The sequence below is a fragment of the Pan troglodytes genome, chromosome 1 (assembly GCF_028858775.2).
Source record: "Pan troglodytes isolate AG18354 chromosome 1, NHGRI_mPanTro3-v2.0_pri, whole genome shotgun sequence".
In the NCBI taxonomy this organism is placed as follows: domain Eukaryota; kingdom Metazoa; phylum Chordata; class Mammalia; order Primates; family Hominidae; genus Pan; species Pan troglodytes.
This window is the reverse complement of record NC_072398.2, coordinates 96361986-96433813: the sequence shown is the minus strand read 5'-3', so window position 1 is coordinate 96433813 and position 71828 is coordinate 96361986. Positions and strand designations below refer to the sequence as shown.

At 41.0% G+C, this 71828-nt stretch overlaps 6 protein-coding genes across 6 annotated transcripts; 5 read left to right on the top strand and 1 right to left on the bottom strand.

The window, feature by feature from the left end:
- The first annotated feature begins 3101 nt into the window (after positions 1-3101).
- Positions 3102-7112, top strand: KPRP (keratinocyte proline rich protein). The gene is made up of 2 exons (XM_003308478.4): positions 3102-3136; positions 4617-7112. Exon 2 carries the CDS (start codon positions 4645-4647, stop codon positions 6382-6384), a length of 1740 nt encoding a protein of 579 aa, XP_003308526.3. The 5' UTR covers positions 3102-3136; positions 4617-4644; the 3' UTR covers positions 6385-7112.
- Positions 7113-20254: 13142 nt separating this feature from the next.
- Positions 20255-22139, top strand: LOC736162 (late cornified envelope protein 1F). The gene is made up of 2 exons (XM_003308477.5): positions 20255-20305; positions 21465-22139. Exon 2 carries the CDS (start codon positions 21487-21489, stop codon positions 21841-21843), a length of 357 nt encoding a protein of 118 aa, XP_003308525.1. The 5' UTR covers positions 20255-20305; positions 21465-21486; the 3' UTR covers positions 21844-22139.
- Positions 22140-31337: 9198 nt separating this feature from the next.
- Positions 31338-33551, top strand: LCE1E (late cornified envelope 1E). Its single transcript, XM_001136108.3, has 2 exons — positions 31338-31432; positions 32403-33551. Exon 2 carries the CDS (start codon positions 32425-32427, stop codon positions 32779-32781), a length of 357 nt encoding a protein of 118 aa, XP_001136108.1. The 5' UTR covers positions 31338-31432; positions 32403-32424; the 3' UTR covers positions 32782-33551.
- Positions 33552-41831: 8280 nt separating this feature from the next.
- LCE1D (late cornified envelope 1D) lies at positions 41832-43431 on the top strand. The gene is made up of 2 exons (XM_024355406.2): positions 41832-41882; positions 42886-43431. The coding sequence occupies exon 2, from the start codon at positions 42908-42910 to the stop codon at positions 43238-43240; it is 333 nt and encodes a 110-aa protein (XP_024211174.1). The 5' UTR covers positions 41832-41882; positions 42886-42907; the 3' UTR covers positions 43241-43431.
- A 6523-nt stretch (positions 43432-49954) lies between these two features.
- On the bottom strand, positions 49955-50621 carry LOC134807732 (late cornified envelope protein 1C). Its single transcript, XM_063788509.1, has one exon. It carries the CDS (start codon positions 50599-50601, stop codon positions 50245-50247), a length of 357 nt encoding a protein of 118 aa, XP_063644579.1. The 5' UTR covers positions 50602-50621; the 3' UTR covers positions 49955-50244.
- A 6461-nt stretch (positions 50622-57082) lies between these two features.
- On the top strand, positions 57083-58220 carry LCE1B (late cornified envelope 1B). The gene has a single exon (XM_001136268.5). It carries the CDS (start codon positions 57559-57561, stop codon positions 57913-57915), a length of 357 nt encoding a protein of 118 aa, XP_001136268.4. The 5' UTR covers positions 57083-57558; the 3' UTR covers positions 57916-58220.
- Positions 58221-71828: the final 13608 nt, after the last annotated feature.

The window sequence follows — 71828 nt, the reverse complement described above, 5'->3', positions numbered from 1 at the left end:
AGTTCTACTTTTAATTCTTTAAGGAATCTCCACACTGTTTCCCATAGTGGCTGTACTAGTTTACATTCCGACCAGGAATGTAGAAGTGTTCCCTTTTAACCGCATCCATGTCAACATCTATTATTTTTTGCTTTTTTTATTATCGCCACTCTTGCAGGAGTAAGGTGGTATCACATTGTGGTTTTGTGGTCATTTCCCTGGTCATTAGTGATGTTGAGCATTTTTTCATGTATGCTGGTCATTTGCATGTCTTCTTTTGAGAATTGTCTATTTATGTCCTCAACCAAGTCTTTGATGGGATTGTTTGTTTTTTTTCTTGCTAATTTGTTTGAGTTCCTTATAGATTCTGGATATTATTCCTTTGTCGGATATATAAGTTGTGAAGATTTTCTCCCACTCTGTGGGTTGTCTGTTTACTCTGCTGAAGTGGCTAATTAAGTTTTAAGTACTTTAGATTAGTTTTCTCATTTAATTAACACAACAACCCTATGGCCATAAGCCACATGCACAGCTGGGTCATGGGTGCCTGTTCCCTCTCCATCCTGAGCTGAGCGAGTGGATGGCTGCACAGCAGGTGCTCAGCCAGTGCTGCAGAGCAGTGCTTGAAGACAGCACCAGGCAGGTAGTGCTGTGGAGTAGCCCTTAAAGGCAGCAGAGGGCAGGGCAGAAGTAATAAATGAGCATTATGTGAGCCACATAGAGTCAAGATGGACAGCTCTTTGTGTTTTGCCTTCATAATATTGTCATTAATCATTAGCATTTAAAAATAGGGAGATTTTATTTAAGATTCCAGAAATTCAGCTTTCCTTCTAAAATCAAAAAATCTAGCATAGTTGAACGTACCTTCCATCATCCTTGCCAGCAGCTGCCCACCTTTAATAGGGCATTGCTATAGTTTGGGTGTTTATGCCTTCCAGACCTCATGTTGATATTTGATCCCCAGTGTGAAGATTTTGTCCCACTGTGTAGGAGAAAATATTTTCTAATTCCTTCTCTTCTCCTGCTGTTATCTCCCCTCTTCTTCCTCCTCCTCCTCCTTTCCATTTTAGAAGTAGATAATGAATCTGAGGCTCATGGAGACTAAGTAGCTTTCATACCATTAGTAAGTTACTAGAGCTCAGATTCAACCCAAAATATGTCTAAATCCAAATAAAGTCTCCGCTCATAAGCTTGGTCAGAATCTTTTAAGATTCTGTTGAAAGGGGTTGAAGGGTGATATAAACAAGTGAAATAATCCAGGTAGAAGGATTATTTCACTTTTAATTTTACCAAAGGAAAATAAAAGCACAAGTAAAATAACATAAGGAAACTTACACTGAATTACATTGTAGATATAGAAAAGAATAATGGAAAATTATAGAACGGCAAAATATTTACCTGTCATAGTCCAAATGTGTCACTATAAAGGAGTATGTGAGGCCGGATAATTTAGAAAAGAAAAAAAAAAAGAGGCTTATTGGGCTCACATTTCTGTAGGCTGAACAAGAAGCATGGCATCAGCATCGGCTTCTAGTGAGGGACTCAGGCCACCTCCATTCATGGTAGAAAGTGAAGGGGAGCAGGCTGTGCAGACATCACATGAAGAGAAAAGAAGCACGAGAGGGGTGAGGGAGGTGCCAGGCTCTTTTTAACAACCAGCTCTTGCAGGAACAAATAGAGAGAGACCTTAACCCCCACCCCTACCAGAGAGGGCATTAATCTATTCATGAGGTATCCTCCCCCATAACCCAAATTTCTGCTATTAGGCTCCATCTCCAACACTGGGGGTCAAATTTCAGCATGAGGTTTGGAAGGGATAAACACGCAAACTATAGCAATGCCCTATCTAAGGTGGGCAGCTGCTAATCAGGATAATGGAAGGTATGTTCAACTATGCTAGATCTTTTTATTTCAGAAGAAAATCTGAATTTCTGGAATCTTTAATAAAATCTGCCTATTTTTAAATACTAACAATTAATGACAGTATTATGAGGGAAAACATAAAGAGCTGCCATTTTGACTCTATGTGGCTCACAGAGTGCCAGATTATTATTTCTGCCCTGCACTGTGCTGCCTTTAAGGGCTACTCCACAGCACTACCTGCCTGGTGCTGCCTTCAAATAGTGCTCTGCAGCATTGACTGAGCACCTGTTGTGCAGGCATCCACTTGCTCAGCTCAGGATGGGGAGGCAGCAGGCACCCATGACTCAGCAGTGCCTGTGGCTTATGGCCAGCATTTACCCTGAGTGGATTTGGGATAGTTTAAACATCATTCTTGGATGAATTTTTTTTATTATACTTTAAGTTTTAGGGTACATATGCACAACGTGCAGGTTTGTTACATATGTATACACGTGCCATGTTGGTGTGCTGCACCCATTAACTCGTCATTTAGCATTAGGTATATCTCCTAATGCTATCCCTCCCCCCTCCCCCAACCCCACAACCGTCCCCGGTGTGTGATGTTCCCCGTCCTGTGTCCATGTGTTCTCATTGTTCAATTCCCACCTATGAGTGAGAACACGCGGTGTTTGGTATTTTGCCTTAATCCTCACAACAATCAGGAAGGAAGATTTAATTATCTCTATTTTGCAGAAGAGTAATTTGATACTCAGATTGTTTATAAAGGTTGCATAGCTATAAGTACACAGCCTGGGATGTTAGACTCACCTTTGGCCCCATGGGCTCATCCTTCTATAGAGTTGCCTCTATCTTTGAAGTAACTTAAATTACTTCAGGTTAGAAAACACTTCCTCTTTTATGTCACTCTGGTAAGAATCTGAAGCAAAGTGGAAGTTGGCAGATACAATCATCTTTTAGGAGAGAAGATACATTTGCCACTCCTCATCTCCCGACCATCAGGTCTTCTAGGGATGGAGAAGAAACTGTTAGGGCAATGAAGGAGGAAGAAAATAAGAATCTGCTATTCATAGTCCTGAGGCTTCAACACTAAGACAAGACACTCCCACACTCTGTAGGTGACGGCAAGGGCAGGCACACAGGGAGGGAACCAGCTGCTGGAATGCCAGCCCGGTTGATGCACCAGGCAGATGCCAACCAGCTGTCTCACGGCCCAAGCCAGACCCAGAACCCTTTATATAAAGACAGCCCTCTTCCCAGATGCCTCAGCCTGAAGGACTGCTTACCTGTGAGGCGGGTGAGTCTAGGAACTGGATCCTGGGATTGGGGTGGGTGTGATGTTCAGGGGAGAGCCCAGGTTCACAGTGGTGAGGCACAAAGAAGGGAGAAGCTAGGCACCAGGGAGGGCGAGGGGTGCATTAACCTGAGGAGAAAAATCTGGTGAGCTTTTAGGAGACAGAAGCATAGCTACAGAGTTTATGAGATGAGCTAGGGCTGTGAAGCTAGTGTATTTGCCTTTGATAACCCTGACCTTATCCTCAGGTACTATTTTCCCTCATGATCTTTCTGGAAAAGCCACATTAGCAATTTACACCTTATGAGCAAAGTTGTGTGTGGAAGGGTTACCTTCCCCAAGGAAATAGATATGTAGGTATTCTCTATAAATTGAAAATAGAAGGTTTGAACCCTCATCAGGAGCATTTGGGGAGCTTATTGAAAGACGGTTTGTTGGATGAGCCTGTTGTCAAATGATCTTGTTTTGCTGGTCAGTGGGCTGCCTGCACATAAACACGTGGATCTGACACAAACAGACGAGTGAGGCTGCCCTGTGCTCTCCCCAGCTAAGCATGGTGTCAGGGTGTATGCCTGCAGCCCTCACGTTATGTTTGCAATGCCCCAGCTGCATAGATCTTTAAGTATGGCAGAATGTCCGTCTTCTGATTAAGAACCTTGGACTTTCTGGCTTACTCCATCTTAGGTAACTCCACCTCGCCTCTAAGAAGAGCTGGGGAAAAACATTTCTGAAGCCTGCAGACTGTCACACTTCAGGTGATTAGCAACAGCAACCTGACTGGGCAAGTTGCCATGGTGGTCAGAGTCTTCCAAGGCTGGTGTGTTTTGCATGGGCACACTTTGCACGTGTCATGTTTAAATGAATTTATTTCAAAACATTGTGTCATGTTTAAATGAATTTATTTCAAAACATTGTGTCATGTTTAAATGAATTTATCTAAAAACATTGAATATAGAGAAACAAACTTTAATGTTGGGTTTGAGCTGCCCGCTTTCCAGTGAATGCAGATGGTGCTGAGTGCTTATTCTCATATGTACGTTCTTATATGTTTGCACATTTATGTGTACTGCCAGTGCACATGTGTGAGTAAATCCAAGCTCCTGTGGGAATGGAGTTTCCACTTTGGGCTATAGCCTTAGGAGCAAGTTGTTATCTCTACTTCCTGTAGGGCTGCTCAGACCACATTGGATGTGAGAAAGTGTGGAGACGAAAGGAGAATCCTTTTGTCATCAGTGCCCTCTTTTCTGGGCATTGGTAGGTCCACCCCCAGGGAGATCCTGGACATCTGCAACCCTGGATGTGCCCTTTGACAGACCCAGGGCAGGTCTAACAGATTAATCCTGGGTCGAACTAAGTCAGGACACTTGGATGAAAGTTGAGGGTGGAGGAAGAAAAGCTAGGGAAGATTCAGGGTGTCTTCCTCTAGGTCCTGGCACCCCCTCTCCAACTCTCACCCTCCTGACCCTGGTCTCTCTGCCCTCAGGTCACTCTTGACTGGCTGCATCAGGACCATGTGTGACCAGCAGCAGATCCAGTGCCGCCTGCCGCTCCAACAGTGCTGCGTCAAGGGTCCCTCCTTCTGCTCCTCTCAATCCCCCTTTGCCCAGAGCCAAGTGGTGGTTCAAGCCCCTTGTGAGATGCAAATTGTGGACTGCCCTGCATCATGCCCAGTTCAAGTTTGCCAGGTGTCAGACCAGGCTCCATGCCAGTCTCAGACCACACAGGTGAAGTGCCAGTCTAAGACCAAGCAGGTGAAGGGCCAGGCTCAATGTCAGTCTAAGACCACCCAGGTGAAGGGCCAGGCTGCATCCCAATCTCAAACTTCCTCTGTTCAAAGCCAGGCTCCATGCCAATCTGAGGTGTCCTACGTGCAGTGCGAAGCCTCACAACCTGTTCAGACTTGCTTCGTAGAATGTGCTCCAGTTTGTTATACAGAAACTTGTTATGTAGAATGCCCAGTCCAGAACTATGTACCCTGTCCAGCTCCTCAGCCTGTCCAGATGTATAGAGGGCGTCCTGCAGTGTGCCAGACTCAGGGAAGATTCTCCACCCAGTGCCAGTATCAAGGCTCCTATAGCAGTTGTGGCCCCCAGTTTCAGTCAAGGGCTACCTGCAACAACTACACCCCCCAGTTCCAGTTGAGGCCTTCCTACAGCAACTGTTTCCCTCAGTATCGGTCCCGGGCTTCATTTAGCCCCTGTGTGCCCCAGTGCCAGACCCAGGGCTCCTATGGGAGCTTCACTGAACAGCACCGCTCTCGGAGCACCAGCAGATGCCTTCCTCCTCCTCGGCGGCTGCAGCTTTTCCCCCGCAGCTGTTCCCCACCAAGACGTTTTGAGCCCTGCTCCAGCAGCTACCTGCCACTAACACCCTCTGAAGGTTTCCCTAACTACTGCACCCCACCCCGCCGCTCTGAACCCATATATAACAGTCGCTGTCCTCGCCGCCCCATTTCAAGCTGCTCTCAGAGACGTGGCCCCAAGTGCCGAATCGAGATTTCCTCCCCGTGCTGCCCCAGGCAGGTTCCCCCACAGAGGTGTCCTGTTGAGATTCCTCCCATCAGACGCCGCTCCCAGAGCTGTGGCCCGCAGCCCTCCTGGGGCGCCTCCTGCCCCGAGCTGAGGCCACACGTAGAGCCACGTCCGCTCCCAAGCTTCTGTCCACCACGGCGTCTTGACCAGTGTCCAGAGTCACCACTGCAGCGATGTCCACCTCCTGCTCCACGTCCACGTCTGCGCCCAGAACCATGCATAAGTCTAGAACCACGCCCGCGTCCTCTACCACGACAACTTTCAGAACCTTGTTTGTATCCAGAACCACTTCCAGCACCACGTCCAACACCGCGGCCAGTTCCCCTTCCTCGCCCAGGGCAGTGTGAGATTCCAGAGCCACGTCCACGCCTGCAGCCCTGTGAGCACCCAGAGCCTTGTCCACGACCAGAGCCAATTCCCCTGCCGGCGCCCTGCCCAAGCCCGGAGCCCTGCAGGGAGCCTTGGCGCAGCCCCAGCCCATGCTGGGGCCCAAATCCAGTTCCATACCCAGGAGACCTAGGCTGTCATGAGTCTAGTCCACACCGCCTAGACACCGAAGCTCCCTACTGTGGCCCATCCAGTTATAACCAGGGGCAAGAGAGTGGTGCTGGCTGTGGGCCTGGTGATGTGTTTCCAGAGCGGAGGGGTCAGGATGGCCATGGAGACCAAGGCAATGCCTTTGCTGGAGTGAAAGGGGAAGCAAAGAGTGCTTATTTTTAAAGGAAAGGTGACTGAGATAACCCTCTCTCCTGCTCTGAAAATGTTGTTCCTCCTATTCCACAATTTCCATTGCGCTCTTGTTTGAATCTCTCCAAAGATATTCAGAGACTCCCTATTACGAAGGTGATGTCCAAACTCCTTTGCCTATCATCCAAAGAGCCACACCTGGGTCTCAGATGCCTCTCCAGCCTCACGTGTCACTCCTCGCCCGTACACATCCTCGGCTCTAGCCAGACCAGTCTGGCCACTGGGCACAGCTTGGGTGTTCCCCAGGCCATACTTTAGATGTCCCTGCCTCCAAGCCTCTGCTCACTCTTCCCCACTCTGCCTGGACCACTTCTCTCCTCCTCCCCAGCTTCTGAAATCCACCCCATCTTTCAGTGCCTCTCCCTTGGAGCCTTCTTTGCTTGTTCCCACTCACAAGAACCTGTGCCGACTTCCTAGAACTCACTGCATCCTCCGCACTACTTGGTAACTGCCTGGTGACATCTCTTGAATTGTTATTTCACTTTGCAGGCATGTCTTCCTTATCTGCCCAACTAGGTTGTAAACTCCCAACTGAGTGGAGTCGGAGGATCTCTAAATCTCAGTGTCTATCCTGGGGCTGGCTGTTGCTTAGCAAGGCTTGTGGGTTGGCAGCTTGAACCATGTTCTGTCCTGATGCTCAACTGCAGGAACTGAGGTGAGAGGAGGCCACGTGACAATAAAGATCATTATGTACTCACTGCCTGAGTCCTGAGTCATTCCTGCTTTTATTCCTTGATTTGCTGAGATGAGGTTTTTATTGTTGCTATTTTAATTGTGATAGTAAAACACATGTAACATAAAATTTACCATCTTCACCATATTTAAGTATTCAGTTCAATGGCATTAAGTACATTCACATTGTTGTGCTACCAGCACCACCATCTGTCCACAGAACTCATCTCGCTGAATTAAATCTTCATCCATTAAATAATAACTCCTCATTCCTTGCTCTTTCTAGCCCCTAGCAACCACCATTTCTGTCTCTATCAATTTGACAATTCTAGGCAGCTCATATAAGTAGAAAAAGACATTATTTGTCCTTTTATGACTGGCTTACTCCACTTAGCATAATGTTCTCAAGGTTTATCCAAGTTGTAGCATGTGCCATAATCTCCTTCCTCTTCAAGGCTGACTGATATTCCATGGAATGTACATACTACATTTTGTTTATTTATTCATCAGTGGATGGATGGGCACTTAGGTTGCTTTCACCTTTTTTCTTGTAGTAAATAGTGTTGCAATGAACATGGGTATACAAATACTTCTGTGAATCCCTGATTTCAATTCTTATGGATAGATACCTGGAAGTGGGATCACTGGATCGTAGGTAATTTTATTTTTAGTTTTTTGAGGAACTGCTATACTATCTTTCATAGTGACTACATCATTTTACATTCCCACCAACAGAGTACAAGTCCTAATTTCTCCACATCCTTGTCAACATGTGTTATTTTCTGTTCATTGTCTTGTTTTTGTAATAGCCATCTTGATGGATATGACATAGTATGAATTTTCATTTTAATTTATTACCTTTCTTCTTTAGTTTATTGTACCCATGGTGTGAGCTTTTTAAGCCTAGACCAAGTGGGTTGTCTTGTGAGTTTTCAATCTTCCCTCAGTGTCCTTGGCCCCAGATGGAAAGGATGAAGAAAAAGACAAGGGGATGAGGGAACAGGCAGAATAACTCTGCCCCCTGGTCTAGGAGTAAAGGACTTCAGGCCTGGCTTTGGTTAACTGGGTTTTGCCCAGCTCTAGGGCCACAGTCACAGCCCTGTTGCCTCTGGAACCAGAGGAAGGGAAGAATGAAGCACCTGGAGGGCTCTCTGGGGATACTCCTCTTCTTCCAGAACTAGGCCGGGCATGGTGGCTCATGCCTGTAATCCCAGCACTTTGGGAGGCTGAGGAGGGCTGATCACCTGAGGTCAATAATTCGAATCCAGCCTGACCAACATGGTGAAATCCCGTCTCTCTATTAAAAATACAAAAATTATCTGGGCATGGTGACGTGCACCTGTAATCCCAGCTACTCAGGAGGTTGAGGCAAGAGAATTGCTTGAACCCAGGAGGCAGAGGTTGCAGTGAGCCGGGATCATGCCACTGCTCTCCAGCCCGGGCAACAGAGCAAGACTCCATCTCAAAAAAAAAAAAAAAGAACTAATTATTTACTTTTCTTTCTGTTTTCTTTTATGGAAGCATTTGAGTCTGACTCTGCATTCCTCAACTGCTCCCAGATTCCATTAGGCATGGGTGGTCTTGGCAGCATGAAGGTAAGGGCTGGAGGGGAAGAAGAGACAGAAGTGACTCTCCTCTCAGTCCTTGCAGGTGAGATGAATGCTGGGTGGGGATGTGGCTCTGGAGGATGAGGGTGCTGGAGGACAGGACCTCCCTCAGGGAGAGAGAAAGAAAAAGCTCCACTTAGGAGGACAGCGGAGGGCAGCTCTGGCCCGGGCCTCTGAACGTCTGATCCATTGTCCTGCTCCTCACAGTCCATGCCCCAGAGGACCTCACAGCTACAGAGCCATAGTTGGGAAACAGATCCAGGGCCTGGCTGTGAGTATGTGTCTCCCTTGCCCAAGGGATCTAGTTCTGCCAGGCTGATGGTGGAGACTTCAGAAACCAACTAGTAGAACCCTGTGTCATATAAAGGAAAACTGAGGCCCTTCATGTGAAATCCATTCATTCATGTATTTGTTGGGCAATATTTATTGCTCGTCTGCTAGGATGGTCCTGGTTAGAGAGACAGACATAACCTTGTTTACTGTCAGTGCATAACCTAGTATACTGGTTCTCAAAATATGGTACCTGAACCAGCAGCATCGGCAACACCTAGGAACTTGTTAGCAATGCAAATGAAATGCATCAACCCAGACCTAATGAAATAAAGACTCTGAGAGCAAGGCCCAGCAAGCTGTGTTTTAACCAGCTCTCCTGGTGCTGCTGATGCCCAGGAACATTTGGTCATCACTGGTTTGGTGAAATGCCATATGCAGATAGAATATTAATATATATATATATAGTATGTGTATATCTGTGTGCGTGTATACAGACACATATCTACATATCTATCCATCCTCTAATTCCCATAATATTCGGTCAGGCAGGCATTATAATTTTGCCCTTTTGCAGAATTAAAAACCTAAGCACTCAGGGTTTAAGTGCTTGCCCAAGCCATAGGGCCACTCGTGACTCCCAGTCTGCACTCTTTTCTACCACACATGGAACCTTTGATCTTAGTCACAGTCCCTGCCTCTTCCAAAGATCTTTCCTGTTTTAACCCAATTATTTTCCTAACACAATCTTGGAGTTCTCTCAATCACTGAGCGGGTTATTTCAGTTCCACATCTCCCTCCTCTCTTAAAATCCAAGCTACTCTAGAGTTGAATTTGCTGTGTGGCACATCCCCCAGGGGCTTGGCAGGGCCTGAATTTGGCCCCATAGAGCATCTCTAGGTTTCCATCACCCAGGCCTCTGGGTGGGAGTGAGGAGGGCAGGGTAGGGAGAGGCTTGGAAGCTCTAGTTTGGGAAGGGATTCTTGTTACATCTCTCCCATAGCCTCGAAAACACACTGCTAGACAAGGAACCCCTTGCCTGGGGATGCTTGGGGGCAGACCATTCACTCCCTCAAAATATTGAAGAAACATATAACTGGCTGTGAGAAAGTGGCATTCACTTCTAAGAAGTCCTGACCTCCCCCAGGTCTGGGCAGCAGGTCCCCATCGAGGATATTTATTGAATGAGCGATGCTCTGTAGTCTGCACCATTCCCTGGGGATAGACTCTGGTTCCCAGAATGATGGTAGAATGGAGGGGTCTTTGGTTGGGCAAGCCTGGAGCTGAGCCAAGAAACCCCCAATGGCTTGGTGTTCTCCACCGCCCAGGGCTATGCACGAGCTAGCCCCCAGACCATTTCTACAGCCAGAGACAAACACCTCAGAGGAAAAAGGCACACAGGGGTGTGTGTCTGTTTTTCATGTTTCTTTTTGTGTGTCTGTCTGTGTGTCTAACTGTCTGCTTTGAAAGCTTGGAGCTTTTAAAATGCATTTGGCAACAGGGGCTGTGACCTCAGAAGTATGCTTTAGGATATACTAAGTCCTTCAGCAATAGCTTTGATGATCCCTGTCATCTCTTCTACTCTCCACCATCCACCATTTCACTGATGACAGGCATCTTGGCTTTCTGACCTTTCCTTTTATGTCAACCACTTGAACGAAACTTAAAGTGTCTCCAGGACCAAGGCTGAAGACCCAAAAGAGCAAAAGAGACCATTTATAAGGCCCTTCGATGTACTCAAAAACCCATCAGAGAGGCTCCTCTTCAAATCCCACACGGATGTTAGGCAGTGCACAGGTTGTGTAGCTTCTGTACCAGAGTCTGGTGAACTGTTGCTCAGAAGTGCCCATGAATTGGCCAAGTCACAAAGTGTAAGGCAGTGATCAGTCCAGACGTCCATGCCTGACATCCAGCCATGCTGCCTCAGAACTGGGGCCTGGCTCCCAGAGAAGGGGAGAACATGAGAGAGATTGGGCCTGAAGATCACGCTTCTCACTTTGGAATCCTGCCTACATTATTCTGCAATTCTGTATCTTTCTTCTCTTTCTAAGCTTTCCACAGTGGGATCTTCACTGTAGAATGAAAGATGTTCTCAGAGGTTCCTTCCAGACCAGGTGGGTTATCTAAAATTCCTTTTTGTGGAAGACAGTATGCTAGAGTGAAATTATCTGGGGTACTCAAAGACACAGAATCCCAGGATACATCCTAGAACTACTTAGCTTGAACTTCCAGAATGAAAATCGGGGACCTCCATTTGAGAATTATTCTGATCAATCAGAAGTGAAAACCATTTCTATAATGAATATCCAGGTGTGTGAGCTTACTCAATGCCTAGGAGGAGGGTTGAAAGTTGTACATATCTGGCCCCAGCATGAGTAGGATGTGGCAGTGGTGGTGAAGACAGAGCTGACTGTTAACTGGTTTCTTGTAGGAGGTTTTATGTAATTGTCCATGTGGGGACACAAATTATCTACCTCTTGGTCTAGAAGTACCTTAAGATGAAGGAATCTCTTTCTTTTCCACAATTAAATCCCCAACTTCACTGCCACCAAAAACACCCAGAATGAGAGGATCTGGCATATGTTACAGACATATGGGAGATGGGGGTCTAGCCATAGCATATCTCTCCTCTACCCAGGCATTACCTGGACATTAAGAGAAAGAAATTCCACATCCCACAGTTTGTCCTACACATTATAACAACCTTTAGTGCATCAACAAATACAACTGTTATGCATCAGAGACTAGCTCAGCTGTTCATATTAGAATCCATAGGTAGACAGCAGTAATGGGAACCATGAATTCTGGCATGGCACGAATGGATTCTAGAGGATCCACATGCCTAGCCTGAGACTAGTCAGGAAGACGGGGTGATGCCTGATGATCTATGTGCTTCTCATCACCAGAGACCATCCAGCTCATTCCTCCAAAAGATGGTGTTTCCTGTTCTGGAAGGCTAAGCTAGACCTATCTAGGGGCCTAGGAATAACCCAAGCTGTGCCAAATCTACCCATCACATCTTGTCATAGGAACCCTGAGCTAGATCCACACCTTTCCTCTATTCTCTAGTGCACGCCCATCAGGGAGGGAAGAAATCACTTATGAACCTGTGTCAACACATTCATTCACTTGACAAATATTTATTGAGGCTCTGCTGTCTTTCAGGAACTGATATTGATCCTGGAGATACACTAGTGAGCAATGCAGACAATAATATGGTGAGAACTTCAATATGGGAAGCTCAGAGTACCATGGAAACCCACAAAGGGGGCAGTTTAGCAAGTCCAGGGCCTAAAGGAGGCAACTACAAGTCAGAGATGAGACAAATGAGTGGCAGTTAGCTGATGATGGAGGAGAGAGGGGAGTCTTCTCCCCTCTCAGAGATAACAGCAGGCATGCTATCAGCATCATTGACTTAGTGACAGACAGCCTGGTGAGGAGTAGGTCCTCATTAATTAAATATCCTTCCTGGTTCCTAACACTATATGGAAGTTTTATGCTGGTCCCAGGACTCCATTCTCAGCCCTGTTGTAATGAACTTTTTATCAGCACCTTGGGGAGAAGCTTGAAAAGAAACTGGCCTAAATTTCAGGTTACTTCAAGTCATGAAGGAGACTTGAAGAGTAAAATTCTGATTTAACATGGGCAAGAATAATGAATTTAATCTGACAAGATAAAATGTAATTAAAGTAAACATTAGGTTTTAATGTACATTAAAGATTAGCCACACTTGTAGAAGATGAGTGGGTATATGCACAGTTGCACACGTGAAGAAATTTTGGTTGATTAGAATCTTAGTGTGGGCCAAGAGTGAGATTGTGCCAAATGGCAATGAACTCCTGTTCTGAATAGTTCTGTGTGATGGGGTCATTCTGCTTGGCACAGATATGCGCACACCTGAGCACTGTGGTCAGCTCAGGTCAAATGAGTGGGGCTGGAGGATAGTGATCTACTATGTGCCAGCCACCATCTGAGGTGGGAAAATCCTTCCTCATGCTCACAACTTGGAAAGGTGACATCATTCACCCCATTTTGCAGACATTAGAAGACACAAAATCTAGAGAGGTTAACTAGCTTATCTGGTCACACATCTAAGACCTGATAGTGATGGAATTCAAGCCTAGGCTAATCTTGCTCCAAAACTTGATCTGCCTCCCTGTGGAAGGAAGAGTAACACTACGTTTTGAAGGGACTAGCATGCTTCCATCTTGCATTATTTATAGTGCTTTCACTTAGAAAAAGAATCAGCTTTTTTGGTAAAACAAAGAGTTCAGTTTCAATGCATGGAAACTGTAAGAAGATTCTGGCTAGAAATAAAGAAAAAGTAATAGTCAGAACTGTTTGGAAATGAAATATATTGTTCATCCATGCATTTAACAAACATTTAGTCAATGTTAATTGAATATTTATTATGTGTCAGACAGTATTTTGGATGATTGGGATAAATCAGTGAACAAAACAAGATCCTTATTTTCAAGGAGTTTAAATTCTAGCAGAGAAAAGCAAACATTGGGCATATTTTAAAAAATTATATAATAAATCAAAACATACAACTAATCTGGAAATCAGAACATATATAGCAAAGAAGACAACCTGGAAAAGCATCCCAAACAGTACAAAAAGGGGAGAAGTACTGAGCTAGATGTGTGGAAGAAGGGGTTGAGAGGCTGTGGGGCCTAAATACTCAGCAATAGAAAGGGCATGGAAGAGGCATCATGAGAGGAGGGTTTGAGCCCAGTTGTACCACTCATTAGCTGAGAAGTGTTGACTCAGGCAATTTCTCTGGCTCTCAGTTCCCCCATCTATAAAATGTAGCTGAAAATATGTCTACCTGTCTGGATCACTCTGAGGATTAAATGAGATAAGCTATTTAAAATACTCAGTATATTATAAAACACTAAAAATATATTTGCTTTTGACAGTGAAATATTCATCTGGAGAAAAGGGGGATGATTGGCTTGGGGAATGGCCTGTTTGATGAAGGAGGTGGGCCACAAGGGTTATTCAAGCCCAGGCAGGAGCAGAGACTGAATGAGCCACAGGGATGCACATGTAGGGATGCTTGTGGTCAGCAGGGGCAGGCAGGAAGCTTCAAGGAGGAGGAAGTGAAGCGGTGGTGGGATATGGAATAGCAGAGAGGACACGGATAAGGTGAATTGGAAAAATGCCTTAAGCAAAACACTGAGTCTAGAGGAAGTATAAGATCTGGGGGAAGGAAGTCCAGATGTCAGAGTGAGGGTGGGGTTAAGCACAGCAAGGTCAGCAGCCATCACAGATGGTCATCAGTGTATTGATGCCACTCAGCCAATGTGCCATCAGCACGGCTCCTTAGTTCACCAGAGGGAGAGGAAATACAAGACAGGGGAGGCTTTGCAGTCAATCAGAAATACTATTTAGGCTCGAATTGGGATTGGGTCCTTAGTCACTGAAAGGTGTCCTTCCTTGACCTGGCCTGAATGTGAAATCTGGATTGAGCAATAAATTAATTAATCAGTCATTTCTACAGCATTTCATCAGCATTCTTCTGAGGTGTGCTTTGTTCAGTGAGAAATCCAGGAGGTGTCTCCAGTGAGTATAGTCTTAATCCTCCTGTACCAGAGCAGGATTTCTTATCCTCAGCACTACTGACGATTTGGACAAGATAATTCTTTCTTAGAGAAGGCCTATTCTGTGATTTGAAGGGTGCTTAGCAGCATCCGTGGCTTCTACCAACTAGATGACAGTAGCTGTGATGATCGAACACTTATCCAGACTGTCCAATGCCCTCTTTTGGGGTGTGGGAGTCAGGCCATCCTCAACCTCACCCCACTGAGAACCACTGAATTAGAGGAAAGTCTTAGGCTTTGTCCTCAGGGCCATCCCAAGCCAACAGTGAATCACACCTTCCCCATACCTTCATCCCAAGAACCTCCCATTCATTAAAAATAAAAAGTCTCTATAAGGCACAAATACATGCAAATACATGCAAGCAATTACAACTTTAAGGATATACAGAAGGTTTTAATTTTTCCCCAAGGGATCTGCATGCTGATTATGGAAGAGTTGTTTATCTTGGCTATTATGGCAATTGTGAGTAGATTATCTGTGCCAGTAATTATAATCATTATTTGGCAAACTTGTCCAAGAGCTCAGAATACTCACTTTCTACCCTTCCTACTTAGTTGCCATGCAGTGCTAGTGGCAACTTGAAAAACGTATAAGCAGGAAATTCTATTGTCTTGAAAAAGTATAACACAGGTCTTTTTAACACAAAGAGGAATTATTTGTATTGATGATTAGTCAATGGGATTAATAGGTAAAAGGAGAAAAAGACAAAAATGCACAAGGGCCCTTGGGAGGGCTTCAAGAGCATGCCTACAGATGCTCTTCTGGATACCCACAGCTGCTTTTCTGGGTGCCCATGACTGCTCTTCTGGGTACCCACTGAATACAGGAGACTAGTTGAGAACAGGTAAAAACATTAGGAACACATTATGAATTAGGGCTGGTGATATGATTATGAGTGGAGAGAATCTTCGGGTATCAGTTACAAATGGGGAGAATCTGAGTCTTGTTTAAGAATTTGGGCAGACAGACTGATACAAAGTTCTCTTAAACAAAGTAGTGATTATTAGAGATAGATTGTTACTCCTGAAAAATGCTAGATTTATTTGTTCCTCCAATGACTTTCATCCTAGATCCTTGGCAACAGATGTGTTTCAAAATTTAGAACTTTTTTTTTAAGGAGGGTAATACAGTGAATCAAATTCATCAGTAACACTGCAGGTATGCTTCAAAATTGGCCATGTTCAGTCTCAATACCATGGAATTAGAACCAAGGACTTGACCACATGTTAGGCAGGCAAGGTAAGGGTGGGCAGTCCAGGACCACCTGCTATCCCTAAAGCTTCAGGGATCCATCTCCTTGGGGAGAAGATTTATATTTTTACAACAGAAAATAAGAATATTTACAGCAAAGTGAAGGGAGTTCACTGTCCTGGTCAGGTTTTTTTTTTTTTTTTTTTTCGGCCACCATATGAATATTGTCAACAATCAGACAAAAACTCAGTTTTTAGGGGTGTTGGAATTGGAAATTGTGACTATGAGAGTGTGGATATGTAGTAATATTTGACGATTATCAGCAATGGTATTTTCTCATCTCATTTTCTACTGCTGTTGCCCTCTGTGTTAGTCTGTTCTCACACTGCTGATAAAGACATACCCCAAAAAATTACCCAAGACTTGGTAATTTATAAAGGAAAGAGGTTTAATTAACTCACAGATCAACATGGCTGGGGAGGCCTCAGGAAACTTACAATCGTGGTGGAAGGGGAAGCAAACACATCCTTCTTCACATGGCGGCAGCAAGGAGAAGTGCTGAGCAAAGGGTAAAAAGTCCCTCATGAAACCATCACATCTTGTGAGAACTCACTATCACGAGAACAGCAGCATGGGGGTAACCACCCCCATGATTCAATTACCTCACATGGGTCTCTCCCATGACATGTGGGGATTATGGGAACTACAATTCAAGATGAGATTTGGGTGGGGACACAGCCAAACCATGCCACCCTCTCTCGCAGGGTCCCCCTTAAAGTCCTCTTCCATACTAGAATCCAGCACTAATGTGATCATTCTTCCCATCCTAAAACAATAAACATATACTTTAAAAAATAAAATTTAACTAAAGCCCTCAGGAGATGGATTTCTGACGAACACTCAATACAGCCCAGTCACTTGCCCTGACAATGGACTTTCCACAGGCTGAACTCAGTCTTTCTTTCAGCCTCAACTTGTGCCTTGTTCTCTATCACATGCCCTGCATTCCAACCACAAAAGACCACCTGCCCCTCCTACCCTGTATATATTGTCATAAAATTCACTTCTTCTCCACATACCTCCTTACTCCCTACCATCTCCATCTCTCTGAGCTATCTAAATCTCACCACCACTTAAAGCCTGTATCCTATCAGACACCCTTAACAAACCTTTCCCAGACACCCTCCCTCAGAATCCCTCTCTCTTCCACCAGTCTTCCAAGACTAACTGGTATCCTCTTTCTGGACCTATAGTACCATTTATTGGCTTACTATGTATTTATCTTGCTTGGGATTTATTAATTTCTTGGCCCTATGGGTTAATAATTTTTATCACTTTTGGAGAATTTTTGACCATTATTTTAAAATATGTTGTTTCCTCCCCCATTCTATTTTTTTAAATTATACTTTAAGTTTTAGGGTATATGTGCACAACGTGCAGGTTTGTTACATATGTAAACATGTGCCATGTTGGTGTGCTGCACCCATTAACTCGTCATTTAACATTAGGTATATCTCCTAATGCTATCCCTCCCCTCTACCCCCCCCACACAACAGGCCCTGGTGTGTGATGTTCCCCTTCCTGTGTCCATGTGTTCTCATTGTTCAATTCCCACTCATGACTGAGAACATGCAGTGTTTGGTTTTTTATCCTTGAGATAGTTTGCTGAGAATGATGGTTTCCACCTTCATCCACGTCCCTACAAAGGACATGAACTCATCATTTTTTATGGCTGCATAGTATTCCATGGTGTATATGTGCCACATTTTCTTAATCCAGTCTATCATTGTTGGACATTTGGCTTGGTTCCAAGTCTTTGCTATTGTGAATAGTGCTGCAATAAACATACGTGTGCATGTGTCTTTATAGCAGCATGATTTATAATCCTTTGGGTATATACCCAGTAATGGGATGGCTGGGTCAAATGGTATCTCTAGTTCTAGATCCCTGAGGAATCACCACACCTACTTCCACAATGGTTGAACTAGTTTACAGTCCCACCAACAGTGTAAAAGTGTTCCTATTTCTCCACATCCTCTCCAGCACCTGTTGTTTCCTGACTTTTTAATGATCGCCATTCTAACTGGTGTGAGATGGTATCTCATTGTGGTTTTGATTTGCATTTCTTTGATGGCCAGTGATGATGAGCATTTTTTCATGTGTCTTTTGGCTGCATAAATGTCTTCTTTTGAGAAGTGTCTGTTCATATCCTTTGCCCACTTTTTGATGGGGTTGTTTGTTTTTTTCTTGTAAATTTGTTTGAGTTCATTGTAGATTCTGGATATTAGCCCTTTGTCAGATGAGTAGATTGGAAACATTTTCTCCCATTCTGTAGGTTGCCTGTTCACTCTGATGGTAGTTTCTTTTGCTGTGCAGAAGCTCTTTAGTTTAATTAGATCCCATTTGTCAATTTTGGCTTTTGTTGCCATTGCTTTTGGTGCTTTAGACATGAAGTCCTTGCCCATGCCTATGTCCTGAATGGTATTTCCTAGGTTTTCTTCTAGGGTTTTTATGGTTGTAGGTCTAACACATAAGTTTTTAATCCATCTTGAATTAATTTTTGTATAAGGTGTAAGGAAGGGATCCAGTTTCAGCTTTCTACATATGGCTAGCCAGTTTTCTCAGCACCATTTATTAAATAGAGAATCCTTTCCCCGTTGCTTGTTTTTGTCAGGTTTGTCAAAGATCAGATAGTTGTAGATATGTGGCATTATTTCTGAGGGTTCTGTTCTGTTCCATTGTTCTATATCTCTGTTTTGGTACCAGTACCATGCTGTTTTGGTTACTGTAGCCTTGTAGTATAGTTTGAAGTCAGGTAGCGTGATTCCTCCAGCTTTGTTCTTTTGGCTTAGGATTGACTTGGCAATGAGGGCTCTTTTTTGGTTCCAAATGAACTTTAAAGTAGTTTTCTCCAATTCTGTGAAGAAAGGCAATGGTAGCTTGATGGGGATGGCATTGAATCTATAAATTACCTTGGGCAGTATGGCCATTTTCACGATATTGATTCTTCCTACCCATGGGCATGGAATGTTCTTCCATTTGTTTGTATACTCTTTTATTTCATTGAGCAGTGGTTTGTAGTTCTCTTCCTGAAACTCTAAATACATGGGTGCTAGAATGTTTGATATTATTCCACCGGTCACTGATCATCTGTTCATTTTTTAAATATTTTTCCCTTTCTTCAGTTCAGTTTGAACAATTTCTTCAAGTTCACCAATCTGTTCTTCTGCAACTTATAATCTGCTAAAATCATCCAATAATTTTTTGATGTTATATGTAATTTTGACCATATTTATTTTTCAAATATTGGTTTTTCATTGTTAGATTTTGCATTTGGTTAGTTTTGAGCATGGGAAACTAGGAAATTAAACCCAGGAAATGTGTATTGCAACAAAGCCAATAATTTCAAATTAAATATTGACTATGTCTATTCTTGTCTATACCAACTACACCACTCCAAGTCACAGTTCAAAGCCACCTCATTGGCTGTTCTCTTCTCTTCACCCTTCTCATCTTTATTTTACCTCATCCCTTCAGCTTTTCCTCAGGAAACTGCAAATTCTTTTATGCTATAATTTGGGGCAATATACATCCTTTAGTCCTCTTTTCTTATACCCACTCTGGATCTACCTTCAGAAAGCCCTATTCACTGAGGTATGTAGGAGGAAAAAAAATGGCCTTTAGTTTTAATAAGAGCCACCTAACTTAAAAGGCACCTGTGACTTTAAAAATTCCCAATGTCCATTAAAATCTCAGGTTTGCCTCTATTTTTCTATCTATCTATCTATCTATCTATCTATCTATCTATCTATCATCTATCTAATCTATCTATCTGTCTATCTTTCTATCTACCTATCCATCCATTTCCTGATTATAACCACATGCCACATACTATCTCAGCTACTTCCCCTTTGTTATCTTAATTAATTTGTAAATCCTGCAGAAAAGATATTTCTCTTATTATCTTCATTTAAAACATCAGAAAGCCAATGGCCAAAAATATTGAGTACTTTGCCAGGGTCTCCAAGGCCTCTTTTCTTGACTACTATGATGCACACACATGCCCATGTGCGCATGGACAAACCCCACAATGCAGGCATGTGGATTTTTAACCAAGCTATATGGACCCAAAGGTCTAGATGGAAAATTAGTATCTAGGATAGAAGGAAAAATGAGTTGTTTGTGCACAATTCATAAGTGTGACTACAAGACTGTGAAGAGAGCCATCTTCATAGGAAATAGGCCACTGAGGACTCCAGGAACCATGATGTCCATTTTCACCCACCACAAGCCCCCATTTCCACCAAGCTCTTTCCTAGCTGACAGCAGCTCCCCTGGACACCAATGAAGGACGGTATGTGCAGAACTGCCAGTCACCACTCGTCACAAGACCTACGTGGGTGTCAGGAGGCAGGTCCTCTCATGCCCAGGCTCTGTCTCACCGCTGGAGGCAGCACCCAAGGACAGAATAAAAGGGCTCAGGGCCAGAGCATCCCATCCACTCACCTCCTGCGGTGCTGAAGAACCCTGTGCTGCCTGTGATCCTGGTAAGTGTGCCCTGGAAAAAGGAGCAGGGGCTTCCACAGAGGGATGCCCAGGCCAGGGAAGGAGGGGATGGATACTCAGACCAGGGCAGGAGTAGAGTCTAGGCAGGGCCTCAGGGGCCTGGAATTGTGATTGGCAAGGAATGGGGTGGGGGCAGAAAATTGGAAAGAGGAGGTAGAGGGGTGGGGTGGAGTGAGAGAGATTAAGAAGAACTGGTAAGATCTGGAGGGCTGTATGACACAGATTTAGAGGAACCAAATTGTTTTCAGTTGCTCAGTGTGTTTCTCTGGTTTTAGAGAATAAACACATTGGCCACTGGATGTTGCTAGAGTGGGCTGCATAGTGGGAATATAATTTTGGAAATACAGACATACTCACTTTTAGAAAAGATACGCTGAGAACACTGCTACTTAGAGGAAGAAAGGATCAGAGACACCTGTGGATCTTGTTAGATGCCAACAAGAAGATCTGTAGTAGAAAACTGAGTGCACACTGGAGTTTAAAAGCCATGTGACAGTGCCTGGGGACAGGCCTGGGGAGGCAGGATGTGCTAAAGGGCAGAGCCCAGGATGGGAACCAGGGGACCCAGGAACAAATGTGACTGCTAATGAATAACTTTGGGCCAGTGAAGTTACCTCTTTTGGCTTCCTTTTCTTTATTTATATATTGAGTTCGTTGGAACAAATTGACTCCAACATGCTTTGCGGTTATAGTTTTCTCTATTTATGCAAACTGAAATATATCAGTTCTTCCAATAGAAATTTATTTTGATTTTTCCTTAAAGAGATTTTCATCTCTAAACTGGTCTCAACATTGAACATTTTCAGAATTCTTGGTGATGTGATAGAATGAATGCTGGCCCGGAGCCAATTTATTTCCTGGACTTCTCTCCCACACTTAGGAGCTTTTAATGAGCAGAAACTTTATTTACATATTTGGAGATTATATATTGCATGACAACATCTCAAATAAGGTTTGAAATGAGAATCCATGAATGAAAGCACTTGGTAAACATTGAGAGTGATAAAAACATTAGAGGTGATTTTCCTATGTTTGATATAAGGCTTTCAAAATGAAGGGTCTAGAAACAATGCAGAAAGGACAAGAATAGGCAGGGGTGTCCTCTGCCTCCATCTAACTTGCTGTCTGACCCTCCTTCAGCTCCTGAACACCTGCCATCGAGATGTCCTGCCAGCAGAGCCAGCAGCAGTGCCAGCCCCCTCCCAAGTGCACTCCCAAGTGCCCTCCCAAGTGCCCCACACCGAAGTGCCCCCCAAAGTGTCCCCCTAAGTGCCCTCCTGTCTCTTCCTGCTGCAGCGTCAGCTCCGGAGGCTGCTGTGGCTCCAGCTCTGGGGGCTGCTGCAGCTCTGGGGGTGGTGGCTGCTGCAGCTCTGGGGGAGGTGGCTGTTGCCTGAGCCACCACAGACGGCGTAGGTCCCACCGCCACAGACCCCAGAGCTCTGACTGCTGCAGCCAGCCCTCAGCGGGCTCCAGCTGCTGCGGAGGGGGCAGTGGCCAGCACTCTGGAGGCTGCTGCTGAAGTGGACCCTGTGCCTAGAAGAGCAGATTTAGAGGCATGAAAGGGGCAACTTCATCTTCCTTGGGACTGACTGTGTTGCTGGGACATTTTAGTAAAGATTTCAAACTCTGTCCTGGAAGATTCCTCCGACCTAGAATCCAGAAATCTGCCCTCTCACAAGAATTCCTCTTCTGACCTCTGATTCCATCTGTGCGCCTGGCCTGGGAATACCAAATAGAAGTCCTTGCTTCATTCCCCTGATTTCCTTGGCAATCTCCATTGTGCATGAAACAATAAAACAAATAATCTGCTCATCAGCTTTTTCTAGACTGCATTACTCTTGCTTGTAAATGTGAACAGAGGGATAAACATGTCTTATCTCAGCTCCATCACCCGGTTATCTGGGCCTTGAAGCAGCATGGCTTGCTTAACTCCTTCAACTCCTGGTCCTCACCAGAGCTGACCCTCGCCCCTCAGTGCCTCAGCCAGGGTCATGTCAGGAAAGAGAATTATGAGATGTACTTTAATAGACAGAAGTTTACATAAAAAATTGCTTACTTGGCATCAGAGAACTGACAAGACCAATAGAGGACAAAAAGAGTTCATGGAGGCGGTAACTGTCATTGCCACCATGCTACCAATGGCAGGTAAAGGGAGTGTCTTGAAACTATCAAAACTTAGAAACTTGGAGCAGTGGCCCATGAATTGAAACTCAGGCCTCTAGGAAAGGGGCCCTTCTCATGGGTGCCAGGGTCCCTGAGCTCAGAGGAGGGGCCCTGTGTGTCCAGACTCAGGCTTCTGAGGAGGGGCACAAGCTGGTGCTGGCCTTAGGGTCTGTCTCCATGAGAACCCAACAAGGTTGGTTTTGTGAGCGGGAAAAACTGCACACTGGAACCACTGTTGCTAAAGGGATAAATTGCTCCTGCTGGGGTGAGAAGTAATATTGGGGTGACTTGGAGAATTCTAAGGGAATCTAAGGAAGCCTGGTCCTTGTCACTCTGCCAGTCTCCCAAGTTCTCTCTAGCTCCGCCTACTGGCGGAGACTTCAGGAAACCTCCAGCAAAGAGAAATGGGATTGGCAGTCCCAACCCTCCATCATAAGGCCAGATGTGGAAGGGAGGACCAAAGTGGAGCGATGGTGACTTAATAACCCTGGTTATTAAGGAAGACAGACATTATCCTACTCAGCTGTCACCCTCCTTCTTCCTGATACCCTCACTCTCTCCCCATCTATTCTCCCAAAGAATTTTACCATGCTCCTCCTTCAGCAAACATAGCAAAATGACTCCATGTAGCTTATACTTTAAAAATGCAGACTGCTCTAGTACAAATAAACCTTTAAGCTCACTTCTGCAAATGGACCTCAAAGAGTCTGTTCTTGCCACTGCCTATACAAATGGAGTCATAAATTACAGACACACACATGCAAACACACACACACCCAAAAACACACACACACAAACACACAAGTGTTCATCCCTGGTGTCAAGAGCTTGGAAACAATGTCCAACTCTGTGAAAGACACCCTGCCTCTGTGCTTCTAGAAGTCCTTCTGATTGTCTGTCCTGAGGTTTGGATTCTGGATCAATATCAGTTAGCCTCCTCCATTTCCAGGAAGCTTGCCTAATATGTCCTCTACTTTCACACTATTTTAACACTACAATCCTTCAATATTAGTATTCTCAGGCTATTCTCTCTCCTATCATGACTTTTTGTGTCCTTTCCTCCTGGAACCACCCAGATGTGCTTCCTCTTTCCCCATCTGGCATGGAGTCCCTGAAGAAAAGGCAGTTTGAATCCCTATAAATTGCAACCCCTGTATTACCAGGCCTCTGCATTGGGATCAGGGATACTCCATAGGGACCGGCAGCATATAGGCCTTGGGTAAGGACTTCCCGAGTTCAGGGGATATGGGTATTACACCATCCTGGGGGATTTCTGAGGAGAAGAGCTGGGCTTCTCTCCTTGTCCTGTGACTCCCTAAGGCAGGGGAACCTGTGTTTTAACTTGAGAAGGCTTCCTCCAGGGAGGAGAGGACATCTCACAGTACTCCCGCTAAAGGTGACATTTTTATCTCTTTCCTACTTTTTCCAAGCTCTAAGGACCAGAGCTGTTTAGATAGGGACTCACAGATGCTTCAAGGTAAGGAGCTCCTTACATACTAGGACATCAGTTTTCTTCAGGGTTCCTGTAAGTCTTTCCTTCTTCTTCGGCTCTCTGATGAGTCCAGAAACCAGTATCAAGCAGTGGGACTGGACTTCATTTCTTCTCTGCTTTCCACATGTGGGGACTGTTAAAATGCAAACTGAGGTATAATACAATTCTAAAGAGTTTATTTTAAAGAGCAAACAGCAATTCATGAAACCCAGAAGTGGTTTGAGGGCTCTGTCAAGAGAACACAAGAGGAAAGCTTTTATAAAGCAAACACAAAAGTAAAGTGAAGAAAATTATTGATTGGTTGCTGTTACACCATTTTCTTACTCAGTCTATCGTGCTGAAAGTCCCTAGTTGCATAATTATAAGGTAGCTGGTGGCTTCTGATTGGTTGGTTTTAAGTATCATTTTTCTTTAATATAGGCATTTACAAGTAATAGCCTAAGTTACGTTTCCCTTATGTTTGGAGATCAAGCAAAGTTGAGGTCATTTATGAGGCCTAACTGGCTTTGTCTGTCCAGGGACTCTTCAGGTCTGTTGTCCATTTTAATTTACTTTAACAAGACCCTCCTGCTCATGCATACAAATGATCCACAATTCCCACTCAGTTTGAGACCAGGATCATGACACAGTCCAAGCAACATGAGAAGATCCAGAATGCCCTCTCTCAGCACTTCCTTCCACATTAGATACTCAGACCAGTGGCAGAGGAGTGTCACCATCCTGGGTTGCTAGGGTAAAGACAATCTTCTCAGCCACCTTGGTGACTCCCGTCTGCTCATTCCCTGAAGAACATCTCTTACTCTGTATTTTTCTGTGTTCTGATGAATGGGTAATATTACAAGAACCATCACTGATTGAGCAATTTCAATATGCCAGGCACTGTGTGCTCACAGTATACTATTTAATCCTTGAAATTTCTATGAAGCAGGTCCATTTTTAGCCTCAGTTTAAAAATCAGAAATTTAGGCACAGAGAGTTAAATGCAAGTATTTTTTCAAGATACTTGCCACAGTTATCTATGCCAACACTATCCCCCTCCTCTGCTCACCAAACACACGGCAGATAGCCAGAGAGTGGACTCCCGGGGTGATCTGTTGGGCCGTGTTGTGGACCTTCCCCAGAAAGACAGACAGTGTTCAGGATCCTGAGGAGATGGCCCCATCACAGTCCTTTGAGAATTCCCCTTTCCATCCCTAGCTTCCCAGAAACTCTGGAAAACTCCTTATCTCCACAGGTCTCAGAGTGATGAAAGTGGCTGTTTTGAAGGCCTTATGATTTTTCCCACAATAAAACACCCAAGTGCAAAGAAAATATCTTCATCTTGAACACATACGATGGGAGGAAATGGAGTACCATAAATAGCCAGGAGACCCTTTTGTGTGAAAAGAATTTAAAATATGTTAGCATATAGATCAGTGGAGAAAGGATGGCTTACTTAGTAAGCTGAACTGGAGAAAAAAAAAAAGTTATGTTCTTTAACAAAATGAGTTTCAGGAGAATTAAGGAGCTAATTTTTAAAATCGAATCACAAAGTAGAACTCTCCATGGAAAAATATTTTTTATGCACAAAAGAAACAGAACAAATGTTAGTGAGAAATTTTGATAGATCTAATACCATCAAAATAAAATTTTCAGTATATTCAAAATCATATGAAAGAAACAAACTAGAAAGCCATAACACTATAAATAAAATATTCAATAAATGTTTACTAAGAGCCTAAAATATTCTAGGAGTTTATTTAGACAGTTGAGGCATACTAGTGAGCAAATAGGAAAAAGATTCCTGCATGCATAGATTTGATTTTATTGAAAGATTTTCAATGAGTACTATTTCAGAATTTTCATATAATAAAATATAATAAATTTCTTGTTAGGCACTCAATCTTTGCCAATTTGATATAAATAAATAAATTGAATAGACACCCTACATCAGAAAAAGACAAAATGTTTCATTTTTTTCTCTTTTTAATAATTAAAAGGGCATATATACAATTTATATATATATACATTTCAAAGTCAGAATTTTAAATTTTAAATTACATTATTGAAATAAAAGTTAAAATTTAAAAGTTCTTATTTAATTTAAAGTTTAGTTAAAATATTTGTAATTGTTATGAGAAATTGATATTTTAAAAGTATAAATATTTGTTTAATAAATAATTCCTTGCACATTATCCAACAAAGACGCAAACAATTTTATACATTTGGCGCCTATCTTCTCCCTCCCCTCCAGAGGAATATCCTGAGTTTGGAGTTAAGTATTCCTATGTATTTCTTTAAACTTCTATTACATTGTAAGTTTCCTTAAAATATGCAGTTTAGTTTACATATTTTCAACTCAAACATTACACACTTGATGCAATCTTATGCAAACTTGCTTTCCTATCACAGAATCATTTGTGAGATATTCCTATTAATCGGTTTAGCTTAGTGCATTTCTTACTGCTATGTAATATTTCACCTTACAACCACACTACTACATATTTAAGAAATCTCATTTTAGTGAATATTTAAGTTGTTTCTAATTATCTTGCAAATCTAAATAATTCCACTATTTAAAATTCTCTGTTGTCTATGCCTAGGTAAGTCTCTCTAGGATATGTGCTGAGGGATCACACAATTGAATTGTGGATAGGCTCATCTTTAACCTTACAATATGCTGTCACATTGATCTCCAGCTCACACTCCCTCCATTAGTGTGAGAATGCCTTTTGCTTCACATGCTGGCAACACTGTGTGATATTAGATGTTTATATAATTATCCAGTGATGAGTGTGAAATAGTTTCTCATTGTAGTCATGTGATCCATTTTCCTGAGTATGTAGTTCATTAAAAATATACATGTTATTATATAACATGCATTTTTCTGTTTAAAGTAGCATCTTTAAATTTTTTATCTTCTGTTATTTTCAGAGATATAAGAATATTGGTCTTGTATTCTGAAAACTTACTGAACTCCTATTATTTCTAATTTGCTACTGTGAACATTCTTATGCATATATTCTTTCCTTCATTCCCTTATTTCCTTAGGTGAAATTCCTAGATGTTCAAACATTGTAAAAGAGTGTGCTCATTTACATTTTAATTCATTTACACACCATCAAGTATGTGTTGAATGAATTTATCATCACATTACAATGAAGAATAATTATGGCAATTTACTTTCACACTAATAAAGCATGAGTGCTCGATTCCACAAATCCTCTCCAACACTGAGTTTTTATTAGATAATAAATCTTTGCCAATCTGATATGAATAAACTGGATGGACAACCTACATCAGAAAAACCCAAAATATTTCCTTTTGTTATTTTTCATTTTTTGATTATTAGTCACATTGAACTTTTTTTTTTTTTTTTTTTTTTTTTTTTTGATACAGAGTCTCTCTTTGTCACCTAGGCTGGAGTGCAGTGGCCCGATCATGGCTCATTGCAACCTCCGCCTCCCGGGTTCAAGTCATTCTCCTACCTCAGCCTCCCAAATAGCTGAGATTACAGTTGCCGTCACCACGCCCGGCTAATTTTTTGTATTTTCAGTAGAGACGGAATTTTACCATGTTGGCCAGGCTGGTCTCAAACTCTACCCACCTTGGCCTCCCAAAGTGCTGGGATTACAGGCATAAGCCACTGTGCCCGGCCACATTGAACATATTTTTAACTTGTTTTTCCCATTTGTGTTTCTTTTCTAGTATGTGTGTTGCCTGTTCATGGCCTTTCATTGTTCTTTGTATTGGCAAACTTGCATTTTTCCAATTAAATTGTAAGGACTGTTTTTTCTATATTCTTAGCAAATGTATTTGAATTTCCCCCAACTGATTACTTTTCTTTCTGTCTTAGTTATGATGCTATTTGCTATATAGACTTCTAAGTTTTAAAAATGCACTTATTGATTTTTCTTTTATATTTCCTTTTCCCTTTTTCACTCAAAATAATTTTCTTTATCAATGAATTAGAAACCATAAATGTCTTCATCTAAGTATGCATTAAAAGGAATTTACAATACAAAATAAAAGTTTTTGGGAAAAAAGGGGAATAAACTAAAAACTGCTAATGTACGAGATCCTTCTCTGGAAACCGCTGTAGGGTCCAGGGAACAGAGAGAAATCCAAGCAGTTAGCATTACTTCCCATGGATCTCAGTCATGTTTCCTCTCATCTCCTGAGATTATAAGAGACAGATATCCTTGATTAAAAGATAACCCCAGAAAGCCAATCACTTGTCAGTAAATGTTTCTTCCATTGAGATGATATCCAGCCATTTTAAAACTAACAGCCAAGGCTTAGCAATGAGTCCTCATGATACTACAACCATGCTGCTGATTTATCACCAAACCCAAGTCAGAGTAATTGATGTTGGGTGCTGCCATTCCTGGAGACAGAGGCATGGCTCAGTGGCATGTCAGCCCCATCATACCATCATAGCAGGAATCAGTGAGCCGGGCGTATGAGTAGTACTTCCTGTGTAAGCCACAGAATCAATACCCTGACCTCTCCTTCAATAACAAAGCCCTTTGGGATAACCTAAGTACAAACATCATCCTTAAATAATACAGAAGCATCTTTCCAAAGGATATGGCCAGCAATTATCACTGGGCATGTCTTAGGGTCAATCCCATATGGGATGATCTCGAGTCAGATGGAAGAGCTATTTACAAGCTCTCAGGTGCTATGATATGCTGATGAAATGACTACATGCATATCCTTTCTAAGCACTGATAAAAGATACAAACATCACATCCAGACAAAATATTCAATCTCGTTTCAGAGATACATCACATAAAGCAAAACACAGGTAAGGCAAGGAGTAGTCTCTTCAAAGTAGAGTTAACTGACCAAGTCAGCTGTACAGGATTTATTCTCTGAAAAAGCAAAGCAGTTGGACGGGCATAGTGGCTCACGCTTGTAATTCTAGCACTTTGGGAGGCCTAGGCAGGAGGATCACTTGAGGCCAGGAGTTCAAGAAGACGCTGGCCAACATAATGAGACTCCAACTTTACAAAAAAATTTAAAATTACCTGGGCATGATGGTGTGTGCCTGTAGTTCTAGCAGGAGTTGAAAGCTGCAGTAAGCCCTGATTTGCACCACAGCACTCCAGTCTGGGTGACAGAGCAGGACCTTGTCTCAAAAAAAGGAGGGGGGGGGTGAAGAAAAGAAAAGAAAAGAAAAACTTGTAGAAATAGAATAGGGTCACATCACACAGGTCCCTGAATGCGAAGGGTAAGAGTTTTGGCTTTATCATGAATCAGCGAAAGCCTTTGAGAAGACTTGTTCAATGGTAGCATGACTATTTACATTTTCATCCAAACTGGGACACAATTGAGATCGAAAAGAAGGTTTATGATAATATATGTCGAGACAAAAGGTATAATCCCAAACTGTTGCTGGCAAACTGGGATATTTGGTCACTCTATTAAGGTCACAGGCAATTACTTCTAGAACAGTTCTAATGAAGAAGAGCTACAGAGAGAAACTAAGAAGGCGAGAGGCAGAGAAACAGCTAAGAAAATATGTACACACAGAGTCACTATAAAATATATGATGTGTGTGTATGTTTATATAAACACACACATTTAGTGTATATATTATTTGGATACCTCAATACACATGCACAAACGTATTTATATTTTGCAACTACTTGTGAACTAGCTTCACTCTTCCCCTTGTGACCTAGATATCACTAATGCATTATATTGGTCCAGGCTCTGGAGAATTTTAGATGCTCCCCCAGTATTTCTACCACTGACAGGAAAGAGAGGGTTTTTCCTCACATGTTTGTTCTGGCTTTAGTACACCTTCTTCTAATTCATAAATTAGTTTTATGTTGGAAAAGCTCACCATATTGTTGTACACAAACTTGAACCAGACAGGAACTCTTGCTCCTTCCCTTCATCTACTGAAAGTAGAGGGAAAGAAAACACTTTTCAAGCAGAGACAATAGGGGGAAACCTAGGAGGAGGGAGCTGCTGAGGTGCAAAAGCTTCTAGAGGCTCTCCCACCATGTCTTGGATAGTGTCCTGCACCTCAGGCCTGGCCTTCCGCCAAGTCCCCCTCTCCACTTCCATCTCCCCATGTGTGCCCTTCCCTCCTTCCCAACATAGGGTCCTTGGAAACTCCGGGATTTTTCACTCTACGTGGAGCAATATAGAATTCTAGAGTTCTACTCCACACAAATGCCTTCCCTATTCACATTCACAGTCATTCCTACTTCATAGTCAAAGACATCAATATACTTAGCAGAACAAAGGGGTCTTAAACACTAAAAAAGGAAATAATTGAAAAAAACCAAACAACCCCAAATCCCAGATTTGTACCCCACCCCCCCATCTTGGAAAGCAGCTATGACTTCAAAATACCTATTCCTTTATTGACACATATGTAGGCATCACATTTTTTATGGGTCTATCATGTCACGGACCTTCTACCAGACTTTTTCCTTATATTATTTTACTGGCTGGCTCAATACCCTGTGAGATATCTGTATCACTATCTGTACTTTTAAACCGAGGAAGAAACAAGAACAACAAACTGAAAAGGAGTCCAGTTAATTAATTTTCACAAGTATACACAGCTACTAGGTGGCAGAACCAGGGCAGTTTTCTAGCCTGTCTGACTGCAAGCTCTTAAATATAATGGAATGCATCAGGGGTCAGCATTTTTTTTTTTTTTACAAACTCTAAGAGAATAAATGTTTTAGGCTTTGGGAACCATAGCATCTCTATCCCAGTTACTCAGCTCTCCATTTTAGTGTGAAAAGTACCACAGACACAATCAATAAAATAATAAATGTGGCTCATTATCTAAGTCAGAGAAATAAAACTTTATGAAGCCTGAAATTTGAATTTAATATAATTTTTATATGTTGTAAAATATTTTCCTCTTTTGCTTTCTTTTCTCAACAATTTAAACACATTAAAAACCTTGGAGGCTATCCAAATCAGGCAGCAGGCAGATTTGGGCTGCAGACAGAAGTTAGCTGACCCCCGGTAGCCTGGGAGGATTACTTAGACTTAAGAGGGAAAATGTGAAAGAATCTCTGAATTACAGTCCAAACTCAGCTGCCAGAAGCTAATGAGTTCCATGGGCAACAAGAAGGAACAAAGGAATTGCAGGCCAGTGTGCAAAAATGAGAACTAAAAAGCGGTCAAGGCTGGGATTTACCACGAAGAATGGGGCAGAAGGTCCTGTATAAATTGTTCCCACCCTTTGTTTCTAAGCAGCCCTACTCCTATCTAGCAGCAGGTGCCCTCAGCCTGGGGAGGGAGGCAGGTGAGGAGCTGCTAGTCACCACCTATCACAGGACCCACGTGGGTATCAGGGGACAAGTCCTCTCATGCCCAGGCCCTGTCTCACCACAGGAGGCAGAAACCCAGGCTGGGATAAAAGGGCTCAGGGCCAGAGCACCCCATTCACTCACTTCCTGAGGTGCCGAAGGATCCTGTGCTGCCTGTGACTTTGGTATGTGTCCTCTGGGAACAGAAGCAGGGGCTTCCACAGAGGGATGCTCAGATCAGGGTAGGAGGGGTGGTGGGCAGGGCTTCCATGGGGGAGGAGACTGGTAACAACTGGGACAGAAAGAATAACTGGTTGGCTGTGCCTTTGGTCTCCAAAAAAAACAGCTATAGGGAGGAGCAGTCCTCTCAGGATGGGAAACCTTAAAGCACAGAGACCTGGGGCACTCTGATAGGCCACAGGAAGGAAGCCCACCTCTGAAAATACAACCTTGTCCCTGTCTGCAGGAAAGAGCTGGAGCCATGGACAGGGGACCAGAGGCTCCTTTGGGCTTATGGAACCAACACTTTTATGGGTCTGGGATTTGTTCACAAACTTCCCAGGTTGATTAGGACACACCAAACCTGAGACTCACCATGCCCACCCATCAGCCTGAGCAGGTGGTGAGCTGAGGAAGTCTGAGCTCCAGCCTAAGATCAGGAGGCCAGGGTTCAAATTCCAGGGCTGCAGGAATTTATGGGTTTGTCTGTCTCTGCTTCATCAAAGTAAGTTTACTGAGCCAGTAATATCCAAGATCTTTTGTAGTATGGATATTGCAGAGTAAAACTACCTTGCAAGTTACAAAAGGTAGTGATTACTTTTTCTCTTTAAGAAATAATTTTCCCTAAATGACCTATAAATCACATAATTTCAGGATGTGAAGACATATTTGGAATAATTTCCTCCTTCACTTATAACACTTTGGACTGTCAGATGCATTTTGTAATATTGTTTGGTCTTAGTTTACTATTTTGTGTAGCAGATAACACACAAGGGTATCCCGAGCTTGCAAAGAGATGATGAGAGAATTTGGGGAAAGTATTGGAAGTGAAACTACTGGACATGATGTTTCCGTAATTATAAGTCATGCTAAGAGTGTCAGAGGGGCAGAGGTGACCTCTGCCTAGGTCTGATTTTCTGTCTGACTCTCCCTCAGCTCCTAAGTACCTACCGCCGAGATGTCCTGCCAGCAGAGCCAGCAGCAGTGCCAGCCCCCTCCCAAGTGCACTCCCAAGTGCCCTCCCAAGTGTCCCACCCCCAAATGCCCTCCAAAGTGTCCCCCTAAGTGCCCTCCAGTCTCTTCCTGCTGCAGTGTCAGCTCCGGAGGCTGCTGTGCCTCCAGCTCTGGGGGCGGCTGTGGCTCCAGCTCTGGGGGCTGCTGCAGCTCTGGGGGAGGTGGCTGCTGCCTGAGCCACCACAGGCGCCGCAGGTCCCACCGTCACAGACCCCAGAGCTCTGACTGCTGCAGCCAGCCCTCGGGGGGCTCCAGCTGCTGCGGAGGGGGCAGCGGCCAGCACTCTGGAGGCTGCTGCTGAAGTGGACCTTGACTTCCTCTTCCTTCTGATTCTGCCTGAATAGCTGAGAGGTTCCAGCAAAAGCTTGAAGTCTTGCCTGGAGAATCCCTCTGCTCTGGTGTCAGGAAACCCCAAATCTTTCTCCTTAATGGCATTTAGAGACTTTCTTCTGCAGATCCATGGCTGCCCTGGGAACTCCAAAGCACACACCTAGTTCCTCCCCAGCTCACGCTGCTCTATTCTGTGCTGCCTGAACTGAAGAAATAAAATTCAGAATCTGCCCCCCAACTTGCTACCAGCCTGCTTGATTTTCCTGTTTGTGTCATCCTTGTTCTGCTCCCCTGTGTCTGCTGGTGGCTGCTGAGGCCTTGGTGGACAGAGGATGGGGAATGGGGTCAGGAGGAAAAAGCTTGCATTTTTGTGTGTTTTGTGTTTTTTCTTCTTTCTGTGTTTTCCTTTTAAATCAAGGGACTGAAATAGCATTGAGAAATATTTTTCTTTCAAATTCTGGTTCCTTTCACCTATGTAACTGCATCCCTCAGGCATGGCCAGGAGGCCAACTTCATCCTCCTTCCCACTATCACCTCTTCACTCTTGTGTTCCTCGTTCCCCACTCCTTCCACTAACAATCTCCCTGGACTCCTCCTCCATATTGTATGTGCCTGCATTCACACACACATATGTACATGCACATAGATGAGATGAATCTGCATTGTAAAAAAATTAAATCACATTTAGTGCTGTATAATTTGCATGCAATAAAATTCAATAAAATTAAATGTAAAATTAAATGAGTTTTGTCAAATATTTATAGCTGCATAACTATAATTGCAATAACACACCAAAAATGTAGTTAATTTATTGAGAAGATTTTCAAAATAACACAAAATCTAGAATACATAAATGAAAATGTGGATACAGTTAACCACATTAAAATGAAATTCTAAGTATCAGATAGTACCACTAAAAGCAAGGAAGGATAAAAAATTAACTTGGGAAAATTATAATATATGTGATAGGGAGATGACTCATATTGGTAAGAAACATAGAGTTCATAAAAACTGAGTAAATAAATGTTCCTATAAAAGTTTTGGCAGAATTCATATTTAATTCACAAATAATGAAGAAAACCAATAACTTCTGAAATTAGATTTTAAAAGCAATTTAATCTCATTAATAAAAAAAGCATAGCTCATCTTTTGGGGATGAGAACTCATTATTGGTTCACAAGCTTTCTGTGAGCATTTTAGCTTACAAAACATTGTTGTTGAAGCTATGTGGAAATGATCACTTACTCTTTGTAATTTAGAATGCTAACTGGCATAACAATTCATGCAAAAGATTTGGTGATTAATTTATTCATTTACCAATACTTATTGGATTTCTAGTATTAGGCAAATGAGGCAAAATATAATAATAAAAAATAGATATTTAAGAGTGTTCACTGCTGAAGTGACATCAGATGACGACATAAGATGGTAAATAAGGAACCTCCAGGCTCTAGCTCACTTCAGAGACATTGGACAATGATATACAGACAAAAACAGCTTTCCGAAAACTTTAAAAACAAAGTAAGAAGCTTCAGCAACCAAGCAAAGTTTTAATAAAGAAAGTAACCATACTCAAATGGCAGGAAATTTTGTGGTGCTTTTGCTCACCCCTACCCCATCCCATCTTACGCATAATGTGGTGTGGTCAGAGGAGGCTGCGCAATTTCTCAGCCTTTCTTACAGATGGAAGGAAAAGAGTGGAACTTGCATGCAAGATTGTGGGTTGTGTGAGAACTGTGTGAGGAACTGGTTTTTGTCTCACCTGAGTTTAGAGCAGCAATGAGTCAGTGGCATATTCTGGATATTCGGTTGAAGGCTGCTGAAAGCAGAGGCTGCACTGTGGCATGAAACAGCTGCAAGGGGACTGCAGACTTGCAAGTGCCTAAAGACAAGAGATTAGCAGCGGAGGAACAACATAGGCAAAGTCTCCAAGAAGAAGCAAGAGTAAGACTCTGAAAAATGTAGACATTTAAAAGCAGTCAGGGAACTGAAACAAAAGTGTCTGTGCACACACACAAACACAAACACAAGCATGAACACTTGCTCAGGGAAGGTGCATCCCCAGAAAAGGTTTGAGAGGACTCTTGAGCCTTCACACTACACTGAAGGTTTTCCACAGCACAGAGCCAGCTCCCAAAGATGGAGAGACATGGCTGTTTTTGCAAACATCTAATTTTCAACAAGAAAGAAACACAAGGCATGTAAAGAGACAGAGAATTGACCTATTTACAGAAACAAAATATATCTCTAGAAACTGACTTTAAAGAAACACAAGCCACTGAATTCCTTGAAGAAGCTTTAAAACAATTGTCTTAAATGCTCAAAGAATTAAAGGAGAACACACAGAGACAACTAATAAAATTAAGAAAATTATGTATTAACAAATAAAAATATCAACAGATAGAAATTATTTTTACAAAGACTCACAAAGAAGTTCTGGGGCTGAAGAATACAATAACTTAATAGAAAAATTATTTAGAGAAGTTCAACAGCAGAGTCAAAGAGGCAGAAGAAAGAATCAGCAAATTTGAAGACAAGTTATTTGAAATTATTGAATTTGAGGAGGAAAATGAAAAGAAAATAAAGCGAAAAAACCTAAGAGACTTATTAGACAAAATAGACTTTAACTCAAAGACTGTTACAAAAGACAAATAAGGACATTACATAATGATAAAAGGAATAATTTAACAAGAATATAGAACCATTATAAACACACATGTGCCTCAAATCAGAGCTCCAACATATATGAAGCAAATATTGACCGAGTTAAAGGGAGAAATGGAGAGGTCTTCAATAATAGTGAGAGGCTTCATATTCCACTTTCAGTAATAGGTAGAACAACCATACAGAATATCAATAAGTATACAGAGGACATGGAATACACTATACATCAATTGGACCAAAAGACATATGCAGAACATTCCACCCGGGATTAGCAGAGTACACATTTATCTCAAATACACATGCAACATTCTCCCGGATAGGCCTCATACGGAAGCCCACAAAACAAGTCTTAATAAATGTTAAAATACTGAAACTAGACGAAGTATCTTTTTCCAACTACAATGGAATAAGACTAGAATTCAGTAGCAAAAGGAAAACTGGAAAATCCACAAATATGTGGAAATTAAACAACACACTCTTATACAACCAATGGGTCAGAGTAAAAATTACAAAGGAAGTTATAACATATCTTGAGAAAATGAAAATGAAAACACAGCATACCAAAATTTATGAGATGCAAAGAAAGCAGTGCTAGGAGAGGAATTTATACCTATAAACTCTTACATTAAAAAAGAAAAAGAATCTCAAATCAGTAACCTAGTTTTACACCTTAAGACTTAAGAAACCAAAAATAAATTAAAAAAATAAAACAAACAAACAACAACAACAACAAAAAACCGTCTGCATCAAAGCTAGTAGAAGGAATGAGGAAATAAAAAAAGATTAGGACAGAAATAAATGAAGTGAAAACTAGAAAACAATAGTGAAAATCAACAAAACCAAAAGTTTGTTCTTTGAGAAGACCACCAAAACTGATAAACTTCTCACTAGCTTGACGAAGAAAAAAGAGAAGAAACAAAGAACTAAAATAAAAATGAGAGGGAAGGCATTACAACTAACTTACAGAAATAAAAAATTATAGGAGAATACCATGAACAATTGTATGCTAAATTGGATAACCTAGATGAAATGGATAGATCCCTAGAAACAAATCTGAAAAGACCTATAACTAGCAAAGATCAAAACTCTGCCAAAAGAATAAAGTGCAGGATCAGACAGCTTCACTCATCAATTCTACCAAACATTTGAAGAGAAATCAACACAAATCTTACTCAATGCTTCCAAAAAATTGAAGAAAAGAGGACATTTATGAATTCATTCTCTGAGGCCAGCGTTATCCTGATGCCAAAGCCAGAAAACTACATAACAATATCTCTGATGATATTGAGGGATGATAAAAATCCTCAACAGCATATCAAAAGGATTATACACCGTGACTAATTGTGAATTATTCCTCAAATAGCCAAACCAATCTTGAAGAAGAAAAATATAGTTAGAGTCACATACTTCCTGACTTTAAAACTTATCACAGACAGACATAGTGGTGCATACCTGTAGTCTCGGCCACTCAGGAGGCAGAGGATAGAGGATCCCTTGATCCCAGGAGTTCTAGACAAGCCTGAGCAACATAGTGAGACCTTGTCTCTAAAAAAATAATAAAAATAAATTAATACAATTTATTACAACAAAGCAACCATAATGAAAATAATGTGTTATTGGCATAAAGATAGACATATAGGTCAATGAAATAGAAGAGTAGCAGAGAAACTTAAAATAAATAAACCTTCATATATATGGTCAAATTATTCTTTTTTTGTCCAAAAACAGGATCTTGCTATGTTGCCCAGGCAGGACTCAAACTCCTGGACTCAAGCAATCCTCCTGTCTCAGCCTCCTGAGTAGCTGGAGCTATAGGGACAAACTATCATGCCTAGCTGATTAAAATGATTCTTGACAAGGGTGCCAATACCACTCAATGGAGAAAGGACAATCTTTTCAACAGGTGGTGTTGGGAAATTTAGATATGCACATGCGAAAGCATGAAGCTGGACCCTCAGCTTACACCATACACAAAAATTAACTCAATAAGGATCAAAGACATAAACATAGAGTTAAAACTACAGGCTGGGCGTGGTGGCTAACCCCTGTAATCCCAGCACTTTGGGAGGCCAAGGCAGGCAGATCACAAGGTCAAGAGATAGAGACCAGGCTGGCCAACATGGTGAAACCCCGTCTCTACTAAAAATACACAAATTAGCTGTGTATGGTGGTGCACACCTGTAGTCCCAGCTACTTGGGAGGCTGAGGCAGGAGAATCGCTTGAACCCGGGAGGCGGAGGTTGCAGTGAGCCGAGATCATGCCACTGCACTCCAGCCTGCGCGACAGAGCAAGACTCCATCTCAAAATAAATAAATAAATAAATAAACTACAAAATTCCTAAAAGGAAACATAGGAGGAAATCTTCGTGACATTGGATTTGACAATGATTTCTTAACTATGATACCAAAAGCACAGGCAACAAATGTAAAAATAGATAAATTAGACTACATAAACATTAGAAATGTATGTGAATCAGTGAACAAAATCAATACCATGAAAAGGAAATCTTTGTTATGGGAGCAAATATTAGCAAATTGTGTATCTGGTAGTGGGTTGCTATACAAAATATGTAAAGAACCCCCACAATTAAACAACAAGTAAACAAACAACCTTATTAAAAATGGGAAAAAAAACTTGAATAGACACTTATCCAAAAGAAATTTACAAATAGCCAAAAGATACATGAAAATATGCTCAACACCATTCATAATTAGATTAAATTATTTAAAGTAAAACCCACAATAAGATATCACTTCAAACCCGAGAGAATGACTACTATAAAAAATAAAGCAAAACAAAACAGAAAATAACAAGTGTTGGTGAGGATGTGGAGGAATTAGAACCCTTGTGCACTGTTGGTGAGCATATAAAATGGTATAATTACTATGAAAAAGAGCATGGTGATTCCTCAAAAAGTTAATAGAATTAACATAGGGTCCAGCAATTCCACTTGTGGGTATATACAATACAAAAAGATTGAAAGTAGAGTCTTGACAGGGTACTTGCACACCCACGTTCATAGCTTTATTATTCACAATAGCTAAAAGGTGGAAGCAATCCAAGCATTCACTGCTGGATGATTATAGAAGCAAAAGGAGGCATACACATACAATGTGATATTATACGGCCTTAAAAAGGTAAGAAATTTATGCACGTGCTACAATATGAATGAATCCTAAAGATATGCTAAATCAAATAAGCCAGTCACAAAAAGACAAACACTGTATGATTCCACTTATGTGAGATATGGGGTGTAGTCCATTTCATAGAAAAAGAAAGTAAAATGGTGATTGCTAGGGGCTGGGGAGAGGGAGTAAGAGAGAACTGTTGTTTAATGAGCGTAGAGTTTCAATGTTGCAAGAAGACAAAAATTCTGGAGATTGGTTACACAACGATGTGATTCTATTTAACATTACTAAACTGTGCACTAAAAAATGATTAAGACAGTAAATTTTGGATTATGTATTTTACCAATTTTTTTTAGAAAAGTATTCACTGCAAAAATTTAGGAGACTTCAACACAGTTGCAGTATATCAATATATTAACAATTATAACAATAACAGCAATAAAAATATTTTTAAAATATACTATTTAAATAGAATAGAATTTTCTTCTAGACTTTAATAGTATTTTCTCATCACTGTAATTGTTTAAAGGGTTGTAGATATGGAAAGAACAAAACAAAGATTACTAACTTGTTACTGGTTATAGAACACATACAAAAAATTATTCCATTTGAATTATTTCTGGTTAGATCGCAATAGTATTCACTCACATCCCATGAGACGGTGAATTTTTGACTACCTAAAAGAGAAAAACCTTGACAAATAGGAAATTTCAGAAAGTCAGTGCTTTGCTGGACAAGATATCTTATTTGACCTAATAGCTAAGACATGATATCTCACAGCCAAGATTCAAGTTCCAATCTTCCTAATACAACTATGTTGCTGACTCATCACCTACATCTGAGTTATGTCAGTTGAGAGCTTGGGTGTTGCCCTGCATGAAGACAGAGGCATGGACCAGATGGCATCCCAGCCCTATCATCCTAGATACCAGGAGTTGAACTTCTGAGTAGACCTGCCATTGTGATGACCTGGGAACCAATATCCTGACCACTCCCCCATTACTAAGCCTTTTGGAACAATCTGAGCAGGAGAACAAACGTCATACCCAGGAGGGATGGTGTCAGACCTCTCAGGGTGATGTGGCCCACACACCTCACTGAGCCTGTCTCAGAGTGTGTCTCCTATGAGGGTAGCCTGAGTCATAAGGAATAGCTGTTTATAAACTGTAAATCAACGCTAATACCAATGAGAGCATTTAAAAGTCATTAAATATCCATTGTGCACATAGCTCTCTGTTGAAAAACGGAGGTAAAGAAATATGAAACACCCAAGGCAGGCCATCAAAGCATTTACTGTTATCTCATTAGAGTGATATGCCACATGAAGGATAAATAAAAAAGTGGGATTGAGCCATGCTGTCCTGGAAGTGTAGAGGCCACGGCATGCACTGCAGGGAGAAGCATAATCAAAGTACAGAATATAATCCAGTTCAGTTTCAGAACATTTCTGAGAGTAGATGACAAAGGCTTAAACTAAAGGGAGAACACAAAGTCTTATTTCACTGAAGGAATTTGGACATTTACCCTTATACAGTGTGCAATCATGAACAAGACTTTACTATTGATTTAGTGTTAATTATGTACAGGGATGGAAGAGTGTTTTCTTGGATGTCATAAAAGAACAGAATCAAAGACACACTACAGTGTTTGGAGATACTACGTTATCACAGGAGTCTGGGCAGCTGTAATAATTGATGCTCTGAGACAGGTGGTACACACACATATACATCTCTCTCAATATGTATGCTCTGTATATGTGTTTATAAATACACATGTATCTCCACCACGTTTTGGTTAGGGTCACCATGTCCATTTTGACCTAGATATCATTCCCAAGTTCTGGGCATATCCAGAGTCTGTCAGGGGCTGGGAAGAAGAGGACTTGTCCCTCATATGGTTTAATCTGGCTTTTCTTGGTCTTCCTCTGAAGAAATAGTTTAATTTGTGGATAACCTTGCAGTCATGGCTGTCTTAATGACTAGTGTGTTCTAGAATGAACAGCAGCCCATTTCATTAATATCCTAAAAATGTATAAATTCAGAACACTCCATTCATATAAATCCTGTGGACATGTAGAAAGCTAGTGATTCTAGTGGAGAGAGACGACAGGGGCTTCCAAAGTAGCAGCATAAACACGTTCACATTAAATATTAAGGACTCTTGTTCTTAAAAGGCACCCATCCCCTTATGGTCCGGGACGGGGTTCCGCCAGCCATTTGACCCCACATGGAAGCGTAGACTTATAATGTCTCAAAACCATGTCTCTTTTCTTCCTGTTTCTCATCTGTGACCATCATCCGGTGCTCCCAGTGTGAACCCAGAAAAGTCCAAATTCTCACACTAATACAAAGAGCAGAGCTGCTGCTTCTTGTTTCTCTAATGAGCTGCTTCCTTGTTCACATCTCAGTGCTGACACATCAAGGACCCCACCAGAAGAAAAGGGCTATTTAAAAGCAAACAGATCACCAAACAGCCAGACTCACTCTCATTAGAAAAAAGCTGTGCTTCGTTTGTTAAACAAAGATCAGTATCTTCATTCTGTATTCAGCAAGTTATGAATGTTTCACTTGTTCAGAGCCTACAACGTTTCAGTCTCTCTGTCAGGCACATTTTCTCTTTTTTGTGTTACTTTATTGACTTTCACAACCAACTAATTCTTCTGTAACTAATTCTTTTTCATCTTCCAGCTTTATGGTTTAAAAAATGGTACAGGCTAAATAGTTTCAATAGTCCCATCTCACAGGGCCTGGTCCTGGGCCGGGTTCTACTTCCAGGGTTTTACTTGTGTAGATGTCTACACTGCAGCCACAGCCACACAGTTTGGTGGTGCACAGGGACAGAAATAAACATGCATGGAAACCTCAGGGATTAGTACTTCAACTTCAACCCAGGCTGCACGGAGCATCAGGTACTTCGGAAGAGACAGAAATGAGATAGGTCCTAAGTTCTAAGACTGAGAACTGAGAGGCTCTCAGGACAAGCAGCCTTCAAGTAAATGAGGTGGGTGATGGTAGGAGTCATCCTGGAACCCCGTTTCAAGTAGGCACTTTCCTACCTGGGAGTGGCTGCCTTGAGCCTGGGGAGACAGGCAGGTGAGGAGCTGTCAGTCACCAACCATCACATGACCCACGTGGGTGTCAGAAGGAAGGTCCTCTCATGCCCAGGCCCTGTCTCACAGCTGGGGCAGAGCCCAGGCCAGGATAAAAGGGCTCAGGGCCAGACCACCCCATCCACTCACCTCCTGAGGTGCTAAAGAACCCTGTGCTGCCTGTGACTCTGGTAAGAATAGGAGCGGGGATGCTCAGAACAGAGCAGGAGGGAAGGAGGGGCAGGGCCTCCGGGGCTAGGGCCATGTTGTCAGAGGTGGAGAGTTTAGAAAAGATTGAAGGGGCGGGGGCAAAAAGGGATCTGGCGCTAACTGGGAGCAGGAAGGAAAAGAGGAAAAGAGCTGGCGGGCTGTGCCATGTGCCTTTGAACTCTAGAGGAAACAAACTGCTCTGGGATGAGGTGGGTGTTCCAGAATGGGAACTTTGAAGCACAGAGACCTGCTCCACTCTGGCAGCCCACGGGAGGGAAGCCCACCTCTGAAGATACAACCCTGTCTCTGCCTGCAAGGGAAGAACTAGAGCTGTGGACATGGGAATAAAGACTCTTTGGGGTTTATGAACCCCACATTTTCATGGGTCTGAGATTTGTTCACAAACTTCCCAGCTTGGTTAGGACACACCAAGCCTGAGACCCACCGTGTCATCCCATCAGCCTGAGCAGGTGGTGAGTGAGGAAGTCTGAGCTCCAACCTGAGATCAGGGGGTCAGGGTTCAAGTACTAGTTCTGCAGAAATTGCTAAGTTTATCTGTCTCTACTGAAGTGAGTTTACTGACCTAGTAGTCTCCGAGATCCTGCACAATGCTGACCTTCCAAAGCAAAATCGTCTTGCAAGTTATGACCAGAGAGAATGACTGCTTCTTCTCCTTTAAAAATAATTTTCTCTTAAATGACTCATAAATTAGACAATTTCAGTCTTAAGATATATTTGTAATAATTTCCTCCTCCACTGACAACACATCAGAATCTTAGATGCATTTTGCAATATTGTTTAGTCTTAGTTTACAGTTGTCTGACATCCAAAGATATCTTGAAAAAGATGATGTGAGATTTTGAGGAAATTATTGGAAATAAAACTACTGAAGATGATGCTTTTATACTTGAGAGGTGCTAAGAGTGTCACAGCGGCAGAGGTGGCCTCTGCCTGGGTCTGACTTGTTATCTGACTCTCCCTCAGCTCCTGAACACCCACCACCGAGATGTCCTGCCAGCAGAGCCAGCAGCAGTGCCAGCCCCCTCCCAAGTGCACTCCCAAGTGCCCCGCCCCTAAATGTCCCCCTAAATGCCCTCCAGTCTCTTCCTGCTGCAGTGTCAGCTCCGGAGGCTGCTGTGCCTCCAGCTCTGGGGGCGGCTGTGGCTCCAGCTCTAGGGGCTGCTGCAGCTCTGGGGGAGGTGGCTGCTGCCTGAGCCACCACAGGCGCCGCAGGTCCCACCGTCACAGACCCCAGAGCTCTGACTGCTGCAGCCAGCCCTCGGGGGGCTCCAGCTGCTGCGGAGGGGGCAGCGGCCAGCACTCTGGAGGCTGCTGCTGAAGTGGACCTTGACTTCCTCTTCCTTCTGATTCTGCCTGAATAGCTGAGAGGTTCCAGCAAAAGTTTGAAGTCTTGCCTGGAGAATCCCTCTGCTCTGGTGTCAGGAAACCCCAAATCTTTCTCCTTAATGGCATTTAGAGACTTTCTTCTGCAGATCCATGGCTGCCCTGGGAACTCCAAAGCACACACCTAGTTCCTCCCCAGCTCACGGTGCTGTATTCTGTGCTGCCTGAACTGAAGAAATAAAATCCAGAATCTGCTCCCCAATTTGCTACCAGCCTGCTTGATTTTCCTGTTTGTGTCATCCTTGTTCTGCTCCCCTGTGTCTGCTGGTGGCTGCTGAGGCCTTGGTGGACAGAGGATGGGGAAAGGGGTCAGGAGGAAAAAGCTTGCATTTTTGTGTGTTTTGTGTTTTTTCTTCTTCTGTGTTTTCCTTTTAAACCAAGGGACTGAAATATCATTGAGAAATATTTTTCTTTCAAATTCTGGTTCCTTTCACCTATGTAACTGCATCCCTCAGGCATGGCCAGGAGGCCAACTTCATCCTCCTTCCCACTATCACCTCTTCACTCTTGTGTTCCTCGTTCCCCACTCCTTCCACTAACAATCTCCCCGGACTCCTCCTCCATATTGTATGTACACGTAGTAGACATATAAATATACGTGTGTGTACATGTGTATATATACACACATATTTATATATACTCACAATATATGGAATAAATCTTTAGTTTTTAAACTTAAATCACTTTTATTGATGTATAACTTTCACACAATAAAACCCCTTTTTAAAATATACAATTCAATTAGTTTTACCAAGTGTATACACCCTTTTGTAACCACAATTGCAAGGAACACTCTAAAAATGTAGTTGATTATTTATTAATCATTATTTGCAGTAAGGTTTAAAAATAGGCTATAAGTTTATGGATTTATTTCTGGATTTTCTATTTTTTTTTTTTTGGTTCATACATCTGTTTTTATGCCAGCACTATACGTTTTGGTTAGTATAACTTTGTAGTATAATTTGAAATCAGGTAGTATGATGCCTCCAGTTTTATTCTTTTTTACTCAGGAGCACTTTCGCTATTTGGAGTCTTCTACGGTTCCATAAAAATGTTAAGCCTTTTTTTTTCTGTTGTATTAGTCAGGGTTCTCCAGAGGGACAGAACTAATAGGATATATGTATACATGAAAGGGAGTTTATTAGGGAGAATTGGCTCGCGTGGTATTTCAACAGAGATTGCATTGAATCTGTAGACCACTTTGAATACTGTAGACTTTTTAACAATATTAATTCTTCCAGTTCATGAGCCTGAGACATCTTTCCATTTGTTTGTGTCTTCTTCTATTTCTTCATCAATGCTTTTAGCTTTCATTGTAGTTCTTTCACTTCTTTGGTTAAATTTATTTCTGGCTATTTTATTTTTGTGGCTATTATAAATGAGATTGTTTTCTTGATTTCTTTTTCAGATTGATTTCTATAAGTGTATAGAAACACTACTGATTTTTGTATGTTGATTTTGTATCCTGCCACTTTACTAAATTTGTCATTTCTAAGAGTTTCTTGGTGGAGTCTTTAGTTTTTCTAAATCTAATATCATGTTATCTGCAAAAAGGATAATTTGACTTCTTCCTTTCAAATCTGGATGCCACTTATCTCTTTTCCTTGGCTAATTACTCCAGTTAGGACTTCTACCGTATGTTGAATTAAAGTGGTGAAAGTGGGCATCCTTGTCCTATTTCATACTTAATAGAAAGCCTCTCCATTTTTCCTCATTCAGTATAGTATTAGGTGTGGGTTTTATCATGTTGAGGTATGTTCCTTCTACATGCAATGTCTTGAAGGTTTTTAACCACCAAGAGATGTTGAATTTTATTGAATGCTTTTTCAGCCTGTATTGACAGAACTTAAGCTAGACCAAGAAAAAAAGAGAGAAGCCCCAGAAAAATGAAATCAGATAAAAAATGAAACATAATAACATATCACAGCAATGTAAAGGATAATTAGAGACTGTTATGAACAACTGTACACCAACAAATTGGAAAACCTGGAAAAAAATAGATAAATTACTGGACAACCTACCGAGATTGAACCATAAAGAAATAGAGAACCTGAACAGACCAATAATGAGTAATGAGATTAAAGCAGTAATAAAAAGTTTCCCATCAAGAAAAAGCCCCAGACCTGATAGATTCCTTACTGGAGTCTACCAAACATTTAAAGAAGAGCTAATTCTGATTCTACTCAAACTATTTCAAAAAACTGAAGAACACCAAATACTTCTAAACTCATTCTACAAAGCCAGAATCACACTGATACCAAACCAAACAGACACAATAGAAAAATAAAACTACAGACCAATATCTCTGATGAATATAGATGCAAAAATCCTCAACAAAATACTAGCAAACAGAATTCAATACTACCCTAAAAAGATTATTCACCATGTTCAAGTTGGATTCATCCCAGAAATGCAAGAATGGTTCAACATATGCAAATAAATAGACATAATGCATCACATCAGCAGAATCAAGGATTGTCTTCTTTTCTAAGGCTGAATAATATTCCTTCTGCTATATAGTATATATATTCAGAATTTTTAAAATTCATTCATCCACTGACAGAAATTTAGGTTGTTTCCAGATCTTGGTTATTGCTAATAATGCTGAAATAATGCTGGGAGTACAGATATCTCTGGAAAATACTGATTTTATTTCCAGAAGTGGAGTTAGCAGATCATGAGGTAGTTTTATTTTCTATACTTTTAGGAAATTCCATACGGTTTTACATAATGGCTGTACCAATTTATATTTCCACCAACAGTGTACAAGAATTCCCTTTTTGCCACATCCTTGCCAACACTTGTTATATTTCATCCTTCTGATAATAGCCACTTTAACAGGCATGAAGCGATATCTCATTGTGGTTCAGATTTGCATTTCCCTGATGATTAGTGAGATTGAGAACCTTTTTCTGTATACCTGTTGGACATTTGTATGTCTGAGAAATAGCTATTCAGTCTTTTACTCGTTTTTAAATTGGGTTGTTTGGTTGTTGCCATTCAGTTGTATGAGTTCCTTCATGTATAATTATTAAGAGTTTGTCAACATGAGAAAGCAAAACAAGATCACCAGTTTCCTTGGTGCTGGCTGTGATGCACAGAGATAAAAATATAACTCTGCTTAAAGTATTATATTTCCAGTTAGATCTCAGTAATGTTTCCTTCCATCCCATGTTATGATAAAATGTTGATGATGTAAAAGATAAATGCCTTGACCCTCAGAAAAATCAGTGCTTTGCTGATCAACATGTCTGTATTGACCTGATAGCTAGGCTGTGATTTCTCAAAGCCAAGACTTAATTTCCAGTCTTTCTGATACAACTATGTTGCTGACTCATCACCTACATCTGAGTTACGTCAGTTGAGGGCTTGGGGTTGCCCTGCATGAAGGCAGAGGCATGGACCAGATGGCATCCCAGACCCATCATCCTAGATACCAGGAGTTGAACTTCTGAGTATACCTGCCATTGTGACAACCTGGGACCCAATGTCCTGACCACTGCCCCATTACTAAGCCTTTTGGAACAATCTGAGCAGGAGAACAAACGTCATACCCAAGAAAGACGGTGCCAGACCTCTCAAGGTGATGTGGCTCACACACCTCACTGAGCCTGTCTCAGAGTGTGTCTCCTATAAGGATGGCCTGAGTCATAAGGAATAGCTGTTTATAAACTGTAAAGTCAATGCTATTACCAATGAGAGGATTTAAAAGTCATTAAATATCCATTGTGTGCATAGCTCTGTGTTGAATATTGAGGTAAACAAATATAAAACACTCAAGGCAGGCCATCAAATAATTTACTATTATCTCATTAGAGTGATATGCCACAAGAAGGGAAAAAAAAGTGGGATTGAGCCACGCTGTCCTGGAAGGGCAGAGACCATGGCTTGCATCACAGAGAGAAGCATAATCAAAGTACAAAAAATAATCCGGTTCAGCTTCAGGTCATTTCTGAGAGTACATGACAAAGGCTTAAATGCGAGGGAGCACACAAAGTCTTATTTCACTGCAGGAATTTGGACATTTACCCTTAAACAGTGTGCAGTCCTGAACAACACTTTACTAATGATTGAGTGTTAATTATTTATGGAGATGAGAGAGTCTTTTCCTGAATCTCACACTGGAACAGTATCAAGGAGGCCCTTTTATCCTGGTCTTGGGCTGTGCTCCTGATGGGTGAGGCAGCACCTGGGCATAAGAGGACCCGCCTCTTGTCACCAACATGGGTTGTATGACCAGGTGATAACCAGCAGCTTCTCACCTGCCTCCCTCCACAGGAGATCAGAATAGCTCCCATCAGTGCCACCTCATTTTTCTTGGAGCTGCCTTAGGCCTTTTTCTTGGAGTTTGGCCTCCCAAGTCCTCTTTTTCTATATCCCTGATGGTATCATTTAAACCAAAATTTTACAGAAGTCTTTTAATGTCCCTGATGTGTCCCAGATTCTGTGTGTGTGTGTGTGTGTGTGTACGCATGTGTGTGCAAATACATGTCTATGCCATCACAGTTACAAGCCTGGTAGGAGTCAGACACATCTGGGACAGAATCCTGGTTCTGTCACTTATTAGCTGTGTGACTTCTGAAAATCCCAAATTATCTCATCCTCCGTTTCCCGAAATTTAAAATGAAGATAATAAAGATTAGTCTCCAGGATGTCGTGAGGATCAATGAAATTGTAGAAAGAAAATGCACATTAAAGTTCCTGTAACACAGTGAACCCTCATATGAAACACCTGTCTATCAATAATTTTAAAGGGAATGAACACTTTTTGAGATGGTCCAAGTCTCGGGCACTATGTGGAGTGAAGGACCCCATGGAAAAGAGTTCCCTAGTGGAGGAGGCTGGAAGACCTGAAAAAATAGGAGGTCTTGAAATACAATGGGAAAGTTTTAGTGTTATTGCTTTGTTTCAACATGAACAAAAGTTTTCGTCTGAAGGTCTATTTAAAAACATTTTTAGGAGATTAAGATTTACTAATGTCAATTTGGTATATAACAGGTGTTCCTTTTGTATCTTGAGGAAAATGTTATTTAAAAAATAAAAGAACTAATTAGATGAAAGCAAATTAGACTAGGGAGTAATCATGTGAAAAAGTTCTCTTTTCAGGAAGTGTCCAGAACAATTCTCCAGAATGTGTGATGAGGTAGAAATGGCCACAATAATACCAATATCCAGGTCATAACGGGTATAGGGAATCAATATCTGAGTTATGTATATGAACATAGGCATAGATAGATATAGAAGTAGATTATATAGATATGGATATATAATCGGCCTTGTTCTATTATTACAGTATCATATATCTCAAGATGCATGGCCTTCCCTGAAGTTACAATGCCTTACTTCTCTAGGGTTTCTCCATGATTCTAATTTTCACTGGAATCTGAAAATGATCTTTCCACACCATCCCGCACTCCAGAAATAAGTACCCCTGACCATTAAGAAAATCTCATCCAGAGCTCTGCACTGTGTTCAGGATCAAGGTCAATGTCCATTGAGTGACATTCAAGGCTCTGTGCATAAGACCCTGTACAATTCCTCTAATTTATGCTTTGCTAAGCAGGACTGCCTATTAGCTATACTTTGAAGATGTCTCTTCCTACTTTACCTCTATGTTTTATTTCAATATTTTTTTTCTCTCTGAGACACTGCAGTTCAAATCTCACTTGCTCCATTTTCCTTTTTTTTTTTTTTGACATATCTCATGAATCAGGTTTTAACAAAACTTTGGACAGCACAATTTGTGACCTATATTGTGTAGTCCCCATCAGCTACTAGTACAAGGTCATGGACAGATGGGTGGTTAAAACTTTTTAAATCCTGTCAGCAGTATTAGTGCTGGGGTTTCATGGAAGGTATGAATGGTAAGACTTAGAAAAGAAGTTGGAAACACTTTCTGTTAAGTCTTAAATATAATACTTAAGAAGCACATGCATTTTTCTATAGAGAGTCATGGGCAAGTTAAGAAATATGGTACAGGGAGTGTGTTCTGGAATAGAGTGTAGATAATTTAATGAAGATGGAGAAGGAAGAAAGCAACAAGATTTGATGGAAGGTTAATAGAAAAGCAATTTTTACTTGCAAATGTGCCTGGAACTAAACTTATTGCAGAAGTAGTCAGCGGGAAAACTGCATTTTCAAAATATATTCATGGGTTTTGTTCTCTTTTATTTCATTTGTTTACTTATTATATTTTTCTTTTTTTATCCATGTATATACATGCATGTGTGTGCATGTTTGTGTGTGCTCCTGGAGATGTGCAGAAGTGTGTGTTTTTGCAGGTGATGTGTGTGAGGGAGGAAGGATATTGGTGGGGCTAGGTCAGGAGGAGCAGACTGCACTCACAGAGAAAGAGAAGCATGGAGAGACTGGTCAAGCCCTTGAAAGGGACCAGAAACAAAGAAGCTATGTTTATAAGAGACAGTTCAGACTTGGTCAGAAGCAATGCTGCTTCAGGCCAGTTGACATAGGACAGACAGAGTTGGGAGCAATAGTCCCTTCCCACTCCTGCCCCCATTAACCCCAATTCACTCCAGAGTGCCCCACTGTCCCCTGAGGTTCCAAGGCCACAAACTGCAGAGGACAAGGTGAAGAGAACAAGAGCCGCTCAAGGAGAATAGGGTCCTCATAGAACAAGACACTGAGCAGATTCCTTGTTTTAGTCCTTTAATCAGCAGATGCACGCTGCAAATGACATTGAGTAAGCTAGGGGCTTAGACAGAGCGTGGGAGGGTAGCCACAAAGGTGAGGTCCAAGGCCAGTGAATGGAGATCCAGGAGAGGATCTGAGTTTCTGGACTCCAGGGAGAAGATATGCTCTTGGCAAGTTCAGAGCTTTCCCTTGGACCTGTGAGCCTCTCAGGCAGGCCTAGTAGGAGAAGGGGGATGTCCTTGGCAGTTTGCTGTCCTGGATTCTGCTCTTCTAGGCTCAGGGTCCACTTCAGCAGCAGCCTCCAGAGTGCTGGCCACTCCTGCCCCCACAGCAGCTGGAGCCCCCCGAGGGCTGGCTGCAGCAGCCAGAGCTCTGGGGTCTGTGGCAGTGGGACCTACGGCGCCTGTGGTGGCTCAGACAGCAGCCACCACCCCCAGAACTGCAGCATCCCCCAGAGCTGGAGCCACAGCTGCCCCCAGAGCTGGAGCCACAGCAGCCTCCAGAGCTGACACTGCAGCAGGAAGAGACAGGAGGGCACTTAGGGGGACACTTTGGGGGACACTTTGGGGTGGGGCACTTGGGAGGGCACTTGGGGGTGCACTTGGGAGGGGGCTGGCACTGCTGCTGGCTCTGCTGGCAGGACATCTTGGTGGCGGATTCAGAAGCTGAAAGAGAGTCAAACAGCAAGTCAGACCTAGGCAGAGGCCACCCCTGCCTATTCTTGTCCTTTCCACATTGTTTCTATTTCCTTTATTTTGATGAACTGTTCAAATGTCATGGTAAATCATTAATCACTGAAAATTTTGTTATTTCTTGTAGTTTGGCAAATGCTCTCACACTGTATCTTTTGAGTTCACAATTTCATCTTAAGACAGTCAAGAATTACTATATCTTTTACAAAGAAGGAAACTGAGGCAGTAAGCCATATGAAAAAATATCTGTCAAGATTAAACATTTAGTAAATTAAAGGAAGCAGTTTTTCTCATTGTGTCAAATAAAACCCTGAAACTGTCCAGTGTGGAAACCTGGGGATATAAATATTTTCTTGGAAAAAGATAATGAAGGATTATCTCTTGGAGTAACTTCCTAGGAGACTTTGTCTTGTAAAAACCTGCACATGTACAATTGTAAATGGTTTTGGAGACAGGCTGGTCTCACAGGCTCCCTTTGTTAAGGAAGATGCTGGAGAACAGTATTTTTGGTGCATAGAGGGGATTTGAACTCAGGTGCCCTGGCTCTAGGCTGGTGCACTGCCATATTCATCACACAAAGGCCTCACAGTAACATGTTGGCACAGTGATCCTCAGCTTGCTATGTCTAACTACTTAAAGAGATTCTCAATTCCAATTTGAATCTAGAGATAAGTGAGTTTCAAAAAGCCCTAAAAGATCCATTAATTATCTCTACTCCACTGATTGAGAACTACTATCTCCAGTTCAAATTTGCAAGGAGTGTCACAGTTTTGCTCTGAAAAGTAAGTGTCCTATTTGAAGCTGTTCTAGCAGAGTCTATTTGCCTGGGCTTCAACTCCCTCTGTCCTTAAAACTCAACCAGCTGAAGCACAAAGACAGAGACATCTAATTCTTATTTGTGTTACCAGTTGGGCCTCTCCCTGCCTCCTGAGCACATCCTCCTTCAATCTTTCTAAGGTCTTGACTTCTATCCAGATGGATCTCAGCCCTCAAGGTCCTGCCCAGCCTCCCCTCCTGCCTAGGGCTGAGCAACCCTCTGTGGAAGCCCCAGCTCCTATTCTCAAAGAACACTTACCGGGGTCACAGGCAGCACAGGGTCCTTCAGCACCTCAGGAGGTGAGTGGATGGAGTGCTCAGGCCCAGAGCCCTTTTATCCTGGCCTGGGCTCTGCCTCCAGCTGTGAGACAGGGCCTGGGCATGAGAGGACCTGCCTTCTGACACCCACATGGGTTCTGAGGTGGGTGGTGACTGGCAGCTCCTTACTTGCCTTCCTCCATGGGGCTCAGAAAAGCTGCTCCCAGCTTGGACTATGGCCACTTAGAAATAGAAATGGAGTGGGAAAATCCCTACCATCATTTCCTGTGTTGTTCTCCGTGGAGAATACCTAACCTGTTTAGTCTTAGAGCTTGAGTTCTCTGTTTTGTTAACTCCCAAATCTTACCTCTGTGGCTCTGGGCAACCTGGCTTAACTCAAGTTTCATAGAATCCTCCAACCCTCAACTATCTTATAGTTGTGTGTGTGTGTGTGAGTGTGAGAGAGAGAGAGAGTGTGTGTGTGCGTGTGTGTGTGTGTGTGTGCTTCTGTATTAAAGCCATTAGGTAACTGGTTAAAGACTCAGACCTAGAGAGAAACCTGATTCTGCCACTTATTACCTGCATGACCTTATGAAAAGCATTAATACCTCATCATTCTTGTTCTCAGTTTGTCAACTCTGTAATAGAGATAATATAAAAACAATTGTCCAGGGATGGCTGAGAGTCAATGAAATAATGCAAAGGAAGTTTCTGGTGGAGAGCTTATAACATGTCATTTTCTCTAAACCAATGCCAATGCATTAATATTTTTAAATTATAGCTGCTTTCTAAGGAGAGATAATAGCCTCCAGCTCCATCCATGTTGCTTCAAAGGACATGATCTTATTCTTTTTTATGGCTGCATACTATTCCATGGTATATGTGTACCACATTTTCTTTATCTAGTCTACCATTGATGGGTATTTAGGTTGATTCCATGTCTTTGCTATTGTGAATAGTGCTGGAGTGAACATACACATTCATATGTCATTATGATAGAACAATTTATATTCATTTGGATAACGCTCCTTCTTCAACATCCAGGCTTTATTCTGTGACCTATGCATTTCTAAAACAGTGCCATTCAACTGTAAGTTCTTTATAAGTCTTAATTTTCAAATATGACTACAATAAACTATCCTTGATTCTGCAGCTTTGTTCTTATATTTATGTACCCCTCAACAGTTTCTAAAACAGAGGTGGACTCCATAGGTAAGCAATTTAAAAATGAATTGATTACTATTAGCATCATCTTTACTTGTGTATGACTTAAGCCATCATCATTGGAATTCTCACTCTGAGACATTTACATTACAGTATACTAGCCTTATCACCCTGCAGAAGTCTGCCACTGAATTACCTGGCTATGGCTCATGCTGTTCCAAAGAATGTATTTAATAATAGAGTAGTCAAGATATTGATTACTCAGCTTACATTGCCAGTTCTGATCCAGAAGCCCAGCCCATTCATTCCAAGGATGATGAGGATTAGAAGCTATTCTGTCCATGACTCTGATACCATAAAGGGTAGCACCCAAACTGTCAATTAATCTGACATGGATTGGGTTAATAAGGTAGCAATATGATGTAACATCATGAGGATTGTTTCCTTATGTTTGGTGTTAGATTTCAATAGCATTTGAAATTTATTGAATTTGGTACCATTTTAATGCTAACAATATGCACTAGCAAAGGAGTGATTTTCTGAGAAAACATTTCTATGTTGTCAGGCTCTCATATCACAAGAGATTGGTGGGAAGAATGCTGAGACCCAGTAAAAATTAACTTAGACTTAGTGGATTTTACTCTGTGTCCCAGAGCCAGCACCACACATGACTGATTTTTAATTTGTTTCCTTCCTCTGCAACCCCTGCATCAAGTAGTAACAATAAACTGATACTCCAAAATTATTAGAAGGATATACAGACTATCTGATTATTTCTTTATAAGTAATTGGATAAAATATTTAAGCATGAAAAAACTTGATAGATCTCATCACATAGTGAAAGGAATACTATATGTCAGAAAGCACAATTTTAAAAGATGAAAAATATAAATAACCAGCTGAGAAAAAGTAAAGTATGTAAGTCAGGAACAGTATTAAAATCTATGATAAATAGTAAGTCCTTACAACTTTATAGAAAAGAAATAAGCCTATCTACAAATGAATGGGCAAAGTGCATGAACAAACAGAGAGCTTGGAAAGAAATACATGACAAATACATTTTGAAATTTGTTATTTCATATTTGCATATACAAATAACCAAAGACTAGTATATAAAACAAGGATGGTCTTTCAAGGATGAGGTCTGAGTCTGCCACTGAATTGCCTGGCTGTGGCTCATGTTGTTCCAAACAATGTATTTAATACGAGAGTAGTGAAGACATTGGTTACTCAGCTTACATTAGTAGTTCTGATCTAGAAGCACAGCCCATCCATTTCAAGGATGATAAGGATTAGAAGATATTCCTTTATATTGAACTAGAAGAAACTTAAAATCAATAACAAAACAGTATTACTGAAGGTGATAGGAAATGGGTCTTATAAATTGGCATAATAATGAAAATTAAGATGACATTTGGTGACCCATTACTCAACAAATAATAATTTTCTGTATACAAATCAAAATTTTAAATGCGCATACTTTTTATCCAACAGTTGTACTTTCAAGAATTTAACTTAAGGAGAAAAAACTTTGAGAAAGAAGATATATAGACAAGAATGATTACTATAGAAAATTAAAATAATATTAAGAGTTAGAAAAGTTGCAAGATGTAAGAATAAATTTGCATTAACCAGCAACAAATAATTCAAAAATATAATTTTAAAAATTGCCATTTAAAATAGCAAAAATACATAAAGTCTAAAATACAATTTTAATGTAAAATATATTTGTTAAAATGAGAAGACTATTAAACAGCATTACAGAATACCATAATAAAGAGATATACCATATTTATGGGTGAGTAGAAAAAAATTATAATAAAATAAAATAATTCTTCATAAATTAATGCATATTCTCAATGATGTTTTCATCAAAATTCTAATAATGATTTGTTTTGCTTCATCTTCATTGTGTAGGATGTGACAAACTGGCTCTAATGTTTATATAAAATGACAAAGGTTTAATAATCACCAAGACAATCTTAAGGAATGATGAAACCTGTGTGATTTAGATACCGCAATTGATTATACACCTATGGTAATTAAGGCAACAGGATGTTCTCAGAGGTGTTGACAAATTGGCAATGACAAGAATTGTTCACCCAATCATAAATCTACGGAAATGTGAAAAATTGATTCTGACCCATAGGTATTTCAGATGAGTCGGGGAAAATGGAAAATTTGATTACAATACTAAGACAATTGGTTATCCATTCAGAAAAATGTTTAAAATACATAAAATGTACAAAAATTCCTTTCTTGATTGAATAAAAACCTTCATTTTTAAAAAGAAAAATTTTTCAACTTTTTAAAGATAGGGAAAAGATTTCTAAACTTACAAATGGTTGAGATTTATTAAAATCATGAAAATTGCAAACAATATAGTTATTGTTGAAGAAATTCAACTATGTTAAAAATAAAACACTAGTTCATCAAATGACACCATTAAAATGCAAACAAGAACATATTTGTTTGGAAAAGATATTCACAACACATTTAATAGCAGTACATTAGTAACTAGAATATGTAAAGAACATTTACAAATCCTAACAAAAGGAGATAAACAAATTGAAAAACATTTTCGAGAAAAAGCAGACAAGTCACAGAAGGGAAACCTCAATTAACCAAAAATACATTAAAAGATGCTGTGATCACTACAAAGCAGAGGAACACATATTAAACTACTGACAGATACCAGTGCACATCCATCGAATGGCAATTATTGAAGTTTAGCAACAATGTGCAGCAAGAATGATTCTTATACACCATAGGTGCAAACTGAAATCAGTATGAGCAATTTGGAGAGATGGGTGTGATCCAAAATTCAACAGTTCCACTTATAGGTACATAACTTGGTGAGACTCTCCCAAAAATACACAAGTAGACAAGCACAAAAATTTCCTTAGCTGCAATATTGATACAGTGAAAAGTGAAAACACTCTAAATGTCCATCCAAAAGAGAGAGGCTAACAAATCATGATGCATTCATAAGATGGATACTACACAGTTGTAAAAATGAGTAAACTATGGCTATACAGATCAACTTGAGTAACTAGCAAAAATAATGTTTAAGGAAGAGAACAAGTCAAAAATGAGTGTCTTAAGTATGATGCCATTTCTATAGAGTTAAAACCATGTAATCCATAGTATATATTGTATCAGGGTAACCTGTACAGAATAAAATTGGAAGGAATACATTACAATTTGGTTTGAACCAGGTTGCATGGGCTCATTAACACCGGGGAGGCAAGAAGGGCAGTATTAGGGCCAAAAGTTCAAAGCTCCAAGAATGAGAAGTGAGAACCTTAAAGGCAGGTGCCCTTCAGGCAGATCAAGGCAGGAGATTATGGTAGGGATTTCCCCACCCCACCTCTATTTCTAAGTGGCCATATTCCATGCTGGCAGCAGCTCTCTTGAACACCCACGAAGGCAGACATGTGCAGAGCTGCCAGTTACCACCTGTCACGGGACCTATGTGGGTGTCAGGAGGCAAGTCCTCTCATGCCCAGGCCCTGTTTCACTGCTGGAGGAAGAGCCCAAAGGACAGGATAAAAGGGCTCAGGGCCAGAGCACCCCAACCACTCACCTCCTGTGCTGCTTGTGACCTCAGTAAGTGTTCCCTGGATACTGAAGCAGGGCTTCCACAAAGGGATGCCTAGATCAGGGCAGGAGGGGAGGGCAGGCAGGGCCTCCAGGGCTGGGGTGGTGCTGGTATCCATAAGAGTGAAGGAGGGAGTCTCAAGAAAACTGAGCAAAGGCAATGGGGACAGACCAGGGACATGAGAATGAGGAGTCCTGTGATGGTGACTTGGTGTTCTGGAGAAATGAGATGGATCTAGAGTTCTTGGGTCTCTAGTCTGAAGGCGTTGCAACATTGCCTGCCATGTTCACCTGTAACCGCTTTCAGAAAGGGAGATTTACCTTGAAAAATATAACTGTCCTTTCCTGAAAAGATGAGATGGAAACAGTGGTTCCCAGCCAGTGTAGAGGATATCACAGCTAACTGACTCTCTTAAACTCACATTTAATGGTATTTAACTTGGTGAGACAAGTACGGTAGACAAACAAAATATAAGTGCTGAGCATTCGGTACAGGTGTTTGTCTGCTGAAAAATGTCAGAGCACTGGACTAAGTTGGAAACCTGTATACAATTCTCACTTAATTCAATGATATTTTTCCTCCAACATCCTTTGCAGTTCTGAACTTCCATGTCCTTACAACAAGGTAATCTAGAAAATTCTTCCAAGAGAGAATGACTGTTTCCCCTTGAGAAACAATTTTATTTCCAAACCCCTTTCTAGATTGTTTTCATGATTCAGGTGTGTAGTTGAAGCAGAATGTCTCCTCTACATACTACATGCCTGATTTTGAGAATACTTTCTTAATATCTTTTGGCTTCGGTTTCCTAATTATAAAATAGTTGAAAATGCTTTATGATTTTATAAGTATATAAAAAGCATTAGGTTCAAAACAGAGGCTATAAGTGTGTTTAGCCAACTATTAGACACAATGAAACTTCCCGTGATTAATTAGCTGCAACTACACTAAGCAGTTCTTCAAAATGTAGGGATTAGAAATGATGCTGAAAGGGCAAGAATAGGCAGGGGTGGCCTCTACCTGGGTCTAACTTGCTGTCTGACTCTCTCTCAGCTCCTGAACACCCACACCAAGATGTCCTGCCAGCAGAACCAGCAGCAGTGCCAGCCCCCTCCCACGTGCATCCCCAAGTGCCCTCCCAAGTGCCTCACCCCTAAATGCCCCCCAAAGTGTCCCCCTAAGTGTCCTCCAGTCTCTTCCTGCTGCAGTGTCAGCTCCGGAGGCTGCTGTGGCTCCAGCTCTGGGGGCAGCTGTAGCTCCAGCTCTGGGGGATGCTGCAGTTCTGGGGGTGGTGGCTGCTGTCTGAGCCATCACAGGCATCGCAGGTCCCACTGCCACAGACCCCAGAGCTCTGGCTGCTGCAGCCAGCCCTCCGGGGGCTCCAGCTGCTGTGGAGGGGGGAGTGGCCAGCACTCTGGAGGCTGCTGCTAAAGTGGATCCTGAGCCTAGAAGAACACAAATGGCCAAATATTTCCCTTCCATCTTCCTTCTCCTTCTGGGCCTGTCCATGTTGTTGAGAGGTCTTGGTGAGGGCTCAACTCAAGTATAGAGGATTCTTCTGTCTTGGAGTTCAGAGGCCCAAAACTTCTCCCCCAAAGCCAAGCCATTTAATGACCTCAGTTTGCGTATGTGTGGTTGCTCTGGGAAGCCCAAAGCACAGACCTATATCCCTTTGCAGCTTGTCTTTTTGCATAGCTCAGCCTGATGTGAAACAATAAAACCAGAAATATGCATTCCTTTTTGCCTTGACTGATTGTTATTTTTTCATTGCTTTTCATACTCTGTCCTCATCTCCAGGCTCTCCCAAGATGTTAGTATCTACAGACCTTATTCAAATTTAACCAATCTTCCTACTAATATCCTTTATAACAAAAGACAATTTTGTTGGTTCAAAATCCAATCCAGGATCTCCATTGCCTTGACACAGTTGCCATGATTCTTCAGTCTCCTCCACACCGAAATGGTTCTTCAGTCTTTCTTTGTCTTCCTTGACATTGACCTTTTTAAAGAACCATTGGTTTTGTAGAATGCCCCTCAATTTGGGTTTTTCTGATGTTTCTTCTTGACCAGGCTCAGATTACACATTTTTGCAAATATCCTTCAAAAGTGATGTTGTCCTTAGAGCATGATATCAAGACTTACATGATGTCTAATTGTCTCATTCCTGGAGATACAACTTTGACCACTTGATCTGCCAGCTTTCTCTATTGCAAATTTAATATTTATTCCTTTGAATTAAAAACTTATGAAGGAGAGAATAGTTAAACTTTTTTTTTGAGTTGGAGTCTCACTGTCGCTCAGGCTGCAGTGCAGTGGCACCATCTCGGCTCATTGCAACAACCACTTCCTGGGTTGAAGCATTTCTCCTGCCTCAGCCTCCCAGGTAGCTGGGATTTCAGGTGTGTGCCACCATACCCAGCTACTTTTTGTATTTTTAGTAGAGATGGGGTTTCACCATGTTGGCCAGGTTGGTCTTGAACTCCTGACTTCAAGTTATTTGCCCACCTCAGCCTTCCAAAGTGCTGGGATTACAGACATGAGCCACAGCGCCCAGCCTAAACATCTATTTTGTTTCAAACATTTTCCCAAAACTTTTTTAGTATAATTGATGTTCTTTTACAAAACTATTATTATTATAGTGTTGCTGGTATCGTTGAGTATAGTTTTTTAAAATATATTTATCTCATACCCTGAGTCTATGTACATATGTAAAGCAAAGAGAGGTGGTGAGAATGGGTCCTGAGCAAAATCAGCAATGTCCTGCAACACAACTACTTGAAGGAAGGCCATTACAATTTCTTCTTGTTGAACTCTTATTATATCTAATTTCCTGTGATGACCATCCTTATCCATTTATCTCTCCTATATTATAACTCTACTTTCAGGTAAATTCCTAGAACACAATGTTTTTGTGTAAAAAGATTTGCTTATTATAAATTTAAACTCATTACACCTCAATAAGTATCAAATTGCTATCCAGAATTGTTATGCCAATTCACATTGCCATCTCAAAATATGTTTATTACCAACTGTCACATACTATTTTGTTAGTCATTAAAATAATTGTCATTTTGAAATAAGTAAATAAATCTGTTAGTCTCCTTTCTCAAATTCAAGATATTTCTTTTTTATTTTGTTTGCATTTGTTTGAATATCAGTAAAGTTGAACATGTTATTTGAAATTTTGTTTGTTTGCTTGTTTTAAATGGAGTTTCACTCTTTTGCCCAGGCTGGAGTGAAGTGGCACAATCTCAGCTCACTGCAACCTCAGCCCCCTGGGTTCAAGCGATTCTCCTGCCTCAGCGTCCCAAGTGGCTGGCATTACAGGTACCTGCCACCATGCCCTGCTAATTTTTGTATTTTTAGTAGGGATGGGGTTTCACCATGTTGGCCAGGCGGGTCTCGAACTCCTGACCTCAGGTGATCCACCCACCTCAGCCTCCCAAAGTGCTAGGATTACAGGTGTGAGCTACTGTGCCCAGACTTTTTGAATTTTATTTGCCATTATATTTGCAAAAATATGTACATATGTGATGGTTAATTTTATGTGTCAACTTGGCTAGGCTATGGTTCCTAGATCTTGCTCTAGCACCATTCACCAGTCTAAATGTTGTTGTGAACATGTTTTTTTTTAGATGCGACTAATATTTAAATCAGTAGAGTTTGAGTAAAGCAGATTACCCTCCATAATATGGGCAGGCCTCAACCAATCAGTCAAAGGTCTTAAGAGAAAAGACTGATATCCAGAGACGGAAAAAATATTCTGCCTCCAGGAACAAGGAATGCTTATACACTCTTGGTGGGAATGTAAATTAGTTCTGCCATTGTGGAACACAGTGTGGCAATTCCTCAAAGACCAGCAATTACCATTCAACCCAGTCATCCCATTGCTAGGTACATACCCAAAGAAACATAAACTATTCCATTATAAAAACGCATGCACATGTATGTTCATTGCAACACTACTCACAATAGCAAAGACACGGACTCATCCTAAATGTCCATCAATGATAGACTGGATTAAGAAAATGTGGTGCCTATATACCATGGAATACTATGCAGCTATAAAAAAGGATGAGATCATGTCCTTTGCAGGGACATGGATGGAGCTGGAGGCCATTATCCTTAGCAAACTAACACAGGAACAGAAAAACAAACACTGCATGTTCTCACTTATAAGTGGGAGCTAAATGATGAGAACATGTGGACACATAGAGGGACTGTCAGAGGGTGGAGGGTGGGAGAAGGGAGAGGATCAGGAAAAATAACTAGTGGGTATTAGGCTTAGTACCTTGGTGATGAAATAATCTGTACAACAAACCCCCATGGCACAAGTTTACCTATGTAACAAACCTGCACTTGTACCCATAAACTGAAAATAAGAAGTTAAAACCAAATCTGACTCCAGAATGATTTTGGATTTGAGACTGCAACATCAGCTCTACCCTGAATCTGCATCCTGCCATCCTTCCTTATAAATTTTGGTTTTTCCATCTCTGATAGTCACTTGAACCAATGCTGCAAAATAGTCCTCTTTCTCTCTTTCTTGCTCACACTTACTTTACCAAAACATAACAGAATCTAAAGGAATAGAATCTTAAGGACAAGTTTACTGAATGAGTTCTGGGATTTCTGGAATTTGTTTTCTAGCCTAACTAGATTTAAATGCACTAATGAACCCTATTTCCCATAGTGAAGAGAACACTGATAGTAAACGTGGCTATAGGGATTTGCAAAATATCACTATTGGATGTTTCTAATCAAATGCTTATAAGAGACAAGGTTTTGAGTGGCTATGGATTTGCTACCTGCGAATACTTTTGTCAAACTAATGAATATAAAGAGATTGGCTGGTTTCTCCTCATTGTGTTAAGTGAGATGGGAGAAGAAAATGATGAGGTCCAGGATTTGAATCCTCAGTTTGTGCATCACATAAATAACCATGCAGCACATAAATAACCTGAAAGTTTCTATGTCTATTCTGAAAGAAACCCTTATCTTCTGTAGTCTCAGAGCTGAGACTGCTAAAAACTAAACCCAAAATCTTTTCAGTGAATGACTGAATTACAATGCCAATTAAATTTCCAAATTCTCAGCATGTCTACAGTTAAAGTGAGGCCATTGATTAAGAAGAAATGGGGGCCTGGCTCAGTAGCTCATGCCTGTAATCCCAGCACTTTGGGAGGCGGAGGTCGGTGGATCACTTGAGGTCAGGAGTTCGAGACCAGCCTGGACAATATAGTGAGACCCTGTCTCTATTAAAAAAAAAAATACAAAAATTAGCCTGGCATTGTGGCACATGCCTGTAATCCCAGCTACTCTAGAAGTGGAGGCTGGAGAATCACTTGAACCCAGGAGGCGGAGGTTGCCATGAGCCAAGATCTCACCACTGCACTCCAGCCTGGGTGACAGAGTGAGACTCTGTCTCAAAAAAAAAAAAAAAAAAAAGAAGAAGAAGAAGAAATGGGACCCTGAAAATTGGAATGAGGACCAATGAGAAAATCCTGATGACCATGGAAACACTATACCTCTGAGTTTGGTTTGGTTGCGTCTTCTTTGCCAGTAGAAGCCGCCTTTCTACACCCACTTGAGGAGGCTGACCCTGATTTTCCTAAGAAAACTGTAACTGGCTCCTGTGAGGCAGTTGCCTTGAAAGACATTGATGATTCTTCTCAGAACCCCTCCCTATCACCTCATTTTGCTTCTAGAGTGAAGTCCCAGCAGGTCCCCAATGGTGAGGTACAACATGTGACCCATGACAAGGGAGCACTACGCTTCAAAAGAACTACAGTGTTTACAGACAGACATTTAGGGAATACATGTGGGAATGGATATTAAAAGTGTGGAACAATTGTGGAAGGAATATAAGATTGGATGAGGCTGAACTGATTGCAGAGATTCTAGGCAATGCTACAGTTCGGGGAGTAAGAAAAGGCCCTAAGAGTTTGTTTGGTTGGCTGGTCAAAACATGGACTGAAAGGGGGCCTAGTGTGTGTGACCTAGAAATGACAGGCCTGCCTTGCTTTGCTGCAGAGGAAGAGATTCAGAGCATTAGGGAGATTGAAATATTAGAATGAATTTGTCATGAAATGACAAATCACCCACCTTGGAAGGTCCAGATGATTCACCTTTCGTCACAATTGTGAAACATATGTTTGTGAGGAGAGGCTCAGCATCCTTGAAGAGCTCTAAAAAGCTTAGATTGGCCGGGCGTGGTGGCTCACGCCTGTAAGCCTAGCACTTTGGGAGGCCGAGGTGGGCAGATCACAATGTCAGGAGATCAAGACCATCCTGGCTAACACAATGAAATCCCATCTCTACTAAAAATGCAAAACCTTAGCCAGGCATGGTGGCACACACCTGTAATCCCAGTTACTCAGGAGGCTGAGGCAGGAGAATTGCTTGCACCCGGAAGGCAGAGGTTGCAGTGAGCCGAGATCGCGACACTGCACTCCAGCCTGGGTGACAGAGAGAGACTCTGTCTCAAAAAAATAAAAAATAAAAAATAAAATAAAAAAAAGCTCTAACATTTAAGTCTTTAATCCACCTTGAATTAATTTTTGTATAAGGTGTAAGCAAGGGATCCAATTTCAGCTTTCCACACATGGCTAGCCAGTTTTCCCAGCACCATTTATTAAATAGGGAATCCTTTCCCCATTTCTTATTTTGTCAGGTTTGTCAAAGATCAGATAGTTGTAGATATGAGAAGGTAGCCATCTGTAAGCCAGAAAAGGAGCTCTCATCAGAAAACAAATCGACTGGCACCTTGACCTTGGTGGGCTTCCCAACCTCCAGGACTACTAGAAATAAATTTCTATTATTTAAGCCACCTAATTTATAGTATTTTGTTATGACAGCTCGAGCAGACTAATACACTGAATTATTACAAGCCTAGCCAGGGGGTGACTCCATTTACAGATGTACTAGATGTGGTATTTCCTTGAGCAAATTAGCACATCCCCTATTATGCAGCTATTGATCTGGATTTTTTTTCTTCTTACCTATTAGTAATGACTACCAGAATCAGGTTGTTTTCAGCTGGCAAGGGCAGCAATACAACTTCACTGTCTTACCTGCCACCATGGCCACTTTGTTCATGAGCTCATTGGGAAATGACAGGAGAGGCTGGGCAAAGAGTCTGACTGGTATCCACAGAATAGGTTATCCTATCCACTTATTTATTAAAGTCTCTGCTAAGGTTATTGTTTAGTAAACATTCATATGGAACACAAATATCTTACATTTTTTGTTCATTTAAAGAGCTCTCTGCACATACCCCTTCCCCTATTCTCCTTGAGTGGCTATTGTTCTCCTCACCCTGTCCTCTGCAGGTGGTGGCCTTGGAACTTCAGGGGCCAGTGGGACACTCTGGCTTGAATTGGGGTCAATGAGGGCAGGAGTGGGAAGGGACTTCCAACGCTGTTTGTCCTATGTCAATTGGCCTGAAGCAGCATTGCTTGTGACCAAGTCTGAAATGTCTTTTGTAAACACAGCTTCTTTGCCTCTGGTCCCCTTCAAGGCCCTGACTGGTCTCTCCATGCTCCTCTCCCTCTGTGAGCGCCATCTGCTCCTCCTCACCTAGCTCCACCCAACATCCTTCCTCCCTCACACATGTATGCACATACACACACATCACATGCAAATACACACACTTCCACACAAGTACAGGTGCACACGCATGCATGCACACATGGATGCATGCATATGGAAGAAAAATAGATGAATAGATTAATAAAACAAAATAGAAAGCAAAAAACAGAAATATATTTTGAAAATACAGTTTTCCCACTAACTACTTCTGAAATCAGTTTAGTTCGAGGCATATCTTTGTGTAAAAATTGCACTTGTATTAACCTTCCATTAAATGTCTCTTTCTTCCTCTTCCATCTCCATTAAATTCTCTGCACTTTTTTCCAGAACACATTCCCTATACCACATGTCTGAAATTGTCACTCTACTTCCTCAAAACAGAGGCTTTCTATAGAAAAATGCATGTGCTTCTTAAGTATTACATTTGAGACTCAGCAGGAATTGTTTCCAACTTCTTTTCTAAGGTTTACTGTTCATACTTCCCATGACACTCCATGTTCTTGCCGCACTGAGCAACTCATAACTTACACTTGTATATCTTCATCCTTTTTTTTCTGAGAAGCTGTAAGTAGAATTTACTATTCATAGCTCTGTATCTAGAATACTATAAGTCTTCAATAAAGAGTAGCTTCTCTTGATATTTTATAAGTGTTGCCACTACTACTACTGCTACTCTTAGTATCACTACTAACTACTGTAATCACTACTTACTATTACTATTAGCAGCATTACTTGCTATTTCCTTTATCTGAAGTTCCTCCAAATCTCTCCCCACCATCTGGACATTGTGTAATTCTGTCCCTCTTTTAAGGTTCACCTCAAATGTCATTCTTCTATGAAATCTTATCCGATTGTGTGTTTTCTTAAGTTGGTGGATGTTAAAAAATCTGTCTACAACCCTCACATTGAGCAAGCTTAGCTTGGAGGATGTAATAAAATTATAGCTTTTTAAAAATTTAAAAATTTTGAAAGTAAAATTGTCCTTAAAATTTTACTCAGTGGGATGGTTTCCCATTCCTAAATGACAAGTTGAAAGGCCAACTGACTTTACAGCTCTTTCAAAGTAATGCAAAGTGATTTGTTACTTGAAATCACAAACGTGGGCCCAGTGCAGTGGCTCCTGCCTATAATCTCAGCACTTCGGGAGGCCCGAGAGAGAGGATCACTTGAACCTAGGAGTTTGAGACCAGGTGCGGCAACAAAGCAAGACCCCATTTCTAAAACAAAAAAATTACAAACTTGGTTTCAGTTCAGTAATGAAATATCCAGTCAGAAAAACAATATCAATGCCAAATTTGACTGGTTGGTTGATTGATTTTTTTTTTATTTTGAGACAGAGTCTCACTTTGTTGTGCAGGCTGGAGTGCAGTGGTGCAATCATGGCTCGCTGCAGCCTCAACCTCCTAGGCTCAAGTGATCCTCTCACCTCAGCCTACTGAGTAACTGGGACTACAGATGCACACCACCATGCCAGGCTGATTTTTGTATTTTTTTTTTTTTTAGAGACAGGATTTTGCCTGTTGTCCAGGGTGGTCTCGAACTCCTGGCCTCAAGAGGTCTGCCTGCCTCAGCCTGCCAAAGTGCTGGGATTACAGGCACAAGCCACTCTGCCCGGCCCCAAATTTGACTGAATGGCATATTTGCCCATATCCCTGCTCCAGTGGGCTGGCCCACCATACCAGAGAAAGGGAGCCTGGTCCTTCTACTCATTCCCCACCTAATGTCTGTCCTTCTCCAGCTTTCTAAATGTATTTTCTGAATGGAGAACAAAGAAGAGGCTCAGTCTGACATGTAGGTGCAATATCCTTCTGATACTGGAGCAACCAGGAAGCAGAATCCAATTTCTGACTCCTCCACTCTTGGGCATTTTAGTGTCTCCCCTTTATCTGTGATGTGAGTGATGCCTCTCCAGGGTGAATTTCTTGAAGTTCAGCCTTGGTTCCAGAATCTTCTCTTAGACAGTGGATAAATGGCTAAGAACAGTTGGTCTTTCCAATGTGATCGACATCTGGTCATAGAAAGCACTCATGCATCATTTGACCCATGCTTGCAGAGGAACTAGAAACTCATCTTTGCTTAGATGACAAAACTGGTTTCATTTCCTCCATGTTTCCTGAGGGAAGAGTAGGGTCCTCATTCTGTATGTCCCCCATATCAGGGATTCACCTGCAGGCTCCTCCCAGGGAAAGGACAAAGAGGGCAGGATCCTAAGCTTCTAGTCCTAGGAAATTCTCTTTCTTCCTTTTGTTTGCCGGAAATCTAGAGGATTTTTCTTATCCACCACAAGTCCCATTCTGATAAAATACTTATCTGTAACTTTCACATAATTAAACCCCAAACCTTGAGACTGGTGCAAATTAAAAAAAAAAAAAAGAATGTAATTATATATATATATATATATACACACACACACACACACAGATATATACACACATACACATATATGTATGTATATATACACATATATGTATCTATGTATACACATATGTATGTATATATATATTATTAAATCTCTCTATATATATATGTATATATACACAAAGATTTAAAATATGATGATGCAGGTGATGGTTATCAATGGGGAAAAGATGGCTATTCAATACCTGGAGTTAGGGAATTTTGATAACTGAAAAGAAAATGTAAACCTTCATTTAGTATTAGATGCCAAGACAAAATCCATGGGATTAAATATTTTGAGGAAATCGAATTATAAAGAAAGAAGTACTTGTAGCTAAATGTTTATCTTCTCCCAGGATTGAGAAAAATATTCTCAATATAAAAACAATTAAAGAAATTATAAAGAAAACTAAGCACAAATACATGCATATTAAATTAAATATTTTGCTAGAGAAGAAGAAAACAAAATTAAGTAAAATAATTTTTTGAAATATTTTAATATATATGAAATATAATAGAGTAATACCTTACTATATAAGTATGTGTTAAATTTTACATATGTATAAATTTCTTAAATAAAATATTTTACACAGATACAAACTTAAAAGGATTTCCTGGTAAACACCGCCTGCATGTATTTTCCACTAATATTAAGAAATAAATAATCATAAATATGATTGAAACCATCCCCTTATATATCCCTTCTACCTAGAGATATTCATTATTCTGTATTTTGTGTTTTTCCTTCCTGTGCAATGCATATACTTTCCTGTGCTTATCTATCCTTAACTTATAATTTGTTTATAAGTTAAAAATGTAACAATTCCTCTGTACTTAACTATACTTTATTTGTACTTAGCTATATTTTATTTATAACTTATTTCTATATTTCTATATAAAATACTTATTTCTGTATTTTTAATTTTCTAAAAGTGATCTACTCCATGACTTTGAGACATTTATCTATGTTGATACAGATGACTCAATTTCATTTTCATTTATTCTCACTGTTGTATAGCATTCCAGTGTAAGAATATTCATACTTTACTTATGCATTCACCTGAAATTGGGTACTTACCTTGTTTTCACTTTGTACTTTATAAAAAGTGCTACTTTTTAACATTCTTACACATACTTTGGAACCTTTGCATCCAAGGCATAGACTTACGAGAAGAATCAGCATGTTATTCAGTATATCTGCCTTCATCCTGACTAAATATTGCCAAATTACTCTTCAAAAGTTGTACTAATGTACATTCCCATCAGAGTACACGAAAATTTCTGTTATTCAACATCAATGAGAAGAATAAATAGTGAGAATTTTTCATTCTTACCAAGGTGATAGATGTGAAATTATATACCATCATGGTTTTTTCTTGCTTTTCTCTGATTCCTAGCAAAGTTGAAAAGCTTTTTCAGAAACGTATTTGTTATTGGTTATTCAGGTTTTCACTTCTGGAAATCAATTTTCATGTGTTTTTCTCATTTTTCCTTTGGGTCATTGCTTTCTTCTCACTGATTTGTAGGTTTATTTATTTAGATACTAATTTGTTGTCAATTATATGTGTTGCAAATATCTTTTCATAATCTGTATTTTCATCTTTTGTGATGTTTTCTGGTTAAAGAAAATTTAATATAACCAAACTCAAGGGTTTTTGTTTGTTTGTAATGTGTTTGTCTCTGATGTGAACACATGTATATTATTTAGGAAATCTTTTCCATCAAAAGTCCATAAGGTTATTCTATTAAATCATTTTTGAAAATTTTAAATATATTTCTAAAGTTTTGTTTACTACATTAGATCTTTGATTTATGGAATTTATTTTAATTATATGGTGTGAAGTAGAGGCATTTATTTATTGCCCAAATGAATAAACAGTTGGTATGGTATCATTTACTGAACTGATTACTCCTAACCCACTTTTCTGTAATCCTGCCTCTGACACATTTCAGGGGTTCATACATGAATGAATGACTTTTAGTTCTTATAACCTGTCACATTGTTCCTTAATCAATAGATCACAGTCTGAGCGACAATTGCTTTATAATTATGCTTGGTGTTTTGTGAGATAAGTTCCCATGCATTCTTCTTCATTGTTATCCTGTCTATTCTGGGCCTCTTGCTGTTTCATTTGAGTCGTAGAATCAGCTCATTAAGTTCCGTTGAACTCTCTCTTGTGGTTTTCATTAAAATTACATGGAATCCACAGGCTGACTTGTAGAAAATTGACGTCTTTAAGACAATGTTTCTTTCTATTATGGTCTACTTTAATGCGTTTCAATAAAATGTTGTAATTTTTCCATTTGTTCGTCTTTTAGAGATATTGATTCTTAGATGTCTCATATTTTTGTTACTGATATCTATGGTTTTATTTTTAAATAACAATTTCCGATTATTGGTATATACGTGTTCTATAACATAACAGCTTCAGTCAAGAAATATCTTTTTATGCCTAAATGTAGAACCACAAAATAATTTTAATTATTGCCATATGTGCCTTTATATGCCTGTTTCACAATTTAATACCCTAAGTATTAAAATAAGTACTTAGTAGTAAGCGTTTCCAATTTACTTTATTACAATACCATAGTTAACACCTTTGAGTATTTAGATTTTCACATTTTTATAACAATCTACACAAAATGAAAGCCTGAAAATTGGAATCTCTTGCTCAAAATATATGTACATTCTACCTTTTAATTATTTGAACTCACCAGTAAATAATATCTGAATGAATCAATAACCAGTTTGCCTTTCAGAAAGGTATTCCATCCACAGTAACTTTTCCCTCCCATATCCACCCTTCATTTGTAAAATTTTTAAATCTTTGCCTATTTAATATGAATGCATAAATTCCATAGAGAAAAATAAAAGATAATTATTTTTATATATGTATTTTCACTATAAATTTAACATTTTGCATTGCCTGCTTATCTCTTTTGTCCATTATTTTCATGGAATTTTTTTCTTATTACTTTGTAAAGTATATTTGCATGTCAACAGTGTTAATCTTATTCCTGAGATATGTGATGTAATTTCCTCTCAATTGGTCACTTCTCTTTCAGGAGTGTTTACATGTTGCTCTTTTCCACATGAAGTTTTTATTCAGAAGTAAATAAACATCACATTTTCCTTTTGTAACATGGTTTTGGGAGCCACCAGGCATAAGAAATAATGAACTATCCTTTTCTACTTTAAGAGTGTTATTTAATAATGTATATTATAAGAAAGGATCTAATGGGTGAAAAAAATAACCCATTAACATACTAGGTGCTGATTCCAAAGCATAAAGTACAATACCACTCAGTATGAAGTTCGAGTGATTCTTTAAAAATTGAACATTTCCAAAAATGTGTTAATTAATAACCAGTTTACAGATGGACATAGAAACAATTAGAAAAAAAGTATTATAGTCATTCCTATAAATTTACAATGTGGGACATAATGCTTTACTTTTGATTTGCCTCATAGCTGCATTCTAGATCTCAGCCATGTCCGCTTCCAAGCCTTGATAACAGAAGATCTAAAAATCCAGTCACTTGCTTAATAAAAATTTTATGAAATTTAAGTCACTGACATCATACAATTAAGGCAAGCAGACCAACCTTTATGAGGTTTCAAACCTGCTGCCAACTTACCATCCAGATCTAAATCAGACTGATTGACATATTGAGTACCACATCACTAGAGGCATGGATCATGTGATCCCTCAGGCCAAGTATCCTAAGAATCAGTGAGTCTGCTTCTGAGTAAGACTTACCTATGAGCCAAGGTATTGATATCCTGACCACTCCCTTATAACAAAGCCTTTTGTAACAACCTGAGCAGGAAAAGAAGAGTTACACTCAGGCAACATAGGTACAGATCTCTGCAGGATGACATATCCTCAGCATGTATGTTTGCATGCTCCAGGTTCTTATGCTGATGGCCTAAGTCATGTGGAATAACTATTCATAAACTCTATAGTGCTATGCAAATGCTGGCTTCATGCCTGACCAAAAAATAAATGTGTGTGTATATACATATGTATGTACATACATATATGTGTATATATACACACTTTTAGAAATAATGATAACTTATAGTATGCATAAAATGTGCAAGGAATGGTTCTATGAGCTTTAAGTATGTTATCTCATTTAATACTCCTAACAAACTCATGAAGGAGGTTATTAAAATCCCCATTTTACAGTCAAGGAAACTGAGGCAGTGAGATTAGTTTGTCCTACATTATATAAGTAGTATCAGAGCTAGGATTCATCCTCAAGATGTCTGGCTCCAAAGCCCCAAAGCTAACTTCCAAGTACTTTCTCCAAGCTCAAGCTGATTTTCAGAGGCAGATCTACTTTGAATATGTGCTCCACACAATGCACACCTAATGCACACACCACACTTAGAAACGCACATACCACACTTAGAAACACACACACATGTCCGGGCATAGTGGCTCAAGCCTGTAATCCCAGCACTTTGGGAGGTCAAGGCAGGCAGATCACGAGGTCAGGAGATCGAGACCATCCTGGCCAACACGGTGAAACCCTGTCTCTACTAAAAAAAATACAAAAAAAAATTAGCCAGGCGTGGTAGCGGGCACTGTAGTCCCAGCTACTCGGGAGGCTGAGGCAGTAGAATGGCGTGAACCTGGGAGGCGGAGCTCGCAGTGAGCCTAGATCATGCCACTGCACTCCAGCCTGGGCAACAGAGCGAGACTCTGTCTCAAAAAAAAAAGAAAAAAAAAAGAAACATGCACACAGGCACACACACACAGGCACACACACACGTAAACAACTCCCAGTGGCTAAGTGGTGGGACACATGTGAAAAAGCTAAGAGGCTTCTGTGTTTCTTTATTCAAACCTGGATGCCTGGAGCTCATAAATTCACATTGCTAGAGGAAGAAGGAGAACATTTGGGGGACCACACTTCAAGAGCGAGAACTGAGAGGTAGGCACCTCTAAGAGAATAAGGTACCAGGTGGTGGTGGGAATTCACTCCCACCCCATTTCTAAGTCATATTCCACACTAGGAACAGCTCCCCTGAGCCCCGTGGAGAAAGGCAGATGTGGAGCTGCCAGTCACTCCTTGTCACAGGACCCATGTGGGTGTCAGGAGACAGATCCTTTCATTCCCAGGCCCTGTCTCACAGCTGGAGGCAGAGCCCAGGCCAGGATAAAAGGGCTCGTGGCCAGAGCACCCCATCCATTCACCTCCTGAGGTGCTGAAGGACCCTGTGCTGCCTGTGACCTCGGTAAGTGTCCACTGGGAAAAGGAGCAGGGTTTCCACAGAGGGATGCCCAGACCAGGGCAGGAGGGAAGGCTGGGCAGGGCTTTGTTGGGGAGGGGTAGCTGGATTAGAA

Bases quoted from the DNA above. Each gene is read 5' to 3' on its own strand.
- KPRP (XM_003308478.4), top strand. From the start codon at position 4,645: ATGTGTGACCAGCAGCAGATCCAGTGCCGCCTGCCGCTCCAACAGTGC.
- LOC736162 (XM_003308477.5), top strand. From the start codon at position 21,487: ATGTCCTGCCAGCAGAGCCAGCAGCAGTGCCAGCCCCCTCCCAAGTGC.
- LCE1E (XM_001136108.3), top strand. From the start codon at position 32,425: ATGTCCTGCCAGCAGAGCCAGCAGCAGTGCCAGCCCCCTCCCAAGTGC.
- LCE1D (XM_024355406.2), top strand. From the start codon at position 42,908: ATGTCCTGCCAGCAGAGCCAGCAGCAGTGCCAGCCCCCTCCCAAGTGC.
- LOC134807732 (XM_063788509.1), bottom strand. From the start codon at position 50,601: ATGTCCTGCCAGCAGAGCCAGCAGCAGTGCCAGCCCCCTCCCAAGTGC.
- LCE1B (XM_001136268.5), top strand. From the start codon at position 57,559: ATGTCCTGCCAGCAGAACCAGCAGCAGTGCCAGCCCCCTCCCACGTGC.